The sequence below is a fragment of the Arachis hypogaea genome, chromosome 3 (genome assembly GCF_003086295.3).
Source record: "Arachis hypogaea cultivar Tifrunner chromosome 3, arahy.Tifrunner.gnm2.J5K5, whole genome shotgun sequence".
NCBI classification, from domain to species: Eukaryota; Viridiplantae; Streptophyta; class Magnoliopsida; order Fabales; family Fabaceae; genus Arachis; species Arachis hypogaea.
Genome location: NC_092038.1, coordinates 39,379,736 through 39,442,577, shown reverse-complemented (window position 1 = coordinate 39,442,577; position 62,842 = coordinate 39,379,736). Strand labels below are relative to the sequence as shown.

Sequence of the window (62,842 nt, the reverse complement as noted above, 5' to 3'; positions counted from 1 at the left end):
AGTCAACAATGAGTTTGACAACTCAAGAGTTACCAATTAATCAATTAAAGCAAAGAATATAAAAAGCTAAATGAAAATCATAGATCTGAAAATACCTCAATTATATTTAAATATAAATTTAAATCTAACATGGAAAGATTTATGAATCAAATGGGCAACATAAATAATAAACAGATAAAAGTATTAGAGTATCCAAAAGTAGAAGAGAAGTCAAAATAAAGGAATATTAAACCTGGAGCTCAGAAGAAATTGTAAGTTGAAATAATAATTCCTAAATCCTTTAAGAGGAATCCGAAGAGAGAGGAGAGAGTCTTTCTCACTAAAAACTACATCTAAAACTATAAAAAGTGTATTATGAAAGCATATTGAGTCTCTGCAAGTTCCCTGACTTTAATTTGTGTTTCTGGGCTGAAAACTGGGTTGAAATGCGGCCCAGAATCTCTACCAGCGACTTTTGTAATTCTGCAGATCGCGCACGTCACGCGTTCGCGTCACTTAGCATTTCTCGTACTACGCGTGCGCGTCATCCACGCTTTCGCGTCGTTCGTGCAGCTTCCAATCCGCGCGGTCGCGTCAAGCACGCGAACGCGTCACTCTGATTTCTTCCATTTCACGCGGTCGCCTGAGCCATGCGACCGCGTGACTTCTCGTTGGTCATCTCCTCAATTCCTTGTGTTCCTTCCATTTTTGCACGCTTCCTCTTTATTCTCTAAGCCATTCCTGCCCTATGAAGCCTGAAACACTTAACACACAGATCAAGGCATCGAATGGTAATAAGAGAGGATTAAGATTAGCTAAATTAAGACCAAAGAAGCATGTTTTCAATCATAGAACTAAACTAGGAAGGAATTGTAAAATCATGCAAATCTTATGATAAGTGGGTGAAAAGTTTGATAAAACCACTCAATTAAATACAATATAAACCATGAAATAGTGGTTTATCAAGGACCTTTGATGCATTTATAGAGAAACTGGTACCTGCAAAAAGAGGAGTAAGTTTCGCTCCCAGAATATTAGAGTTGAACCACCTTCGATTTGCTAAAAATTGACAAAAAAAATTGGCACGCCCAGTGGGACAGTTTTAAACTGAAGTGCGTCAAATGATTTTGGTGTCATTCGGTGTATGCAATTGAGAAGTGGAAGAATTATTCACATGGCTAATGAAGTGTCAAATGTGAATGGTGGTTCGTCCACCAATGACAGCATACCAGTAACCGTACAACCTTCGGACGTTACTTCACGTTCAGAAGGTTTGGTTGTAAGTGAAAGTACAGTAGTTACTAGTGTACAGACTGGAAATAATGGACGTAGTACTCGTCGACGTGGTAATTTACCACCAGTATAGCCTCCAGTAACTTCTGATTGGCCTCCTTATGGCCTTCCTCCTAGTTATACTCCACCAATGAGTAATTTTGTCCCTTCCATCCGTTTTGGAAGTGTAACTGGAGTAAATAATTCTCAAAACCCACAGCAGCATTCTGAATTTCTCGTGATTATAATGTGGGCTCTACGTCGAATGCGTCTAACTTGATGGCAGCATTTTGACAACATGTTGAAGAAAGTCATTCTGATTTGGTCAACCTATTGTCCTAGCAAATGACCATAATTTTGAATCCTATGATGGCTGATCATGAATTAAAATTCGACCGTCTTGCAAGGCAAGTCGAACGGATTGCTCGAATAGTTAATTATGATGAAGGAGAAAGGCATGATGCCAGGAGGAATAATGAGGGTTTCAAAAATATATTTCAAAATGAAAACAATGTTTTAAGAAATATAGAGAATCCTCAGTTAATTTCCCGTCACTACAACAAATAAGGGTTTTCGCAATGGTCAAAAACCGTTGTCATAGATCGAAAAATCGTTCTTAAAACTTTAGGTAACGCTTTGGCAACGGTTTTGACCTGTGGTATATGCGGCCGTTGCCAATGCTCATAGGCAATGGTTTTTTATCTAAGACAACGGTAACAAAAAAACCGTTGCCATACTTATTGACATAGACAACAGTTTTGAAAGAAATTTTTAAAGAACGGTTTAAAACCGTTACTGAATAGGCAACGGTTTAGAACTATTCTAAATAGGCAACGGTTTTAAATTGTTGTCGTTTTGTTATTCACAAAGCCAACGGTTTTAAAACGTTACTATCGGTGTCATTTTTTGGCAACGGCTTTAATACCATTGCAATTTTGTAGTCGTCTTTGACAACGGTTTTAACACCATTGCCTTTTGTGACCTTTGACAATAGTTTTTGTAATATATAATTTTTTATTTATAATAGTTTTCTAATGAATGAAATTAGTTTCAACTTTTTTTTTAATTTAATATCAATAAATAACTCTAACTATTTGAATCAAATTACTAAAGAAAACTAATTGAACATTTACCATCAAATTTGATTTATAAAGTATTACATAAGATCCACAATCACATTATATCATCATTGCAAAATACCATAATACTAGTCTAAGTCGTAACTACTTTTAATTATCATCATCGTTTTTAAAAATACTATAGTACTAGCCTAAGTCATAACAACCTCGAATTATATCACCTAATTTTGTAAAAAATCCAATAACAAAAGAGAGTTGAAATAGCTAAGTAGCAAGTAGGTTTATCGTCATCATGCTACAAGTTCATGACTTTTACTAGCTAACATTTGCTCTTCAAAATTTATGACCTTAATTAAGTTCATTTTTCCCTTCAACATGGTTTTCCTGTAAATAAAACAAAAAATAGCAAAAGTGTGAAGTAGGAAGTAATCCAGCACACTACATCAGATTAAGTGTTAAAACATAAATCATCAAAATAGAAGTCTTGAAATGAAATTTATTCATATCAAGTTATCAACAAAAGGCTTGACATAAAGTCATACTTAAAGTGAGTCTTCTTGTTCATTTTTTCTTCTTCATCAACTTTTTTGGTCTAGGAACACATACATATAGGGTGATTAAAGTCAAGTTACCTTTAAAGTGGGTGATTGGGAGTTTAAAGATGAATTAAGCAAGGGTAGATCCTCTGCATCTATGCGTGTTACTTCTCCAACAGGAAAATTTGACCCATATCTACAAACTCTCCCTACAATAATATGCATGCAAAAACCCAGGAAAAAAATAAGATTCAAATATCAAAGTCTCCAAATTTGAATAGAATATAAAAATATAATTTGATTAATTTCTAAAAACATAACATAAAATACAATTCTTGACTTTATTTTTTTTTTCAAAAAGGTGTCTATCTACTTAGTTGAATCTTGTGTTACCTGCACTCTGTTTTATTTAAGATACAGTCAAGTCCCAAAATTCAAAACCATCAAACTTCTTCAACGTTGAAAATATGATCCTAGATATGTTTAAATTAAGACCCATTCCGATGGCATCACTGGCCACTAGAACATCAAACTCACTTGTTGCATCATTGAACATGCTTGCCTGAAGTCCTAATTAAAATTTCAACTCAGAAAATTCTTAAGGGTTGGCATCCAAATACAATCCATTATAAATAACACTGGACCACAACTGATTTTGGTTAGCATGATATTTATTGTCAATTATTGACACACGTGAAGTTTTTGAAATAAGGAAACAAATAGCATAAATTTTTGTATGGAAAGAGAGAGTAAAACTTTAAATTCAAATATCAGATTTCCATGAAACAACTGAAAGGCAACAGGGAAATTAAAACTTAGGTAAGAGTCCACACCTGCCTTGTTCGAGTTTCTGGTGGCAGCGAGCCATATACTACTAAACAAAGATGCTTTCCTTGATTCTCAATTTTCTTCTGAACAATATGAATGCCAACTTTTACCAGTTAGTCCATTGTTTATATAAGACAAGTGGATGAAATATGCAAGTAAATTCACAAAAAAGGATAATTGAATATAACAATGAATTTAAGATGGATTGGTCTACTTAGGAGGCTGCTGTAAATATACATAGCACTCTACTTAAGAGGCTGCTGGAAGGGAAATTAAGAGTGTAGTGCATTTAGTTGGTGGAGAGAAAGAAAGGGAGTGACATGAATGAATGAATGAATGAATGATTGTAGAGTTGAACTTGTTCACAAGTTATCACTGGTGATGTGATAGCTAAAAGCGCAGTATGCGGGTCTTCCATCCATCAACCATGACTAAAGTCTATACCGCATATTCTTTAATTTGTACCAAAACACATGGATTCGACTTTGGAAAAAGAAATGAAGAAAAGTAGTAAAAAGGAACACAATACATACAACACTAATAGTAATGAACAATTATTTATATGATTTTACTTTTTTTTTTTGCTTAAGAAGAGAATATATATATTCAACTTGTCTTGAATTTATTTTCCCTAATTAAGTGACTTGATGACTAAAAAAGTTATTAAGGTTTTCTTTTTATTCAAACTATTAATTAACACATGAAAATAATAACTGAATGCTAGCTTCAACTACAACCTCTTATTTAATCCTTTTTTACCTTTTATCTCCGATGAAATATATCCATAATTCACTTCTATATATAACTTTAAGAACTACCATTACTATGTATAAAATAAAACTAAATGACCCCCTAATAATATAAAAAGTCCTTTTATGTAACATTTTTCTCTGTGCTACAAAGCCAATTTCTTTCTTCCTCTTGAACTCTGTTATATGCCACTACTGTTCTTACTTTTTCATGATCCTTATTTTCTTTTACATGAACTATCTCCAAATATAATTAGTGCCATATACAGTATATGTATAACATGATCTTCCTTTCCTTAGCTGATAGGGATGAGGCTGGTAATCTTATCTTGTAAATGCATAACTTTCTTATCAAACATAAATGACTTTTGTACTTAAGATAAGTTTGGTTTGATCCTAAACTACAGGGGATTATAGTGCCAATGATTAGTACTATATACTTTTGTATGCTTTAATTTGATCAATTGATCTCCCTTTGGTTATGCGTTAAAATTCCTTTTTGACATTTGCCTATCACTCAAAGCTAGTCTAAATTATCTTTTCGGATTATGTATAGTAATCAATACAAGAATAAATATATGAATCATCTTAAATTCATACAGATAACAATGAATCATCTTAAATTCACAATGAAAGGATAACAATGAATCATCTTAAATTCACAATGAAAATAGCAATAACTATAACCAGTCTACAAGCTACACAGAACACAATTTGAAAAAAGGATTCACAACAAAAAGTTGACTTGCCTGAGCTATAGGATTGTTACAGAGCAATAAAAGTTCAGAAATGGTGGTTCTGGTAGCTAGGGCACAACCAACTCACCATGAACGACGGCGGCGACGACCAGGAATTCCGGCGGCGGCAGAGGAACGGCTCCTCCTCTGTTGCGTCACTTTCTCACACGCGTCCCTTCCTTCCTCTCTGCGGCAGCATCAACAGCGACCTCCTATCCTTGTTTGGTTACTTCCACCGGCAGCGGTGGCAAGGAACGGCACTGGCGGCATGGCGCGGCGACGGCAGCAACGAAGACGAGCTGCTTCTCTTCCTCGTGTCGCGCGTTCTATGTGTGTCTCTCTCTCACTCTCGTTTTCCCCTAAAGGTCAACGGCGACGGTGGCTGTGGTCACCACCGGCAGCGCTCTCCCTTCCCCTCTCCTGCCCGTTCTCTGATCCCCCCCTCCTTTGAGCTCTCCCTCTTCTCTCGTTTTCCCCCTCTCTGTTTCCCCTTCTCTCGTATTCCCCTTCTGTATGTGACTCTATCTGTTTACATTATGTTAGGGTTAGGAATTGTTAAATTAGGATTTTATTTGGAAATTTAGAGTTAGAATAAAATATATACGAGTAATATAATAATTTTATAAATTATTTAAAATAGAATAATAATTTAAAATTTAAATATAATATTATAAAAATTATTTTTAGAATATAAAATTTTGTTTATTAATATATCAATAGGTTTAAATAATTATTTTTAATTTTAAATTATAAAATAAATATATTAATTATTTTTGTGAAATACAGTTTAAACTAAAAAATATTAATTATTTAAATTAAATGATATAATTTATTATTATCTTTTTATTATCAAATTTTTAATTTCAATTTATATAATATAAAAATTAATTTAATTATTTTTAATAAATTAATTTTTTAAGAACTCAAATTAATAAAATAAATCTAATTTATTCATAATAGAAATGACTTAAATTAAATTATATAGTTCTTCTATTACTGAATTTTTAATTTTAAATTATATGAAATAACCAATTATAAAAATTTCACAAGAATATTAGTTAGCTTTAACTCTAAATATTAATAAAACTAATTTAATTATTCTTAATTGATTAATTTCTAAAAATAAAGAGTTCATATTAAGGTGGGTTGGGACTCGATGGTATGGTGAGGACTGCGTGAAGTTATGCGATGATAGCTAACGTACGATGATGAATAGTGGGTTATGGTAATCGGTTAAGGCTCGCTAGTAGAGGGAGGGAAGATGATGAATAGTGGTGGGTTAGGGTTCGCTAGAGGGAGGGAAAAAGAACGAGTGGGAAGTCTGCGTTAAGGTTGTATATTTTTTTTGGGTTTTTCTTTAAGTGTAAAAAAATATTATATGTTAAATTTTAGAGCGGGAGTTGAATGGAATAAAAGCTATTATTTGTTAAATTATTTAAACAACATTAGAAAATTATTTCTTCATAAAATAATTGATGTAACGGTTATAAAACCGTTCTTTAAGATAGTCAAAGAGAACGCTTTTATTTTGTTGTTATAACGTAGTGAAAAATTGAACTTTAACAGCAACGTTATAAAAACCGTTCTCTAAGATCATCTAATAGAACGGTTTTAAAGTGTTACAATATTGGCAACGATTTTTATGTGTATCCTTTGTACAAATATTTAAACAACAAGAAAAAACCGTTGCCTAAAAATAAATCACTGTAACGGTTATAAAACCGTTCTTTAAAATAGTCAAAGAGAATGGTTTTATTTTGTTGTTATAACGTAATGAAAAATTGAACTTCAGCAGCAACAGTTTAAAAAACTGTTCTCTAAAACCATCTAAAAGAACGATTTTAAGGCGTTACAAATTTTGGCGTTGCTAAAGCCCATATTTGTGGTAGTGCGTGGTCAAAATGCAGATGACGTTATGGCCCAATTATGCACTAACCAGGGTGGTGAACGTTATCAAGTTACAAGAATTGTGAAAGATGTGCTTAATAGAGTCGGTTTGAATGTCAGGTTCATGAATCGATCCCATTTTGTAGCTGCTTTTCCTCAAGTTGTTCAAATGGCCGAAGTACTAAGAGGTGTAAAAAACCCAAAAATAATTATAAAATTTGCGGGAAAAGTTGGAGAATCGACCACTGAACATGTTGCTCGATATTTGGTCGAGATTGGGAATCTAGATAATGATGAGAATTTGAAAATTAAGTTTTTTTTCCTTCTTCATTAAAGAAGAATACATTTACTTGGTTTTCGAATCTTAGACCAAATTTGATAACAACTTGAGCTCAGTTGGGAACTGCTTTTCATGCCCAATTTTATTGAGGGGAATTGAACGTAGCAATTACTGATCTAGTAGCTTTGAAACGAGAAGATGGTGAAACCATCGATGATTATATGATACGTTTCAAAAATGCTAGAAGTAGATGTTATATGTCATTGCTTGAGAGTGAAGTGGTCAAAATAGCAGTTATGGGATTAGCATTTTATATGCGTCAAAAATTGCTTAATGTGCATATTCCTGACTTAGCTCATTTGGCTAAAAAGGTTTGTTAGGCCGAACTTCTGAGGAAGGAAAAAGAGAAATATGAGAATGAAAAGAGGCTAAAGAGTAGACCTTTTACTCGAAAGGAAAAGGTTGCTTATGTGGCCATGGAATCCTCGGAGGAGGAGTCCGATTTAGAGGCAGATGTTGATTTTGCCAAACTTAAGAAGGGTCCTCTGTATGTTTGTTCTTTGCTTAAAAAGCTCCCTAGTAATGAGAAGTCGAATGATTCAAAACTAAAGAGTGGAAAGAGAGATAGTTTTAATCTCGAAATCTGACCAGATTTTCGATGTGTTGCTTAAAGATAAACAGTTAATTTTGCCTGGAAGTAGAATTTTACTTTCGGTGAAAGATTTAAAAGGGAAACCTTATTGTAAATTTCATTAAGCAACTAGTCATTCGACTAACAACTATGTTTGTTTCAGGGATCTTATACAGGAGGCCATTATGGAAGGGCGTTTGAAGTTTGATGATGGGAAAAAAGAAATGAAGGTTGATTCTAATCCTTTTGATGCTGAAGCCAGTTTTGCTGAGCCATATTTTGGTGTGAATATGGTTGGAATGTCGTATGATTTCAATGTGGCTTTGGGTGATTTCGAATCACAAATCCGATCTGTATACCCTCGTGTGGGAGTCGGTTTGTTGGATTTCTTGATGCAGCAAAAGCTTAATGATCGGGACGTATCTCTGTGTCCTTGATGCAATGTTGTGTTTGACGCTGAAGCTTCAGGGATATTTGAGAAAGAAAGAATGAAGAAAGAACTAGCTCATAGAGAGGAGCAGGCTCGTCAAAAGCAACCAATTCGACGAGTAGAAGGACAAAGCTCCAAGGCTCTTCAACAAAATGCTAGTGCACCAATAAGCCATTCTCAGGCTATAGAAGTTTAATGGATTCAAAATTGTCAAGAATTTCAGAATCGAGATGCTCAATATAGGCAGAACCCACAGTGGGGACATCGAGGACCTTCTCAAGGCCAGTGTCCCTACTATCGTGGCTGAGCTAGGGGATACCCAAGGGGTAGAGGAAGAAGGAATCAACAACAAACAAAGAAGCCTCAAACTAATAAAGGCAAGGGGGTAACGCCTTCGGTGCACTTTCGAATAGTCTTTCCGTCCGATGGTGAAACATATCCAAAGGGTATTCCTTCACCTACAAAGTTGGATAAAGGCAAAGCAGTAGTTAGCACTTCAGGTGTTGACAAAGACAAGGATGCTGACTTAAATGAAGAGTATTTTGAAGAAGAAGATGTTGAGATTATTGCGACTATTTCAATTATCCCGACTGAGTACTTGGGTGAGTATGAAGGTGATCCTGAAGATGATTATAATATGGATGATGAAGAGGCTTTTTCGTTCATTCGATTTGAGGATGAACCGGGATATTTTTTTAGGCCTTTTGAAAAACAAAAGTCACATCTCTGCTCACTTCATATTACTGCAACTATGAGTGGGATTAAGGTAAATAAAGTTTTAATTGATGGCGGAGAAGCTATAAGTCTTTTGTCGGAAAAGATACTGATGAAGGTTGGCAAGTATCCTGATGATTTGGTTCATACTAATATTATTGTGATAGATTTTAGTGGTGCTTCTACTCCTGCTAAAAGTCTGGTTACCTTGGGGGTGAAGGTAGGATCTTCTGATCGAAACACTTTTTCATGGTGGTGCCTTCGAAAGCAAGCTATAATGCCTTATTAGGCCGGGACTGGATTCACGGGGTTGGAGCTATACCATCTACTGTGCATCAGAGTGTCCTCCTTTGGACAAAAGATGGAAAGCCTGAAATTGTTAAGGCTGATTCGAGTCTGTATGTCGAACAGCTACATGTCAATTTCAGAGTATATAGTTTGAAACTGAAGCCTTTGAATGTTGACAGGGTGTTAAATTCTTTCAACTGTGAGGGCTACTATTTGTCTTCGGAAGGTTTAACGGTGAAACTACGTCATCCGTACCTAACTATGCCTCCAACTGGTTGGGACTGTTTGTCTTAGAAGGAATTCAAGACGTTGCTCAATGGAACATGCACAAGATGTCTCGGATTACCTAGTAACTTTAAATAAATATATAAGTAATTTCCTTTCAGTAGAAAATAAAGATGATTCTCCTGATGAAGTCGAATCACTTAGGAATGTAATTTCTTCTTCTTTTCATTGGAAAGATTTGATGTCTTTAATCGAATTTAGTCATGGTTTAAGTTCTTTTTCTTTTTGTAATTTGAATGATGTTATCAGTCAAACTGTTGATGAAATAGTAGAAGTTCATTGTATTGAAAATGAAGCTATTGTTAATCTAGCAAAGGATCAAGTTCATTCTATTCTTAATGAATCTGTTGATTTCTCTTTTGATTGCATCTATTATTTAGAGCCTTTGGGTTTTGAAAAGTATTCAGTAAAAGATGATGACCATGCAAAAGGCTTTGAATCCTAAGATCCTCTAGAGGACATTAATTTGGGATCTGCCAATGATGTTTGAATTACCTACATTTGTAAGGGTCTTGCAGATCCTTTTCGAACTAAATTGTTCCATCTTTTACATGATTTTAAAGATTGTTTTGTTTGGGATTATCATGAGATGCCTGGTCTTGATCGTTCTCTTGTAGAACATCGATTAGCATTAAATTTGAATGCTCGACCTGTGAAGCAAACCCCTTGGCGTTTTGCTCCAGAAATTAATCAAAAGATTAAGGAAGAAATAGAACGGTTAATTAAAGAAAAGTTTATTCAAACTGTAGGTTATGTTGAATGGGTTTCGAATATTGTTCCTGTTATGAAAAAGAATGAGAAATTAAGGGTATGTATTGATTTAAGGATCTGAATAATACCATTCCGAAGGATGAATATTTTATGCCCATGGCAGACATGCTGATCGATTCTGCAGCAGAAAATGAAATTTTAAGTTTTATGAACAGTTATTCAGGATATAAGCAAATCTTCATCACAGAAGATGATGTGTCCAAAACTATTTTTCGTTGCCCCGGGGCTTTAGGCACTTATGAATGGGTGGTTATGCCATCCGGCTTAAAAAATGCTGGTGCAACTTACCAACGGACAATGAATGTTATATTCCATGAGTATATTAGAAAATTTATAGAGGTATATATTGATGATGTCATGGTCAAGTCGAATTCGGTGAATCAGCACATTGATAATTTGAGAAAGGCGTTCATTACTATGCGAAGGAAAGGATTAAAAATGAATCCTTTGAAATGCACCTTTGGAGTGTTGGGAGGGAACTTCCTAAGTTTTGTTGTTCATAAAAAGGGAATTGCAATCGATAAGAATAAGGCTGATGCAATTTTAGCATTGTCTTCTCCTAAGTCGAAAAAAGAAGTGCAATCGTTCCTGAGAAAAGTGAATTATCTTCAAAGGTTCATATCGAATCTTTCTGGCCGAACTCAAGTGTTTGCACCTTTAGTAAAACTAAGGAATGATTCATAGTTTGAATGGACAAATGAGCATCAATAAACTTTCGAGTCAATAAAGGCTTATTTGTCCAAAGCTCCGATAATGGCGAACGTTTGCCCACATGAGCCCTTGAAAATGTACATTGCTGTATCTACAAACACGATTGGGTGTATATTAGCCCAAGATGATGAGAATAGACATGAACGGGCCATTTATTACCATAGTCGAGTATTGACCGATATCGAGACAAGATATTCACCAATAGAAAGATTGTGTTTGTCCTTATACTATGCGTGCATGAAATTAAAGTGTTATATGGTGGCCAAGCCTGTGAAAATTATTGCACAAATTGACCTTGTCAAATATATGTTGAGTTCTCCAATGTTACGAGTAGGGGTGACAAACGGGCCTAAACTCGCCTGGCCGGCCCACGTAACCCGTCAAAAAAGGCGAGCTGGGCTAAAAAATTGGGACCGCCAAATAGTAAAAGCCCGCCTAACCCGCACCGCTTAAACTGCGGGTTTTGGCGGGGCGGGGCGGGTTTTCCCGCCGGACTTAGAATTTTTTAGCAAGGCGTATTTTTACAATTTTTTTACCAAAATCCAACTTCCCCCAACCAAACTTACAAGAGAATGAAGATGAAAATTGAGTATTTTGGATTATATGTATTTTGTTTTAGAGACAATATTTATAATTATGTTTTGGATTATGTTTATTTTGCTTTGGGAACAATATTTATAATTATGTTTTGGATGAAAACTTGGTTTATAATTTTATTTATTAAATATGTATAATGACAAAGACTTTAATGTTTGTGAATATAAAAATTATAATTTGTTTATAGTTTTAGAAATTATAATAGTTAAAAGTAAAAAATAGAAAAGATTTTTTATACCTTTATATATATTATCTAATAGTTAAAAGTAAAAAAAAAGAGGTTATTTGGCGGGCTTAGCCCGCCGGCCCGCCAGCCCGCCAGCCCCCCGTTAGGCGGGGCGGGCTAGGATTCTGGGACCGCCTCACTAGGCGGGGCAGAGCGGGCCAACCCGCCAAAAGGCAGGCTTCTGGCGGGACGGAGCGGGCTTTCCCGCTTGCCACCCCTAGTTACGAGGTTGTTTGGGAAGTGGATGTTAGCTTTGACAGAGTTCGATTTACAATACGTTCCAGCAAAGGCTGTGAAAGGTCAGGTCATTACAGATTTTTTAATTGATAATTTGAAAAATCTAAATGACCAGGGGACAAATGTTCTTGACATTAAAGTCGATTACTGGAAGTTATATTTCGATGGATCAAAGCACAAAGATGGTGTAGAGGTAGGAATTCTCATTATTTCACCAGAATGAATTCCATCAAAATTTCTGTTTGAGCTAAAATATCCTTGCTCAAATAATATGGCAAAATATGAAGCTTTAATTTTAGGCCTTGAAATTTTGATTGGAAAAGGGAATTTGGAAGTCTAGATATTAGGAGATTTCCAATTGGTCTTGAAACAGTTATCGAAAAAGTTCAAGTGCAACAATGAGCAGTTGCAAAAATATTTGGCAACGGCTTGAGAGTTGCTAACTTCCTTTCGAAAAGTTTCATTGGTCCATATCCTGAGGATCCAGAATGAAATTGCTAACGAGTTGGCCCAAATAGTTTCAAGATATAGAATAGGCCCAGAAACACTAAGAAAGTTAGCAAATATTCGTCAAATATTAGTGCCTGTAGATGAAAGAGAGGTTTTGCGTGTGGATGAATGGGAAGACGATGATTGGAGAAAATCCATTGCTGAGTATTTGAGGAATCCTAGTACTCAAGTCAATAGAAAGACAAAATTGTGAGCAATGAATTTTGTCTTGATGGCTAATGAGCTGTATAAGAAAGGAATTGACGGGAGCTTTTCAATAGGCTTAAGTCAAGTAGATAAAAAAACTGCTTTAGGAGAAGTTCATGAAGGAATATGTAGTTCTCATCAGGCTGGGATTAAAATGAAATGGGCACCTTATCTTCTTAAACAAGTTGGTTCAAGACATTAATCAACCCAATTAGATCATTATTATTTGGTTGGGGGATCATCCCAAGAGTTCTAGAAGGTGGTTCCAAGTCATGAGGAGTTGAAAGTCCAGCATCCCTGGGTGGACAAAACGATTTTTGTGGTGAAGAGGCAGTTTCTGGAATTCGGGTGGGTGAATCGGATCCAGGAGTAATGGTTTCTGGCACTCGAGAAGGTGAATTGGAATTGGATTCTGGAATTCAAGAAGGAGAGTCAGAGTCAGGGGCCACTTGGGATCTAGTAGAAGCCCTAACCTGAACTGGTGAAAGAGAGTGTTTGATGTTCGCAGTTTGAGATGGTGAATGTTGTTCTTCTAATAAATCAACCACTTGTGTTTTAGTCAAAATTGAGGGAACCACCCGAAAGGGTTCAGCAGATACAATGGCTTGGGCTGATGAATGAGATCATTGTTGTTCTGGCCTTGGCTGATTTTGTTGTGTGGATTGATCAGGGGCAAGAGAAGAAGAAGTTGATTGAGCAGCGGTCTCAGGCTAAAATAAGCACATAAAATTATTGGGCATAGTTCAATAGATTTAATATACTTGAAAAGACAAAATAGGTTTACTAGAATGGGTTGTTTTTTTCTTCGAATCAATTGAGAAGCTGGGTTAGCTTTATCATCATTATCCGAGTCTCGAGAGGTAGCAGGAAGATTTTGAATTGAAGGTTCATTAGCTTTATAAGAGCTTTCACTTGATGATCGTACCTGTAACTGAGAAAAGAATTGAGATCAAGACAGGTTCAAACAAATGTAATTTTGAAGAATTCAATTGAACTATATACCCTTCTGGAAGTTCTCGTGGGAGTCCGTTGACTTTTTCTCAAAGGTTGCCTCGAAGATGCAGTGGTTTCAGTTTTTCTTTTCAAAGACTTTTTTGGAGAGCCTTCAGCAGCAGATGCAATTCGAGTGGCAGAATTCTTAATCTCCTCAAAGGTGCGACTATACTTAGAGTAGTATGTAGTCCACCAATCAAAGCAAGATTTGGTAATAAACAAACTACGTTCATAAACGAGATGTTGGTAGCCTATTTTTTGTTGTTCGTTTAAAGAGAGCTAGGCGTTGAGTGCTTCCTTCGAAACCAGGGTGACATGGCAAAGAGGCTTGCTGTCTTTAGGGAGTGGAGTTGGAATAGCCTGAGAAAAACCTAGTTGTCTGGCTGCATAATGGGGATCATAAAAAGTGGCCTTGAAACGCTCTTTTTTGTACTGTGGCAGCCCTGTTGGGATCACTTGGACAGCCAATAAGTTTGCCCAAATCCTTTTGGCAATTTCTTTCTCTTGATTATTATTGGAAAAGAGGAGACGTTCAAGCCAGGCAGGACCACAATTGCGACGTAAAAATGGAGTGAAATTAAGGTCATCATTATTGAAGTTTTTACAGGAATGGAAAAGAGAGAAAACAGCCCAGAATTGATCTTCATCCGATTGAGCCATTGGGAAGTGTGGCTTGAAAGTAGCCAATCGAAAACCCTCAATGTGTTGCTTGTCAGATGCACCATCTCCAAGTTTTATCATGAATTTTTCAAAAATGGCATTCAACCAGAGTTAGAGAAGCCAGAGAGGACCACCTGTGCTAATCAGAAAGTTCTTTTGAAGGCAATTGACAAACTGGCCGAGTTCTTCGAAAATGTGCCCTAGAAGCAGCTTCGCCAAATTAAATTTTTTCCCTCATGCAAAAAGGCAGCAGGGGGATAAAAAAGCTTCTGCATTTGGAAACTTCGAGAGCAGAAGACTATGGCGTTTAGCCAATAAAATAAAAATGCCACATGTTCATCATCTGTTACAGGTTCATTGTCTGCACCGATATGGTGGGCAATAAATTCACTATAAGAAGTCATAGAACCTATTTTGTATGATCGCTCAGGAATCATATCAGAGGTAAATTTAGGGGAGCTTATTTGAAGACCTATGATGGCAGCTACATCAAGGAGTGACATACCAATCATCCCACAGGGAAGGTGAAAATTGTTGGTGGTTCTGTTCCAGAAATGAGTCACAACCCCAATCATCCAAAGATGTGTCGATGGGGGCAAAATGAGAACACCGAAGGAGATCTTGAATTCTAAGAGCACCCCAGGTAGCATTTTTCTCTGGTGTGAGACGTCTATGCTAAGCCATAAAATCAGTTCCTCGTGGGGTGACTTTAGGGTTATTTCTAAATGGTGTTTTAAGGTTGGTGAAGAAAAAGATGTCGAGGAATTGACTAATCAGTAAATCTTTCTCTTGGGCATTTGGGAAGAAATGAAGCTGCCTGTTTGCCCTTTCTAAGTTGTCAATAGGACCAACGAAATAGTGAGTTTCGTCACTTACGGTGAAGGGGATAAGGATTCTAGGGTCGTCAATTTGAAGTTGAGGGTCTCCATGATTTCATCATTGATTTGGTTCAAGATGTGCAAAGACAGAGGAGCTGGTTGTTGGGTTGCTGGACCCTTACCCTTATCTTGAGCTATAGCTTGAGAAGATGAGGAAGCCATTGATGAACAAGGAGGAAAGTGAAAGATAAAAATGCAGTTGCAGAATGGTGCACAAATCCCCACACTTCATACAGCTGAACTAGCAAGTACACAGGGTCGTCCAAGTAATACCTGAGTGAGTCAGGGTCGATCCCATGAGGATTGTGGTTTGAAGCAAGCTATGGTTATCTTACAGGTCTTAGTCACGTGAATAGCAGAGTTGTTGGTATTTGTGAGATCTAAACTGGGTTGATATGTATAATTGCATAAAAGGAAATAAAGAAAACGGTAATCAGAACTCAGAAGTAGTGTAAACTATGATAAGAAGGTGGTTAAGGCTTGGAGATGCTTTGTCCTTCTGGATTAACTATGGTATTACTGTCTTCTTCAATTGTGAATGATTTCTTCTATGGTAGGTTATATGTGATTGACGCTGGTTTGAGCAGCCGCCAATACTCCTCCAGATCTGAATCCCAGGGTTAGTGCGAATCCATTCTGATTGAGGGTGAAGCTCCGGTAGTTCATTCTCTTTGGTGATCCTACTCAAAACATGACAGACAAGGTCGAATCTTCCGGATCAGAGGATGATGTGCCTTGGTTCTAGCCTCTACCACAGAGGCCTTAATCTCCCCACACCTTGGTTGAACTGGTGTCTCGAGAAATTCCCAACGAAGTCGTGGATTAGCTGTATAAGAAATGTATAGTCAAGCTGGCGGTTCAATGCTTTCCACTTAAGTATTCACACGAACCCAAGAAGAACACGAGTGGTTATCAGGCACACGGTCTCAGTGTAAAGAACGAAGATGATTGTCATGGGTCATCCCATTCATCATGTTGAAGAAGGAAAATACATCTTAGAATTAAATCAAACACGGATTGAAGAGAAATAGTAATACTTTTATTAATCCATAAAACGCAGCAGGGCTTCTCCCCTCAACCTAGGAGGTTTAGCAACTCATACTGATAGAAAATACAATGATAAACGAAAATATGGCATAAAAGTGTGCGTCCCCCTTTCAATGAGAGGTGTAAAAGTCTTTAAATACTAACTAATGACTAAGGATTACATCAAAAAGGGGTAAAACAGTCTTAGTGCTAAAATCTACTTCTGGGGCCCACTTGGCGAGTGTTTGGGCTGAGCTTTGATGAGATCCATATGCTATGAGGCCTCTAGAGCATTGAACGCTGGCTAGGGAGTCCTCTTTGGGTGTTTCAACACTAGTCGCCTCCTTTGGGCGCTGGACGCCTGGACTAGATAGGAGGCTGGCGTTGGATGCCAGTTTTGGAAGTAAAGATCAAAAGGGATGCACGTGAAGGCATCGAGTGGAAAACTGTTTGGCACGAATTTAGTGGACATGGTAAATCGAATAGCTACTCGAATGAGAAAGATTGAAGGTTTTTCGAGTTAAAGGGATTTTCAGTAACTGTCACACGTTTGGGCAAAAGAGCGGGAACCGTTACCCAAACTTTCGCACATAAGGGGGCATCATGTCATTAATGGTCGGTTATGGAAAAAGGGCTATGAATATTAGAAAGTATTAAGGAACCATGGTGGAAACTTTTCTTCAGAAATACACTCAAGCACACTCATATCCCAACGAATTTCTGAGTCTGCGTTTGAGTTAGATTTCTGTAGGGTTCCTTACATATCTTTATCTTTTTAATTTATAAATTCAGCAAACATTATTTTTCCTTCTCAATTTATCTTTAAAGCATCTTTAAATTTCATTGTCAAATTTATATTTCAGTACCTTTATTTTTATGTCAAAAGTCCTTTGATTCCATCGAAGGCACTTTTATTGCTTTATTTAAATGCTTTGCAAATTTCTTTTGATTTCAGTCAGTTTGTCTTCCAAAAGTTTCTTTTACACCTTTTGAACTTTTTTCCATTTCAATACTCGTCTAATTCGAGGACCTTTGATACACTTATAGAGAAACTGGTACCTGCAAAAAGAGGAGTAGGTTTCGCTCCCAAATCATTAGAATCGAACCACCTTCGATTTGCTAAAAATCGACAAAACAGTAAGAAATTAGACTTCATTTGTTTATAAAAATAGGATGGATACATAGATACAAAATCTTGTTTAGCAAGTAAGACATAAACATAAATATTGTATATTAGGACACTAAATTAATATATTTTGTATCTTTTCAAACATAAAAACATAAAGACACAACTTATTTTGTTTATTTTGTTTATTATCATTATTTAATTTTTATAATTATTTTTTTATTCTAAATTTTATGTGAAAGAAAAAATGAAGGTAAATTAAATTTTGGGTAAAAAACGTATATGAGCCAAGGAGAGTTTAAAATTACCTAAATCAGCCAAACAAAATTCTGATACATCATTCTACCAAAGAACAAATTAATGTAATTCGAATCAATACGATTCGAATTAAATTTGTATGTAATTCGAATTGATATAATTCGAATTATTGAAAGTATTGACAACACGTAATTCGAATCAATATGTCACGAATTATAAACTTAGAGTTCGAATTGTGTCAATTCGAATTAGTAGGGAGACTGCTTTGAAGGGAGTTCGAATCAAGTTGATTCGAATTACTCCCTTTTCGTAACAAATTCTAATGAATTTTTTTAATATATTTATTTAAATTATACTACAAAAAATATTTTATTCTATGTAAAATAATTTAAAAAAATGGCTTAAAAAATGTTAGGAGTACTATAAAAATTTGTAATGTTCTAATGACGTAGGTACTCAAATTTTAAATAAAGTATTCTACATAGTCAATAATAATTTAGAAATTAAAGAAAATATTTTATTCCATACAAAACAATTAAAAATATATTTTATTTATTTTTCCACACATATTTTCTGTCATTATATTGCCATTGGAATCCTCATATATTTCTAATTTCTCAACCTAACCTCACAAATTCTAACACAATCTTCATATAATTTTACTTGAGATATGTGTCTCATATTTTGTGATTTGTATAAGTGAGTCAATATATATAAATGGGTAATAGACGTATCAGTACAAGTTTTATTATTGACTAATGATAACTCTATTTATATTAATATAGAGAGTAAATCAAATAAATATTTAAATTATTGGTCTCTAAAATTTGAAAAAAAATATTATTCTTCGTTATAAATATGTTTATTATATTTTTTTAATTTTTAAAAACTGTTTTACCAAACACAATTATAGTACTTGTGCTTATTAAAAATTATTTTTAATGTGATTTTACCAAACGCAAGTGCTGTAGCTTTTAAAAAGTCGTATTTTAAAAGACAGCTTTCATAAGATACTCTTAAAAAGTAAAAGCTTTACCAAACCAAGCCTTATTCAAATTATACGGTGAACAATTCGAATTTTATACAATACTCTTCTGCCCATTCTTGATAGCTCATGAATATTTTTTAATAAATTTATTTAAATTATACCACAAAAAAATATTTTATTTTATGCAAAATAATTTAAAAAATATTTTTAAGCTATTTTTTTAAAATTATTTTGCATTGAATAAAATATTTTTTGTAGTATAATTTAAATAAATTCATTAAAAAAATTTATTAGAATTTGTTAAGAAAAGGGAGTAATTCGAATTATATCGTTTCGAATTACTACTAGTTTCAAAAATAGAGTAATTCGAATCAACTTGATTCGAACTCCTTTCAAAGCACGTCTCCCTACTAATTCGAATTGATACAATTCAAACTCTAAGTTTATAATTCGTGACATATCGATTCGAATTACGTGTTGTCAATGCTTTCAAGTAATTCGAATTATATCAATTCGAATTACATACAAATCTAATTCGAATTGTATTTGATTCGAATTACATTAATTTGTTCTTTGGTAGAATGATGTATCGAAATTTTGTTTGGCTGATTTAAGTAATTTTAAACTCCCCTGGGCTCATATACATTTTTTACCCTTAAATTTTTTATTATTTATTTTATATTATATTTAGTTCACCACCAAACAAAATATATTGTGTTTCTATTTTTTGTATCATGTTCTTAGTGTCTTTTCATCTTTTCATCTTGTTGTTATCTGTTTTCAAAATCAAACAAAATCTTAGTGATTGTATCCGTTCCTATTTACAATTCCTTTAATTGAATTATCTCTATCCAAGATTCTGCCATAATATTTTCTAATTGATTAATTTTTTTATTCTAGTTCTTTTCTCTTACAAATAATTATACAGAAATGTCTGAGTTTGATTTCTATAAATAAAAGGAGAATTCGGAAAATAATTGAAGTATTATAATGCTTAAAGTTTTGAGTCTTAATTGCAAGAATGTAAAGTTAAACTAACACACTTTAACTAAGTCATGAGAAAATAAATGCTTTATTATTGAGATTTGCAAAAGCATGCTTGTTTGATGAAGTTAAGAATTCTATAAGAAAATTTTGAAAAATATGAAGTTATCACAACGAAATTAATTACTTGATTTCCACAAGATTCAAAGGATGCACAAGGGTTTATTATTATGTATATGATGTGGTCATTTGTATCTTGTTTTCAAAAGCGGGTTTTTAAGTTGTGTTCGGAACTTCGGATTATATTAATTGTTGATATTTAACTTTGTAGAAAAAAATTATTTATAGAAAATAGTGTAGTTAATTTTTTTTCTTCTTTGAAAGCTATTTTGAAAATAATTAGTGGCTTAGACTAGGAATAACAATAACGTTCCAAAAGAGGAGTTTGCTAATGTAGAAATTATAAAGACAAGATATAGATAACGGTTGATATTATGTGATGTTTGATTATCGATTTATTCTGTTTTCTGGAGATACATTTGTTCGGTTGTCGGTTGTCGGACAGGTCAGGTGGTTATTTGAGGGTGGATAACGCTTCAATCGCGATCGTGCCGGGTTTGGATCTGCCGGGTAGCCGAGCTCTCGTTGTGGAAGGAAGGAGGATGTGCCACCTGCAAAGACACTCCGACGCTCTAGTCAGCTAGTGTGCAGGTGGGGAATATGATAGGTAGACAAAGTGACGTACCTTGGGGGAAGGACAGGTCCTTCCCCATTTATACCGTGTCAGGGGTGGACCCTACAAGGACAGGCCCACCTTCCTCGAAGCTTCCTCGCAGCTGCAGTGGAGAGCTGTCAGGGATGCATGTCCGGGTCGCGTAGTGAGCTGCATATGCCCGACCGCTCGGGTCGGGTCATCAGTGGGTCGGGTCGACCCGTGAGTGGCCTGGGCCAGGCCGTAACAGTGCCCCCACGCGCCAGTGGTAGTCGCGGGAGCTATCAATGGCGTGTTACTTCATGTTTCGTTCATCCTCGCCAGGTCGGCCGCTCGTGGGAGAGACATGCCCCCTATGTGCGTATCCGTTGGTTGCCCAAACAACCGTTTCGTCGCCTCGTTCCTCGCACTGAGCATTAAATGCTCATAATGGGGTGAAAAACCCCGTTTGTAAAGACTCTTATGCCCCCAGATTTTTCGCGCTTCCTGGGAGGCAGTTTTAAACAGTCAGTTTCGTTTCTTCCTCTTTTACACTTTCTACATACTCCTGTTTCTTCTATCTTCCTGCTATCCTCTCCCTAAAGTTTCAGAGCGTCGTTGCAGTGCCCTCGTGCATCCTCCCCTCATCCTTCTTCGCTTTTACAACCAATTCAGGTATTTCTTGAATTCTTCTTTTTTCTGCTTCGTTCTTGCATGCTTGTTGCTTGTATTTGCTTGGTTTTTGTTGTTATGTGGCCTTTCGATGCTGGTTAGGCGTGTTAGGGGAGGGGTGCCATTCCAGGGTAGGTTTTGTTTGGACCCTTTACGTTTTTAATCGTGTTTAACCTTAGGGAGTAGTGTGGGGGTAACTTCTGTATTCGTTCCGAGCACCCGACCTCTTAGACTGACTGGATGGTCCCCCCATGTAGGTATGGCTCGCACCGCCTCCCGGGCTTCCCCTTCTCCCGCGGCGTATGACCCCTACGCCTGGGTTGTTTCCGATGTAAAGGACTCTCCTAACCAAATGGGTGAGGAGGAGCTCACCGAGTTCCGTCAGAATGAGTACCTATGCGGAGGGACAGACGAGGAGGCTAATTACGACGTCTTCGTCCCGGCTCCTCATGAGCGCTTGTACGAGCTCAATTTCCACGCCCCCCGAGTTGCCGACTGGATTTGGTTCTACAAATCCATGTTTACACAAGTGGGAGTCCGTATTCCGTTTTCCGCCTTCCAAATGGCGCTTCTAGGTCGGATTTTCGTGGCGCCGTCGCAGTTGCATCCGAACAGCTGGGCTTCAATCCGCTGCTTCGAGATGGTTTGTGAATATCTCGAGCTGCCGGTGTCTGTAGATGTTTTTCTTTTCTTTTTCAATCTTACAAACCCTTCGAAGGAAGGGAAACATAAGAAGGGGTTCATGTCCTTCCGGTCTGCCCAAGGTCGGAGGATTTTTGGTCTGTTTGAGGACTCCTACCATGGATTTAAAGATAAATATTTCAAGGTCCGTCCGGTCAAAGGTCGTTATCCCTTTTGGTTGTCATTAGAGGGGGCACGCCTTATCCCGACCTATTGGAGCTTCGGGGCAGAGTCCAACGCCTTCGTTAAAGTGTCCTATAAGGGCATGTCTGCGGTGGACAGGAGGATTGCCGATGTGTTGTTGGCAGTCTTTGGGAGGAATCATGTGAATCCTCACCTCCTCATGGGTGACCGGGAGGCCGGTCGAAACTATATTTGTGAGGAATTTTTGCTTTCTTTGTCTCCTAGCTTCTTGCTTTTCTTAATAACTCATTGTGACTAACTGACTTCTTTTCCTTTTTACAGTGGGAATGTCAGCCGAGATAACGGGTCTCCCTAACTTGTTCCAAACCTTCCTAGTTGCAAGTGACGACAAGGGAGGTAATGAGAAATCTGCTACCGAGAAATCTGCTGCTCCCCCAGAGGACAAGGCCGCTTCCGAGCAAGGGGCTGTGGTCGACGAGACCGGCACCTCAGCTCAAGGTGCCTCGATCGAAGGCGACAAGGCGGTTCACGTTTCCCCTTTCCGCGAGGTGATCGGTGATGATTAAATTTTTGACGGCTTAGAATTTCACCATTGAAATCTCGTTGCAAGTATAGTTTCTAAACCAACACAAATCCTTTCATACAAAAATTTGGTTGTCACTAAGTGCAAACCCCTAAAATCAATAACCGAAGTATTTAAACCTCGGGTCATCTCTCAAAGGACTTGCAGGGTAGTGTTCTTGTTATTGGTTACGGACTTGTTTATTTTGGGGTTTTAGATGAGAAACATGAATAGTAAATGGTAAGAAAACTTTATTAACAAAATGGTCTTGGCAAGATTTGGTTGTCAAGGGTCTTCATCATTATCACTAGCCACAAGTATGGTAGTTGTAAGGATTAATCCCACTTAGTCATCCTTAAATCAATTAACAAAGGAAAGTCAAGTGAGTTATATCAATCCTAGTCCATAAATCCTAGCTTCCCACTAATTGGATTAATGAAGGCTAGAGTTAATGGCTATCAACTATCAATCAATTGGACACTAGTGACTCAAGAGATCCTAAGTCACCTTCTCAAGCCAAGAACATAGAATTCTACTCTAACATCCTCTCAAGCATTTCATCAAACACTTGGAGGGTAATGAAAGAAAGCATTTTTATTTGTAAGAATAAAAGGAATCAACAACTAACAATTACAAAGAATTAACAAAACAACAATCAACAACATCACAATCACATGAATTATCTCAAATTACATTATTAAAAGAAAACAAAAGAACAAAAATATCTCAATTACAAAACCTAGAAACAAAATAAGAGAAATTACAACAAGAGGATAGGGATAGAAAGAAGAACCAAAGTGTAGCAATCATCAATTGAAGGTAGAAGTAGAAAGAGACTTGAATTAAGCCTAGAACTATGAGATTCTAATCTAACCCTAATTCCTAATCCTAATTCTAGAGAGAAGAGAGAGCTTCTCTCTCTAACTCTAACTACTTCTAAAACTAAATTATGACTAATGATGACAAGTATCTAAAGTATATTGATTCCCCTCCAATACTTGACTTAAATAGCATCAGAAATGAGTTGGATTGGGCCCACAAGGCTCCTAAAACCGCTGGGGACGATTTCATTAAAGTGGGCCACGGACAGAATCGGCGCGCGCGCGCAAAGTGCGCGTGCGCGCCCCTGAACGCGAAGCAACATATGGCAAAATTTATATCATTTCGAAGCCCCGGATGTTAGCTTTCCAACCCAACTAAAACCGCATCATTTGGACCTTTGTAGCTCAAGTTATGGTCAATTAAGTGCGAAGAGGTCAGGCTTGACAGCTTATTGGTTCCATCATTTCTTCATGAGTTCTCCAACTTTACATGCTTTTTCTTCATTCCCTTGATCCAATCTTTGCCTCCTAAATCTGAAATCACTTAACAAACATATCAAGGCATCTAATAGAATCAAGGTGAATTAAATTTAGCTATTTTAGGTCCTAAAAAGCATGTTTTCACTCTTAAGCACAATTAAAGGAGAATATACAAAACCATGCTATTTTATTGAATAAATGTGGGTAAAAGGTTATAAAATCCCCTAAATCAAGCATAAGATAAGCCCTACAAATGAGGTTTATCAATCGGCACTGGGGGTTCGACGTCTAACCCTGATGCCGATGACGAGGTGGAAGAGGTCCCTAGCCTCAAAAGGAAAAGGAAGACGTCGTCCAGTCCTGAGGGGGTCCTCACTGTCATGGAGAGGAATTTTGATGCCGGGAACTTTATAGATTCCCTGCTGATTCCTGGTACTGAAGAGCATTTTCATGAGTCATCCCTTGTCGGGCAGGCGAGGTGGATGTATCGTACCCTCTTGCGCGGCGCAGTGATAGCTCGGAAAGCCGAGTTCGAACTGTCTGGGATGGAATCCCTTCGTAGGAGGTTGGAATCTGTTGGGAAGACTAATAATGAGCTTAAAAGTGAAGTTGAGACTCTCCGGGAGCAGCTGACCCAATCTAAAGAGAAACTTGACGCCGCCGAGAAGAAAGCTACTGCTGCCGAGAAGAAGGTTACTACCACCGAGAAGAAGTTGGAAGAGTCGGACACCACGGTCTCATGTCTTGTCGAGCGCAAAATGGCTTTAGAGAGTCAGGTCGGCGCGGCACAAAAGCGGGTGACCGAGATGGAGAAGGAGAAACAAGATGTGGAGGCTGAATTGGCAGCGTTAAAAACAAAGTATAAAGACGTCATCAAGCAGGGGAAAGGTGCGATCCTGGCAACCGAGGAGGCCCTTAAAGCTCAGGTCAAGGTTGTTGCTCCTAACTTTGACACGTCAGCGATTGGTGTCTGCAAGGTGATCAAGGATGGCAAAGTTGTTGACGTACCCAAGAAGTGAATTCTCTTTTTCTGTTATAAAACTTTGGTTTAGCCGTTTTGTTTTGGCTTTGGTGAACAATTGACTCTTTGAGTTTCTTGCGCGTTTTATTGTAGTTAATACTTTCTCATTTGCCTGGTTGATGAGCGGATAATTTATACGCTTTTTGGCATTATTTTTAGGTAGTTTTTAGTAAGTTTGAGCTACTTTTAGGGATATTTTCATTAGTTTTTATGTTAAATTCACATTTCTGGACTTTACTATGAGTTTGTGTGTTTTTCTGTGATTTCAGGTAAATTCTGGCTGAAATTGAGGGACTTGAGCAAAACTCTGAAAAAGGCTGACAAAAGGACTGCTGATGCTGTTGGAATCTGACCTCCCTGCACTTGAAATGGATTTTCTGGAGCTACCGAACTCCAAATGGCGCGCTCTCAACGGCGTTGGAAAGTAGACATCCAGAGCTTTCCAGCAATATGTAATAGTCCATACTTTGTTTGGAAATTGACGACGTAACTTGGCGTTGAACGCCAAGTAATGCTGCTGTCTGGAGTTAAACGTCATGATCCGGAGTTGAACGCCCAAAACACGTCATAACTCGAAGTTCAACTCCAAGAAAAGCCTCAGCTCGTGGATAGATCAAGCTCAGCCCAAGCATACACCAAGTGGGCCCCGGAAGTGGATTTATGCATCAATTACTTACTCATGTAAACCCTAATAGCTAGTCTAGTATAAATAGGATAAGTTACTATTGTATTAGACATCTTTTGACAGTTTAATCTCTTGACTGTTTAGCCTTTGATTATTTGGTCTCTTGATCACTCAAGGGGGCTGGCCATTCGGCCATGCCTGAACCTTTTACTTATGTATTTTCAACAGTGGAGTTTCTGCACACCATAGATTAAGGGTGTGGAGCTCTGCTGTACCTCAAGTTTCAATACAATCACTATTACTTTTTATTCAATTCTCTTTTATTCTTATTCCAAGATATACGTTATACTTAACTTGATGAATGTGATGATCCGTGACACTCATCATCATTCTCACTTATAAACGCGCGTGATTGACAACCACTTCCGTTCTACCTTAGGCCGGGCGCATATCTCTTAGATTCCCCAACAGAATCTTCGTGGTATAAGCTAGATAGATGGCGGCATTCATGAGGATCTGGAAAGTCTAACCTTGTCTGTGGTATTCCGAGTAGGATCCTGGGAATCCGGAAAGTCTAACCTTGTCTGTGGTATTCCGAGTAGGATTCCGGTATTGAATGACTGTGACGAGCTTCAAACTCCTGAAGGCTGGGCGTTAGTGACAAACGCAAAAGAATCAATGGATTCTATTCCAACCTGATTGAGAACCGACAGATGATTAGCCATGCTGTGACAGAGCATAGGAACGTTTTCACTGAGAGGACGGGATGTAGCCATCAACCAAGGGTGATGCCTCCAGACGATTAGCCGTGCAGTGACAGCGCATAGGACCATTTTCCCGAGAGGATTGAAAGTAGCCACCGATGATGGTGATGCCCTACATACAGCTTGCCATGGAAAGGAGTAAGAAGGATTGAAGGAAGAGTGAGTAGTGAAGCAGAGTTTCAAGAGGAGCACAGCATCTCCATACACCTATCTAAAATTCTCACTATTGATTTACATAAGTATTTCTATCCCTTTTATTTTCTTTTTATTATTAATTTTCAAAACCATAAACCAATTTAATCTGCCTAACTGAGATTTACAAGGTAACCATAGCTTGCTTCATACCAACAATCTCTGTGGGATCGACCCTTACTCACGTAAGGTATTACTTGGACGACCCAGTACACTTGCTGGTTAGTTGAACGGAGTTGTGAATTCAACTAGTGCCCCAATAATGATTTCATACAAGTACAAAAGAATATGGATCACAATTTCGTCCACCAAGTTTTTGGCGCCGTTGCCGGGGATTGTTCGAGTATGAACAACTGACGGTTCATCTTGTTGCTCAGATTAGGTAATTTTTTTTTTCAAAAATCTTTTTCAAAAATTTTTCTTTTATTTTTCGTTTTTCCAAAAATATTTTCGAAAAAAAAAATAATAATAATAAAAATACAAAAAAAATCATAAAATCATAAAAACCAAAAATATTTTGTGTTTCTTGTTTGAGCTTTGTGTTAATTTTTAAGTTTGGTGTCAATTGCATACTTTAAAAAATTTTCTTGCATTTTTCGAAAATCCCATGCATTCATAGTGTTCTTCATGATCTTCAAGTTGTTCTTGACAAGTCTTCTTGTTTGATCTTGATGTTTTCTTATTTTGTGTTGTTTGTTGTTTTTCATGTGCATCTTGGCATTCATATTTTCCATGCATTAAAGATTTCTAAGTTTGGTGTCTTGCATGTTTTCTTCGCATTAAAATTTTTTTCAAAATTATGTTCTTGATGTTCATCATGATCTTCAAAGTGTTCTTGGTGTTCATCTTGACATTCATAGTGTTCTTGCATGCATTATGTGTTTGATCCAAAATTTTCATGTTTTGGGTCATGTTTGTGTTTTTCTCTTTCATAATTAAAAATTCAAAAATCAAAAAAATATATTTTCCTTATTTCCCTCCAAATTTTCGAAATTTTGGGTTGACTTGGTCAAAAATTTTTAAAATTAGTTATTTCTTACAAGTCAAGTCAAAATTTCAATTTTAAAAATCTTATCTTTTCAAAATCTTTTTCAAAAATTATATCTTTTTCATTTTTTTTCTATTTTTCTAAAATTTCAAAAATCTTTTTCAAAATATTTTCAAAAGCTTTTTCTTATCTTTACATCTAATTTTCGAAAATTAGCTAACAATTAATGTGATTGGTTCAAAAATTTGAAGTTTGTTACTTTCTTGTTAAGAAAGGTTCAATCTTTAAGTTCTAGAATCTTATCTTTTAGTTTCTTGTTAGCTAAGTAATTTTAAAAATTAAATCTTTTTCAAAATATCTTTTTCTTAAAAATCTTTTTTATCTTTTATCTTATCTTTTTCAAAAATTTTATCTTTTTCAAAATTTGATTTCAAAATATCTTATCTAACTTCTTATCTTCTTATCTTTTTCAAATTTTGATTTTAATATCTTTTTCAATCAACTAACTAACTTTTTATTTGTTTCTTATCTTTTTCAAAATCACCTAACTACTTTTCCCTCTTTAATTTTCGAAAATACCTCTCTCCTTTTCAAAAATTCTTTTTAATTAATTAAGTGTTTCATGTTTTAATTTTAATACCTTTTAATTTTCGAAAATTACTAACCTCTTTTTCAAAATTATTTTCGAAATTTCCCTTCTCTTTTCTTCTTCTATTTAATTATTTAATTACTAACACTTCTCTTCACCTCTCTTCATCCAAAAATCCGAATCCATCCTTCTTCATTCTTCTACCCCCTTCTTCTTCTACGAACATAAAGGAATCTCTATACTGTGACATAGAGGATTCCTCTTCCTTTTCTTGTTTTCTTCTATTTCATATGAGCAGGAACAGGGAAAAAGGCACTCTTGTTGAAATTGATCCAGAACCTGAAAGGACTCTGAAGAGGAAATTAAGAGAAGCTAAATTAAATTATTCTAAAGGTAACCTTTCAAAAATTTTCGAACAAGAGAAGGAGATGGCAGCCGAAAATAATAATAATGCAAGGAGAATGCTTGGTGACTTCACAAAGCCAATGTCCAAATTTGATGGAAGAAGCATCTCCATTCCTGCCATTGGAGCCAATAACTTTGAGCTGAAGCCTCAACTAGTTGCTTTAATGCAACAAAACTGCAAGTTTTATGGACTTCCATCTGAAGATCCTTATCAGTTTTTAACTGAGTTCTTGCAGATCTGTGAGACTGTAAAGACGAATGGAGTTGATCCTGAAGTCTACAGACTCATGCTTTTCCCTTTTGCTGTAAGAGATAGTGCTAGAATATGGTTGGATTCGCAACCTAAGGATAGCCTGGACTCCTGGGATAAGCTGGTCACATCCTTCTTAGATAAATTCTTTCCTCCTCAAAAGCTGAGCAAGCTAAGAGTGGATGTTCAAACCTTCAAACAAAAAGATGGTGAATCCTTCTATGAAGCTTGGGAAAGATACAAGCAGCTGACCAAAAGATGTCCATCTGACATGTTTTCAGAATGGACCATATTAGATATATTCTATTATGGTCTCTCTGAATTTTCGAAAATGTCATTGGATCATTCTGCAGGTGGATCTATTCACCTAAAGAAGACGCCTGAAGAGGCTCAAGAACTCATTGACATGGTTGCAAACAACCAATTTATGTACACCTCTGAGAGGAATTCCGTGAATAATGGGATACCTCAGAAGAAAGGAGTTCTTGAAATAGATGCTCTGAATGCCATATTGGCTCAGAACAAAGGGTTGACTCAACAGGTCAACATGATCTCTCAAAATCTGAATGGATGGCAACATGTATCTAACAGTACTAGAGAGGCAGCTTCTGAAGAAGCTTATGATCCTGAGAACACTGCCATGGCAGAGGTTAATTACATGGGTGAACCTTATGGAAACACCTATAACTCATCATGGAGAAATCATCCAAATTTCTCATGGAAGGATCAACAAAAGCCTCAACAAGGCTTTAATAATGGTGGACGCAATAGGCTAAGCAATAGCAAGCCATATCCATCATCGTCTCAGCAACAGATAGAGAATTCTGAACAAAACACTTCTAATTTAGCCAATCTAGTCTCTGATCTGTCAAAGGCCACTTTCAGTTTCATGAATGAAACAAGATCCTCCATTAGAAATTTGGAGGCACAAGTAGGCCAGCTGAGTAAGAAAGTCATTGAAACTCCTCCCAGTATTCTCCCTAGCAATACAGAAGAGAATCCAAAAGGAGAGTGCAAGGCCATTGACATAGTCAATATGGCCGAATACACAAGGGAGGAGGAGGACGAAAATCCTAGTGAGGAAGACCTCCTGGGACGTCCCTCAAGCAAGAAGGAGTTTCCTATTAAGGATCCAGAGGAATCTGAGGCTCACATAGAGACCATAGAAATTCCATTTAATCTCCTTCTGCCATTCATGAGCTCTGAAGACTATTCATCCTCTGAAGAGGATGAAGATGTGACTGGAGAGCAAGTTGCTCAATATTTAGGAGCTATCATGAAGCTGAATGCCAAGTTGTTTGGTAATGAGACTTGGGAAAGTGAACCTCCCTTGCTCATTAGTGAACTGGATACCTGGATTCAGCAAATTCTACCTCAAAAGAAACAAGATCCTGGCAAGTTCTTAATACCTTGTACCATAGGCACCATGACCTTTGAAAAGGCTCTGTGTGATCTGGGGTCAGGGATAAATCTTATGCCACTCTCTGTGATGGAGAAGCTGGGGATCATTGAGGTACAACCTGCCCTGTTCTCATTACAATTGGCAGACAAGTCCTTAAGACAAGCTTATGGAATAGTAGAGGATGTGTTAGTTAAGGTTGAAGGCCTTTACATCCTTGCTGATTTCATAATCTTAGACATTAGGAAGGAAGAGGATGATTGCATCATCCTTGGAAGACCTTTCCTAGCCACAGCAGAAGCTGTGATAGATGTCAACAGAGGTGAATTAGTCCTTCAATTGAATGGGGACTACCTTATGTTTAAAGCACATGGCCATCCCTCTGTGACAAAAGAGAGTAAGCATAAAGAGCTTCTCTCAGTTCAGAGTCAAGAAGAGCCCACACAGTCAAACTCTAAGTTTGGTGTTGTGAGGCCACAACCAAACTCTAAGTTTGGTGTTAAGACCCCATACCCAAACTCTAAGTTTGGTGTTGGGACTATACAACATTGACCTGATCACCTTGTGGCTCAATGAGAGCCACTGTCAAGCTATTGACATTAAAGAAGTGCTTGTTGGGAGGCAACCCAATTTTATTTATCTAATTTTTATTTTATTGTTCTTTTGTATTTTATTAGGTACATGATCATGAGGAGTCACGAAAAAATAAAAAAAAATTAAAAACAGAGTCAAAAACAGAAGAAAAAAATTTTCACACCCTGGAGGACGCACAGACTGGCGTTCAACGCCAGTAAGATGCATCTGGCTGGCGTTCAACGCCAGAACAGAGCATCATTTTGGCGCTGAACGCCAGAAACAAGCAACATTCTGGCGCTGAACGCTAGAAATGTGCCCAGAGAAGAAAAGCTGGCGCTGAACGCCAGTAACAAGCATGAAACTGGCGTTCAACGCCAGAAACATGCTTTACATGGGCGTTGAACGCCCAGAACGTGCACCAATGGGCGTTTAAACGCCAGAATGGTGTGCAAAGGCATTTTGCATGCCTATTTGGTGCAGGGATGGAATTCCTTGACACCTTAGGATCCTGTGGACCCCACAGGATCACCTCAGGATCTGTGGACCCCACAGGATCCCCACCTACTATATTCCCACCTTACCTTCTAATCCTAATCACACTCTCCTATTCCCCATGTCACACTTCCCAACAACTTTCACCAATCACCTCAATTCCTCTTCCCAATCAACACCTTCACCACTCACATCCATCCACTCTTCCCCATAAACCCCACCTACCTTCAAAATTTCAAAATCAATTTCCCACCCATTCCCACCCAAAATGGCCGAACATACACCCTCCCTTCTCCCTATAAATACCCTTCCATTCTCCTTCATTTTCACACAACACAAACCCCTCTTTTCCCACCTAGCCGAACCTACATCTCTCCCTCTCTACCATATTTTTTTCTTCTTCTTCTTCTCTTCTTTCTTCTCTTGCTCGAGGACGAGCAATATTTTAAGTTTGGTGTGGTAAAAGCATAAGCTTTTTGTTTTCCATTACCATCAATGGCACCTAAGGCCGGAGTATCCTCTAGAAAAGGAAAAGGAAAGACAAAAGCTTCCACCTCCGAGTCATGGGAGATGGAAAGATTCATCTCCAAGAGCCATCAAGACCACTTCTATGATGTTGTGGCAAAGAAAAAGGTGATCCCTGAGGTCCCTTTCAAGCTCAAGAAGAATGAGTATCCGGAGATCCGACATAAAATCCGAAGAAGAGGTTGGGAAGTCCTAACCAACCCCATGCAACAAGTCAGAATTTTAATGGTTCAAGAGTTCTATGCCAATGCATGGATCACTAGGAACCATGATCAAAGTATGAACCCGAATCCAAAGAACTATCTCACAATGGTTCGGGGGAAATACTTAGATTTTAGTCCGGAAAATGTGAGGTTGGCGTTTCACTTACCCATGATGCAAGGAGATGAACGCCCCTACACTAGAAGGGTCAACTTTAATCAAAGGTTGGACCAAGTCCTAATGGACATATGTGTGGAAGGAGCTCAATGGAGAATAGATTCCAAAGGCAAGCCAGTTCAACTAAGAAGACTGGATCTCAAGCCTGTGGCTAGAGGATGGTTGGAGTTCATTCAACGCTCCATCATTCCTACTAGCAACCGATCTGAAGTTACTGTGGATCGGGCCATCATGATTCATAGCATCATGAATGGAGAGGAAGTAGAAGTTCATGAGGTCATCTCTAATGAACTCTACAAAATAGCCGACAAGTCCTCTACCATGGCAAGGCTAGCTTTCCCTCACCTTATTTGCCATCTGTGTTACTCAGCTGGAGTTATCATAGAAGGAGATATCCCCATTGAAGAGGATAAGCCCATCACCAAGAAGAGGATGGAGCAAGCAAGAGAGACCATTCACGGTCCTCAAGAGGTGCATGAGGAAGCTCATCATCAACAAATCCCAGAGATGCCTCAAGGGATGCACTTTCCTCCTAACAACTATTGGGAGCAACTCAATACCTCCTTAGAAGATTTGAGCCACAATGTGGAACAATTAAGGGTGGAACATCATGAGCACTCCATCATTCTCCATGAAATAAGAGAAGATCAAAGAGCAATGAGGGAGGAGCAACAAAGGCAAGGAAGGGACATAGAAGAGCTTAAGGACATTGTTGGTCCTTCAAGAAGAAGACGCCACTAAAGGTGGATTCATTCCTTGTTCTTTATTTCTTTCTGTTTTTCGGTTTTTAATGTTGTGTTTATCTATGTTTTGTGTCTCTACTTCATGATCATTAGTATGTAACCATGCCTTAAAGCTATGAATAAAATCCATTAATCCTTCACCTCTCTTAAATGAAAAAAAAATGTTTTAATTCAAAAGAACAAGAAGTACATGAATTTCGAATTTATCCTTGAATTTAATTTAATTATATTGATGTGGTGACAATACTTTTTGTTTTCTGAATGAATGACTGAACAGTGCATATGTCTTTTGATATTGTTGTTTATGAGTGTTAAAACTGTTGGCTCTTGAAAGAATGATGAACAAAGAGAAATGTTATTGATGATCTGAAAAATCATGAAATTGATTCTTGAAGCAAGAAAAAGCAGTGAAAAGCAAAAGCTTGTGAAAAAAAAAGAAAAAAAATGGCGAAAAAATAGAAGGAAAAAGAAAAAGCAAGCAGAAAAGGCCATAGCCCTTAAAACCAAAAGGCAAGGGTAAAACGGATCCAAGGCTTTGAGCATCAATGGATAGGAGGGCCCAAGGAAATTAAATCCAGGCCTAAGCGGCTAAATCAAGCTGTCCCTAACCATGTGCTTGTGTCATGAAGGTCCAAGTGAAAAGCTTGAGACTGAGTGGTTAAAGTCGTGATCCAAAGCAAAAAGAGTGTGCTTAAGAGCTCTGGACACCTCTAACTGGGGACTTTAGCAAAGCTAAGTCACAATCTGAAAAGGTTCACCCAGTTATGTGTCTGTGGCATTTATGTATCCGGTGGTAATACTGGAAAACAAAGTGATTAGGGCCACGGCCAAGACTCATAAGTAGCTGTGTTCAAGAATCAACATGCTTAACTAGGAAAGTCAATAACACTATCCAAAATTCTAAGTTCCCAGAGACGCCAATCACTCTGAACTTCAAAGGAAAAAGTGAGATGCCAAAACTGTTCAGAAGCAAAAAGCTACAAGTCCCGCTCATCTAATTAGAATTAATATTCATTGATATTCTGGAATTTATAGTATATTCTGTTCTTTTTATCCTAATTTATTTTCAGTTGCTTGGGGACAAGCAACAATTTAAGTTTGGTGTTGTGATGAGCGGATAATTTATACGCTTTTTGGCATTGTTTTAGGTAGTTTTTAGTAAGTTTGAGCTACTTTTAGGGATGTTTTCATTAGTTTTTATGTTAAATTCACATTTCTGGACTTTACTATGAGTTTGTGTGTTTTTCTGTGATTTCAGGTAAATTCTGGCTGAAATTGAGGGACTTGAGCAAAACTCTGAAAAAGGCTGACAAAAGGACTGCTGATGCTATTGGAATCTGACCTCCCTGCACTCGAAATGGATTTTCTGGAGCTACAGAACTCCAAATGGCGCGCTCTCAACGGCGTTGGAAAGTAGACATCCAGAGCTTTCCAGCAATATATAATAGTCTATACTTTGTTCGGAAATTGATGACGTAACTTGGCGTTGAACGCCAAGTACATGCTGCTGTCTGGAGTTAAACGCCAGAAAAACGTCATGATCCGGAGTTGAACGCCCAAAACACGTCATAACTTGGAGTTCAACTCCAAGAAAAGCCTCAGCTCGTGGATAGATCAAGCTCAGCCCAAGCATACACCAAGTGAGCCCCGGAAGTGAATTTATGCATCAATTACTTACTCATGTAAACCCTAGTAGCTAGTCTAGTATAAATAGGATAAGTTACTATTGTATTAGACATCTTTTGACAGTTTAATCTCTTGACTGTTTAGCCTTTGATTATTCGGTCTCTTGATCACTCAAGGGGGCTGGCCATTCGGCCATGCCTGAACCTTTTACTTATGTATTTTCAACAGTGGAGTTTCTGCACACCATAGATTAAGGGTGTGGAGCTCTGCTGTACCTCACGTTTCAATACAATCACTATTACTTTTTATTCAATTCTCTTTTATTCTTATTCCAAGATATACGTTATACTTAACTTGATGAATGTGATGATCCGTGACACTCATCATCATTCTCACTTATGAACGCGCGTGATTGACAACCACTTCCGTTCTACCTTAGGCCGGGCGCATATCTCTTAGATTCCCCAACAGAATCTTCGTGGTATAAGCTAGATAGATGGCGGCATTCATGAGGATCCGGAAAGTCTAACCTTGTCTGTGGTATTCCGAGTAGGATCCTGGGAATCCAAAAAGTCTAACCTTGTCTGTGGTATTCCGAGTAGGATTCCGGTATTGAATGACTGTGACGAGCTTCAAACTCCTGAAGGCTGGGCGTTAGTGACAAACGCAAAAGAATCAATGGATTCTATTCCAACCTGATTGAGAACCGACAGATGATTAGCCATGCTGTGACAGAGCATAGGAACGTTTTCACTGAGAGGACGGGATGTAGCCATCAACCAAGGGTGATGCCTCCAGACGATTAGCCGTGCAGTGACAGCGCATAGGACCATTTTCCCGAGAGGATTGAAAGTAGCCACCGATGATGGTGATGCCCTACATACAGCTTGCCATGGAAAGGAGTAAGAAGGATTGAAGGAAGAGTGAGTAGTGAAGCAGAGTTTCAAGAGGAGCACAGCATCTCCATACACCTATCTAAAATTCTCACTATTGATTTACATAAGTATTTCTATCCCTTTTATTTTCTTTTTATTATTAATTTTCAAAACCATAAACCAATTTAATCTGCCTAACTGAGATTTACAAGGTAACCATAGCTTGCTTCATACCAACAATCTCTGTGGGATCGACCCTTACTCACGTAAGGTATTACTTGGACGACCCAGTACACTTGCTGGTTAGTTGAACGGAATTGTGAATTCAACTGGTGCCCCAATAATGATTTCATACAAGTACAAAAGAATATGGATCACAATTTCGTCCACCACTGGTCGTGTTATCATTTATATTAGCCGTTATTGACTTGTGGTTGTTGTTCATTTTGCCATGTTGATGATATCCCGATTGGGCTGGGTCATGGCTTTTTGGTGTAGCCGTTTTGCTATTGTCGTTATTGATGGGCTCCCGGGGTTATCAGTCCCGAGGCCGCACATCGTTGTCGGTTTGTAATGAATTCGCTTGCGTAGTGGGTTGTCCAGAAAAGGCGAACAAAACAAAGGAGAGAAAATTTGCACAAGTATATCTTATTCGGTAATTGCATAAAAGGCCCATAGGACATAACGAAAAGTACAAATCTACGAATTAATACTTAGCTCGATTGGTCGGTATGTCGCCTCATGTGCTAGGAGTAGAATCTTCTCAGGTTGTCCGCGTTTCATGTTCTCGGGACTTCCTTGCCATTGAGCCTTTCTAACTTGAAAGCGCCCTTGCCCATCACTTTTTTTATTCTATAGGGACCTTCCCAGTTTGCCGCTAGCTTGCCTACTCCAGGGGTCGGTAAGCCGATGTCGTTACGCCTTAGGACGAGGTCGTTTGGCTCAAACTCCCTTTTGAGCACTTTGGTGTTGTAGCGCAGGGCCATTCTTTGTTTCAGCGCTGTTTCCGTCAAATGGGCCATTTCTCTTGCTTCATCTATTAGGTCCTTCTCCACGGCTTCCTCCACTCCTTTTAAAAGTAGACGAGGGCTCGGTTCCCCGATCTCCACGGGTATTACCGCATCTAACTCGTATGTCAGTTGGAAAGGAGTTTCCTTAGTGGAAGACTGTTCGGTTGTTCGGTAAGACCAGAGGACCGAGGCTAGTTCGTCGGCCCAAGCACCTTTTTTATTATCCAATCGCTTCTTCAGCCCTAACAGGATAATCTTGTTCGCGGATTCTGCCTGTCCGTTTGTCTGGGGGTGCTCTACCGAGGAAAACTTCTGTCTTATACCCAAGCCGGTGAGGAATTCCATGAACTTCTTGTCGGTAAACTGCGTGCCATTGTCCGAGATAATGACTTCTGGAATTCCGAATCACGTTATCACCCTCCACATGAATTTCCTGCAATTGGATGAAGATATGCTGGCCAGCGGCTCGACTTCTATCCATTTGGTGTAGTAATCGATGGCGACTATGAGATACTTGACTTGCCCAGGACCGACTGGGAAGGGCCCCAAGAGATCGACTCCCCACTGCGAGAATGGCCGGGAGGACGTTAACAGGCTTAACTCGGAGGCCGGTGCCCTATGGAAATTGGCGTTCTCTTGACACTTGACACATTTTCTGACGAATTCTTTAGAGTCTGCCATCATTGACGGCCAATAGTATCCAGCTCGGATTAACTTTCTTGCTAGGGCTTTGCCTCCTATGTGGTGTCCGCAGTAGCCTAAATGGACTTCCCTGAGGACGTAGTCCGTTTGGTCGGGGTGTAAACACTTCAGTAGGGACTGGTTGAGCCCCTTCTTGAATAGCTGTCCTTGAATGACCGCGTATTTGGCTGCTTCCCTCCTCAGTTTCGCGGTGGCCTTTTCATCTTCAGGGAGTTTGCCATTTTCTAGGAAGCTTGTGATGGGTCTAGCCATGAAGAGCCCAGCCTTGACAGATGCAGGGTGACCGCCGGCTCCCTCGTCATGCCCTGGATGAGGGACCGGTTGCCTTCTCCCGGTTTTGTGCTGGCCAATTTTGATAGGAGATCTGCCCGTGTGTTCCTTTCCCTGGGAACGTGGTGGACCGTGACCTCCTCAAACTTTTGGCTTAAGTTCTTGACTTTTTCCAAGTACTTTTGTAATAATGAGTCTCTGGCTTGATAGTTTCCATTTACCTAGGAGGTGACGACCTGTGAATCGTTGCATATTTCCAGCCTTGTTGCTCCGACTTCCGCTACTAGGGTTAAGCCCCTTTTGAGGGCTTCGTATTCTGCTTGGTTGTTTGAAATGGGGAATTCGAACCTGATCGACTGCTCGTATACGACTCCAACTGGGCTTTCCAGGATGATCCCGGCACCCCCAGACGTCTGGTTGGAGGCTCCGTCCACGTGGAGCTTCCACCATGTGCTCGTTTCTTCGGTTGGTTCTCCCATTACTTCTACTAAAAAATCTGCCATCGCTTGCGCCTTGATGGCTTGCCGGGGTTCGTATCGTATGTCGTATTGGGAAAGTTCAATGGACCAAGTCATCATCCTTCCCGCCAAATCGGATTTTTGGAGTACTTGTCGGATTCCCTGGTCCGTTCTTACGACAACCTGGTGACCTTGGAAGTATTGCTTTAACCTCCGTGAGGAGGTCAAGAGTGCTAGAGCTAGCTTTTCCAGTTTGTTGTATGATGAGCGGATAATTTATACGCTTTTTGGCATTGTTTTTAGGTAGTTTTTAGTAAGTTCAAGCTACTTTTAGGGATGTTTTCATTAGTTTTTATGTTAAATCCACATTTTTGGACTTTACTATGAGTTTGTGTATTTTTCTGTGATTTCAGGTAAATTCTGGCTGAAATTGAGGGATTTGAGCAAAACTCTGAAAAAGGCTGACAAAAGGACTGCTGATGCTGTTGGAATCTGACCTCCCTGCACTCGAAATGGATTTTCTGGAGCTACAGAACTCCAAATGGCGCGCTCTCAACGGCGTTGGAAAGTGGACATCCAGAGCTTTCCAGCAATATATAATAGTCCATACTTTATTCGGGAATTGACGACGTAACTTGGCGTTGAACGCCAAGTACATGTGTTGGAGTTAAACGCCAGAAACACGTCATGATCCGGAGTTGAACGCCCAAAACACGTTATAACTTGGAGTTCAACTCCAAGAAAAGCCTCAGCTCGTGGATAGATCAAGATCAGCCCAAACATACACCAAGTGGTCCCCGGAAGTGGATTTATGCATCAAATACTTACTCATGTAAACCCTAGTAGCTAGTCTAGTATATATAGGACATTTAACTATTGTATTAGACATCTTTTGATCACTTTAGATCTTAGAATCAGATCTCTGGACGCCTAGTCCTTAGACCATGGGGGCTGGCCATTCGGCCATGCCTGAACCTTTTACTTATGTATTTTCAACGGTGGAGTTTCTGCACACCATAGATTAAGGGTGTGGAGCTCTGCTGTACCTCAAGTTTCAATACAATTATTAATACTTTCTATTCAATTCTCTTCTATCCTTATTCCAAGATATACGTTACACTTAACTTTGATGAATGTGATGATCCGTGACACTCATCATCATTCTCACCTATGAACGCGCGTGATTGACAACCACTTTCGTTCTACTCTAGGCCGGGCGCATATCTCTTAGATTCCCCAACAGAATCTTCGTGGTATAAGCTAGATAGATGGTGGCATTCATGAGGATCCGGAAAGTCTAAACCTTGTCTACGGTATTCCGAGTAGGATTCTGGGATTGAATGACTGTGACGAGCTTCAAACTCCTGAAGGCTGGGTGTGATGACAAGCGCAAAAGAATCAAGGGATTCTATTCCAACCTGATTGAGAACCGACAGATGATTAGCCGTGCTGTGACAGAGCATAGGAACATTTTCACTGAGAGGATGGGATGTAGCCATTGACAACGGTGATGCCCTACATACAGCTTGCCATGGAAAGGAGTAAGAAGGATTGGATGAATGTAATAAGAAAATAGAGATACGAGAGGAGCACAGCATCTTCACACACTTATCTGAAATTCCCACTATTGCTTTACATTTTCTATCCCTTTTTATTTTCTATTTATTTATTAATTTTCGAAACTCATCATAAGCCAATTTAATCTGCCTAACTGAGATTTACAAGGTGACCATAGCTTGCTTCATACCAACAATCTCTGTAGGATCGACCCTTACTAACATAAGGTATTACTTGGATGACCCAGTACACTTGCTGGTTAAGTTGAACGGAGTTGTGTCCACACATAGCCAAGAGCCACAATAATGATTCCATATAACAACAAAGAATACTACATTGATGTGATCACAATTTTGTCCACCACTGTACCTTAATTCTGCCCCTTGCAGGGCTATGCTAACGAAGTAGATTGGTTGTTGAGCCCTCCCTTCTTCTCGCACTAGGACTGCGGCCAAGGCTTCTCTTGTTATGGCGAGGTATAGATATAACGGCTCCCCGTCCTTTGGCTTCCCGAGCACAGGGGGTGCCGCCAGGATTTCCTTGAAGTGCATAAAGGCTTCCTCGCATGCGGGTGTCCATTCGAATGCTATCCCTTTCCTCATGAGGTTAAAGAACGGTAGGGCCTTTGTTGCCGACGCTCCAAGAAACCGGGATAACGAGGTCAGCCGCCCTGCCAACCTTTGGACGTCCTTGATACAACCTGGGCTTTTCATCTGGATTATCGCTTGGCATTTCTCTGGGTTGGCTTCTACCCCTCTCTGAGTTATCATGAATCCTAGGAACTTTCCAGCCTCCATGGCGAAGGTGCATTTGAGGGGGTTCAGCCTCATGCCGTGTCGTCGGAGAGACGCGAACACACTTGCCAGGTCATTCAGGAGGTCGTCGGGTTGCGTCGTTTTTGCGAGGATCTCATCCACATAGACTTCCACTGTCTTGCCTATGAGGTCGTGGAATATCCTGTTCATCAGCCTTTGATATGTTGCCCCTGCGTTTTTTAGGCCGAATGGCATCACCTTATAACAGAAGGTTCCTCCCGGCGTTATGAACGCCGTCTTGTCTTCGTCTGGGCGGTGCATCGGTATCTGGTTGTAGCCGGAGTAGGCGTCCATGAAGCTCAGATAACGGTAGCCCGCCGCGGCATTGACGAGCGCGTCTATGTTAGGGAGGGGGAAACAGTCCTTGGGGCATGCCTTGTTAAGGTCAGAGTAGTCTACGCACATTCTCCATTTGCCGTTGTGCATTTTTACTAGAACTACATTCGAGAGCCATGTCGAGTAGTCTATTTCTCGTATCAAACCTGCCTCTAGAAGGCTGGCTGTCTGCCTGGCCACCTCCTCCGCCCTCTCGCGCGACATCTTCCTCCTTCATTGGGCTACCGGGCGTGCTTCCGACTTGACGGCCAGGTGGTGTGACATAATTTTAGGGTCTATGCCCGGCATGTCGGCCGGTGTCCAGGCAAACAAATCCCTATTGGCCCTTATCATTTCGACCAAGGGCTCCTTCAACTCATGCGGGAGATTCTTGTTGATGAACGTGAATTTTTCCTCCGTGTCACCGATCCTGAATTTTTCCAAGTCCCCTTCTGGTTCCGGTCTGGGTTTGTCGTCTACTCTGGCGTCCAGGTTAGCTAGGAACACACCGGACGCCTCTTTGGATTTCTTCCTTAAGGAGAGGCTGGCATTGTCGCAAGCGATTGCCGTCTCAAGGTCTCCTCTTATGGACCCGATAGAACCTTCATTGGTAACGAACTTCATGACTAGCAGCTTCGTGTTGATTATTGCTTCAACATCGTTAATCGTCTTCCTTCCCAAAATGATATTGTAGGCGGTGGAATCTCGGAGGATCACGAACTCGGCCATCGCCGATCTTCGGCCTTGATTCTGTCCCACTGAGATCGGCAGGGATATTACCCCATCAGGTTTGATGAAGTGGTCGCCCAACCCAATGACCCCGTGCTGGTGAGTCGTCAGGTCGGCGTCCCTTAGCCCCAGTGCGTCAAATACGTTGCGGAACATGATGTTTGAGTCAGCCCCCGTGTCGACAAGGATTCGTTTGACTAGATCGGTTCCCACTCTAGCCGTGATGACCATGGGTGGGTTTTCTGGGGCGTCGTTGAACCATTGGTCTTCCGGGCCGAAAGAAATGGAGGGAGGCTTCTTAGAGTTTTGCGACAACGAGGAGGAGACTGCCAAGACCTTAGCATCTTTTTTGTTCGCGGATCGTGACCTCGGCGCGGCGTTTTTGGCCGTCACCACGTTGATCACGGTGAGTCCGTGATCTTTGTCTTCTGGCTCTTGTCGCTGCTTTGCCGAACGGGTTTTGCCTTCTTCGTCTTGGTCGCGATAACGCCTCCTCGGCTCCCTTATAAGATGGGAGAATTCTGCTAGCTTACCTTCCCTTATTGCTTGTTCTAGTGCATCCTTCAGGTCAAAGCAGTCCTGTGTTTGGTGACCATAGCCTTTGTGGTAGTCACAATAGAAGTTCTTGTTTCCTCCCGTACGGTCCTTGAGTGGCCGGGGCTTCGGCAGGATTCCTTTCTCAGCTATTTGTTGATAAACTTCCATGATGGAAAAAGTGAGCAGAGTGTAGTTGGTAAATTTCCCGACCCGGGGGAATGGCCTGGGTGCCTTGCTCGGAGCTCCTTCCTTGGCTTGTTCCCTTAGTCTTTCTCCGTTACCTTGTTGCCGAGGTTGGCTGTAGCCGGACTGCCGTTTATTGGCAGCCACAACTTGGCTGACTTCCTCATCGTTTATATACTCCTTGGCTACTGTTTGGATCTCGTGCATCGTCCAAACTGGTTTCGTGGTAAGGTGTTTTCGAAAGTTCTCGTTGAGGAGGCCATTCGTCAGGCAGAGGCTGGCCACCGAGTCGGTTAGGCCGTCGATTTCCAAGCATTCGTCGTTGAACCGATCCAGGTATTTCCTGGTCGGCTCTCCCTGTCTCTGGGTTACCCCCAGGAGGTTGATCGGGTGCTTTGCCTTTGCTATTCGTGTTGTAAACTGGGCCAGGAATGCACGACTGATGTCCGAAAACCCGTGGATGGACCCCTGCGGGAGGCCATTAAACCATCTGATCGCGGGTCCTGCCAGGGTTACCGGGAAGGCTCGGCACCTCACCTCGTCCCCCACTCCTTCTAGATTCATCCTTGCTTCGAAGGGCGTGAGGTGTTCTAGAGGGTCTTGAGTTCCGTCGTACCTCATGTCCGTTGGTTTGTCGAAGTGCTTCGGCAACCGGACTTCGAGGATGGATCGGTGGAATGGGGTGGCGCCCATTATCACAGGTTGTCGTTTCCTCTCGGACCTCCCTTCCCCGTCTTCTCGATCTCGTGCTGTGCGGCGCGTTTCTTTGCCTCGAGAGTAGATGATCGTGTCATTTCGTCTTCTCGGGATGGGAGACTCTTCACGGGTGCTCTCCGCTTCCGTTCGGGATGCGGAGGCGCGTCGCAGATGGCTTCGGTGGGAGTCTCTCTCTTGGCTCTCAGGGGATGGGGTGTAGCTGGGATCGGTAGTTCGTCCGTCGTGCTCCTGGTCGGCTAGTTGCCGCTCCAGGTTCTGGACCCTGTGACGTAGCTCCTACATTATTATGGCACTGTCGCCGCCCGTTCCCCCGAAGGGTCGCGTCCTTGTGTGTGGTTCAGTGTGTTGTCGGGGGACCTTCGCCATCCTCTTAGTGAGGTGACGGAGGCCGCCCCTTCTGCTCCGGCTCCTCGGCCTTGGTCTCCAAGGCCTGGCACAACGTCCATCTAGGCGGGTCCCCACAGACGGCGCCAATGTTCGGTTGTCGGTTGCCGGACAGGTCAGGTGGTTATTTGAGGGTGGATAACGCTTCAATCGCGATCGTTCCGGGTTTGGATCTGCCGGGTAGCCGAGCTCTCGTTGTGGAAGGAAGGAGGGGGTGCCACCTGCAAAGACACTCCGACGCTCTAGTCAGCTAGTGTGCAGGTGGGGAATATGATAGGTAGACAAAGTGACGTACCTTGGGGGAAGGGCAGGTCCTTCCCCATTTATACCGTGTCAGGGGTGAGCCCTACAAGGACAGGCCCACCTTCCTCGAAGCTTCCTCACATCTGCAGTGGAGAGCTGTCAGGGACGCGTGTCCGGGTCGCATAGTGAGCTGCATATGCCCGATCGCTTGGGTCGGGTCGACCCGTGAGTGGCCTGGGCCAGGCCGTAACAACATTTTAGCTAATTTGCAATGATGCTCTTTTATTCTGCAACATTATATTTTCACTATATATCATGATAAATCATTTCCTTGTTTTGCAGGAAAAAAAGTTTATTGTCAATAACGAGTTAAGTGTGTATGATCACAATAACGAGATAAGTAAGTATATATGATATTAGAAACTAAAGGACTTAAGTCTGGAATAATTTATTTAATAATTAAGGTATCAAGACTTAAGATCAACGTCTTAAATTTTTGGATGTTCCGATAATTTTTTTTATTTCTCTATTTATTTTTTTTAGTAATTTTTATTTCTCTATTTTTTTATAAGGAAACATGATATTTAGAGAATATCTTCCGATCCTTGTATGACCATGAATTTTATCTCTAAAATTTTGGAAATAGACGGCACCAATTATGTTTATGTCTAGGGTTCAAAGATCTTTCTTTTGAAGTAGGTAGTTTACTCCCAAAATTTCTTTAGATGGGTTAGGAAGTTGACCAACAAGACTAAAGAGGACATTAGAAAAAGAAAAAAATTTAAATTTTTGCATAAAATGTCTTTTTTGAGCATAAGGATCTCGAACCAAAGCCTTAAAATAATGATAGAGACATTTATAAAAATATATTTTCTTCTTTTTTTTCCTATAACTCTAAATCTTCGTTGAAAAAATATTTATAATATTTTTTAAACTTAACAATTTTGTCGATATGCTCACCTTTAGTTTTCTTGTAGTCTGTGAAGTGAGAATAACCAAGTTAAAAAGAGCTTAATCAGATGAGGTGTAATGAAAGTATAATAGCTCAACCACTAATTGTGGAAGGCAGGTGTCGAGAAAAAATAAAACGTGAGGTCACATTTTTAGTATTGAGAGGTCACCTTTTGGTGATTAAGATCCAAAATCTAATCAAATTCTTCCATACTTAACACATCATAATGAAGCATCTGTGCATTAGGGACAAGAAAAAGGGGAGAAGGCAATGCTTGTACCAGGCCAAATTGCCTTGACATATATTGTGGAGAATAAGTGACTAATTTCTTTTTCAGAACTATTGTCGACTCATGTGAAAGACCACAGATAGGATTTGAAGGGTTAATGTTTTCAACCACAGTTCGTCAACAATGTGTTGGTTTTCATGCTTAAGACTAATCAAAGAATGGAGATATCCAATAGCGCTTTTTGACCGTGAAGAGATTTGAGTAATAAGAAGAGTTATCATCAGTTTTAATATCAAGAAGAAGAGTAATAAAATAACAAAAAGTATCAATAGGTGGCATTTTTTTGTTTCGATCAAGAAAGAAAAGAAAGTCGAATACCATCAAGCTGAGCTTTTAAGACTTCAGAAGAAGAAGTTGTTTATTGAGGCTCAAGTACAACCTTCAATTATAGATTTACAACCCAAAGGGGACCAAAGGATTATCTCGCTAATGACTAGAGAAAGTATGTATTTCATATAATTGACCCATAATTAAGGAAGAGAGGTTGACATACTTTTTGCAATGGAACATAATAGCTAGTGAAAAATAATTGTTTTTTTAGGATCTGAATCGATTTGAGACAAAAGATAAAGGTATTTAGCCACAGAGTGAAAAAGCTATGTGCTCACTATCAGTAACAGCGTCACCCTCAAAACCTATGTTATTTTGAATAAAATCTGACATAGAAGTCGAATCGAAATTGGTGTCGAAAATATCATTTGGGTATTCAGTAGCCCAGCACGCATCCTCCTCATCAGGAGCAATGCCAGTCAAAATAGAAACTTTTATTAAGGTCAGACCCATCATTCCGTAAAGAAAATAAAAGTGATTAGTAGCTGGACACTAAAAATACAAACTAGCCCCTAAAAAAGGTGCAGTATAAGACAAGTCAAAAGTGACTAATTTGAGAGTAAAAACAATTTCTACTACTTTCATACAGGTTTATAAGTCGAAGACAGTCTCAACCTCCAAGGAATATAAGACATTTTTTCAAAATAGATAGCCCTAATATTTTTGTAAAAAATAAGAAAAAGGTGTTCAAGGGAAGATGGAAAGAAAGAAGAGATAGATTTGACCTGTTCTTGAGTTGAAAGTGGCCCCAAATATGAATATAAGACATTTTTTTACCTTGAATGAAAGCAATACTTGGCTCCTCCAGAGTGCGATAGTATCAACATCAGGATTGGAAGTTCACAGAGTACTATCATCGTTATAGAACTGTAACACATTGCCACCAGAGAAGGTTCTATAACCTGAACATCATCGTCATCCTCTTCTTATGAGGGTGAGACATGAGCAGTGGAGGATTCTCTTGGTGCAAAAGCAGAAGCTGCAGCAGCAGCGGTAGTAAAAATAGGAAGAGAAGACGATATGACGGTCCCGATGGTTGAGGTTGTAACAGAAACAGTGGTGGTGATGGTGGCAGCAATGGTAGTAGAAGAAGAAGGGACAACAATAATAGCAAGAGTGCTACTAGAATGAAGACCGGATTGAGAATCTATAAAAAAAGAAGGAAAGAAATTTCAAAGAAAAGGAGAAAGTTCTTTGAGAAAATGAAGGATGTTGAAGAATGATGAAATTAGTGGAAGTGAAAGATAAAACCTTTAGGAAATATGAAGGGTTTTTCAAATTAAAAGGCCCATTAAAGCCCATAGGAAACCTTATGTCTTTCTAGAGAAATGTGTGAATCATTTTGTTTCTGCATAACTGTCTTTTCTAAATTTTGAAATTTAAAAAATGGCACGTGCAAGTCATGTGATTGAGTAAAACTTATCATTTCATTTTTTGAAAAGACAAATTTTAAGGGACAATCTGTTAGTATAAAAATTCGACATCATGAATAACTCGACTATAGTGAAATAGAATGTCGTTTGACCCATATAAATAATAGAGTCGATGATATGTAGGCCAAAATATCATAACACATGGGTTGTTCCATAAGAATGTTAGCACAAGGGTTCGACTTATCATGGAAGGAAAGTCAAGTCAGTAACTTCTAAAGTCGAAATGAGATCATCACACATGATGTTATCCAGAAGTACTATATAGAACGTGGAACTTGGAGATGAAGGTAAGAGAGAACGTGAGATGTTAGACTTGGGAGTCAAGATTATTTGTTGTCAAGAGAAGGTCGTGGGTCATGAAGATCCTAAGAAAAAGGGGAAGCTAGATCGTGTCGAGAGAGGAGCATCCTACAGTTCATTTCTTGTGGTCTATAAATAAGAGAAATTTAGAAGAATTCAAGAAATTCAATCAAAACACTTCACAGTCACACGAAGCTCTGCAAAATTTCCAATTTCAGTGACGCAACAAAAGATCATGAAGTACAAGTGCAAGTAAGTGTCTAAAATCAATTGTCTTTCTTTGTTCATTTTATTATTTTCTTTTCCAATATTTAGTATTTTCTTTTCTTTTTATTCAGTAATTTAATTTCTCCTAATCTCAATTTAATTCTATTTTTTTCATTTATGTTGTTTTGATTCATTATTTATTCTTTTTTTTTATAGTTGCTTTGTTGTTTGTTTATTTATTCAAATTTCTCATTTCAATTTACTCATTCCCAATTTTTATTCAGTTTCTTTGCATTTCAGACAGTTTCGACTCTATTTTTTATTTCTTTATCTTATTTCGATTTCACTTTGTTGCTTGCATTGTATTGCACTATTTATTTTCGATACAAGCTTGATTCGACACTCTGTTGAAGTTTCCAAAAATCAAATGAACCAGTGACAATCTCAATGCAGTTGTTAACAATTTAGATTAATTTGCTAGTTTTGAGTTTACCTTTGAAGCTTCAAAATCTTCTCATCATTATTGAAAAACGGTACAGTTGGTAGTTCTAGAATAAAAATACCCTCAATTTAGACCTTTAAGTAATTTTAGTACATAGAACTCATACCAGAAATGAATTGTGGATTACTCTTCATGTTCACATTGTTAAGAGAAGAAAGAAATATTAGTTGCCAAACCATCTTATTATCTAATTTAAAATCTTCCCATTTTACTCCCAAAAATACCATTAGAATTTTAACTGGGTGATCTTGTTTCCTTCTCTTCTTTGATGTTTCTTTGTCTTGCTGTGAGTTCAACAGTTCCTTGTGAACTTTTGTTTTCCCATTATGTACAAGCATTCATGCCTACCAAGATTGTATTGCAACTTGTTTAAGTGGTTTTGCTCCAAAGAGATAGATATTGGATATGCACATGGTTTTGAAACCAAACGTACTACAAAATTGTGGAAGAGGCCTTGCATTTCTTCCTAGTTAGATTTATAGAAATGGAGAAAGGAAGGGAAATAGTTGGTAGAGAGGGGTATGATTCAGGAGGTGGAAAAGAGCGAAAATTTGTCATGAAAGGAATTGTGTGTTGAAAAGGTAAAACAAGAGAACTTCCCTGCAATTAAGTGAATGGGGAATGATGAAGTCCTTTTTCAACAAATGCAGGGTCCTTAATTCAGGGTCAGGCTATTTGGTGCACCTAATAGACTTGCAGACCCTTGATCTTCAAATGAGAAATTCAACTATACAAGTACCAAGTATAATAGGGAATATGCAGAAATTTGACACACAGTCATGTGGCGATTCTAATAAGCCTGCAGACAAATATGATCTTAAAAATATCATAGCATTAACCAATTTAAGAAAATTGGTCATAGTTGATCCGAAATTTCGGATATAACTTCAAGTCTCCAAATGCGAAATTTCAAAACCTTGAGTCATTGTTCTTTTTCAGTTCTTACTTCTAAGGATATATCAGTTTCTCAAGTTGTAGTAGGGTGTCCTATCCTTACAAGCTGCAAAATTGACTTACTAGAGAAGGTTCTGAACTGTTGTAGATCCAATGATAACACTAGAAAAGCAACTAGTTTGTTGAAGCAATGGTTTCCCTTAGCCTTAGCAAATTGGAGATTTCAAATTGCACTAAGAATGTTACCACTCTTCAGGATGTGAAGATTAGATCTAAGTTTGCATCATTCAGATCAAAAATTGAGAAGTTCAGAGAGGATCATTACAAACGACATGTGCCAACTTTGGTGTTTCGACCATAGTTATCAGAACCGAACCGGTGATCGAACCGGTGAAGTTACTGGATCACTGGGTTACTGATTCAACCGGTGGGTCACTGGTTGAACCGGTTAACCCGGTATAATTAAATAATTATGTAAAATTTAATTATTTTTTCTTTATTATAAGTACTTTTATTTTGTTTTTATAAAAATAGTTATCATTTTTAAATTTTAATATTTTATTAATTAATTTATATTTATTGTATTATTATATTATTATAAATAAAAACTTACATACAGTTAATTTTTATGTGAAGTTGATATTTAAAAATAGTTAGATGATTTGATAAGTTTAACTAAATATCATCTAATGATTTTCAACTATCAACTTCATATGAAGACAATTACATGTGAGTCTTTACTTATTATTATATACTACAAGTATTTATTAAAAAAAATAATATTAATAGATATCATATAATCATGAAAAGAAAAAATAATTTGTGATTAATAATTTTTTTTGTTTATCTTAATATATATATATATATTAATAAAATTTATAGTTAAATAAAATATAATTGATTTAAAAATGAGGGACTTTAAAATTAAAATTAATTGAATATAAGTATAATAAAAAGTTACTATATGTATTATAATTTGGATATAGGTTGGCAAGAAACAGTGCAGCTTGGTGGCATGGGCATCCGACTTGCATCCTTCATGTGACAAGTTCAAATCCCATTGTAGCCAATTTGAAAAATTTTCCAAAAAACACAAAGCTTTGACACTTGGCACGCTGGAGCATGAGGAGAGCATGGTGGACTTGCCTTCGGTTGGGACCGAGCGGTTCGATCCGGGCCGGTTTCCACCAGTTTCGGCCGGTTCGTTCCGAGTTTAACCGGTTCATTCCAGTTTTTGGCCTTGAACGGTCTTATTCTTGGACTGGACCGGTATTGGATTCGGTTTTCCAGTCGAACCGGCCGGTCCGGTCTGATTCTGCTAACTATGGTTTCGACTATTAGGCTTTGAAGTGTGACTATCTAATTTTTTGATACATCAAAGTGATTTGTACTGGGCTATTCTGGTTATTACTAGCTTCCTTTTATAATGTTTCATTAAATAGTAGCAATTTTAAACTGCTCAATTGATAATATTCAGATGGTCATTTTTAAATCAACGAACTTCATTGTTGGTTTAAAGGTCATGTTATGGTAAAGAGCATCTTTCAATAAAGAGCGCAGATTTTCCTTTTTACACCGAAGGAAAAAAATAAAAACCACATTTGTGTGCAATGCACTTTCTTTTTTCTCTTCATCAATTTCACTAGAGAAATACCCTTGGTTTAAACCTATGACATCACTGATTTTGCTTGAGAGGTTTCTTGCTTGAAAATAGCATCATTCATTATAATTCACTACATCTAGATGGAAACAAGCCTAAAAAATCTAAATACATACAACCACGAAAAAGATTCTACCATTAGTTAGGTATTTAAAATGTAAGCAACATGTACATATCATTTCTTTAGAACTGTGAAAGTTCATATCACCTTTTAACTTGTACGTACCGTGCTAGTTTCTGAATTAATGGTTATGCAAGCCCCTTTTATGATATTTCTTTACTATTATTATGACTAGAAAGAACCTATTTAATTTAGAAATATATTGAGGAAAATAAAAAAGAATTTAAGTAAGAAGAAAGCATAACACAGTAGAGTGTGATATATAGCACAAACGGAAATTATTTTTCATATGGAGAGGTGGTTGGTGTTTTTGGAGATTATTGGGAAGTGGGGTGATTTACCGGGGAGTGGAGGTAGCAGCCACCACGCAGGGGGCGTGCTGTCCAAGCAGCCAAGCCGCGTGTCATCGCCCAAGCACCATGCAGGGGGCGTGGTGAGGCCGCGTGTCATCCGGAAAGCACCACGCCGGGGGCGTGGTGACGTGGCAGCCATGCAGAATTCTGACACCACGGGGGGGCGTGGTGGAGGTGGCAGCGAATTCCCAAAGCGGTCTTCACCACGGGGGGACGTGTTGACTGTGCTTCCATGCAGGAGACAATCCTCCCACTCCAGAAAGCAGCAAGCAGAGAGTAGGGGCTCTATATAAAGAGCCATTCGGTAATGTTATGCACAATGGTAGTAGTGTGTAATGTTTTTGAGAGTAGGAGAAAGGTAAGATTGCTGAAGTGGAGATTAGTGATCAACAAAGAGGAGAAGGAAGGTTGCAGTGGAAAAAAAGAGGAAGATTGAAAAATAGGAGAAAAAAATATTTTTGTATTTATTTTAAAAGATGGTTCGTAATTATTCCGGAGGAACATATTATAAATTATTTGGATCATCCAATTTATGTAAGTTGGTACATTATATTTTTGTTGTGTTTTAATTTTCTGTTATTTTTTGTTATTTAACATAGTATAGTATATTTATTTTTTGTTATTTTAAGATTAATTTTATGTTATAAAAAAACTATAATATAATAAAATGTATATTATACGATGTAATACAAATTTTATAATAAAATATATTCGTTTTACAATAAAATATAAAAATGCTATAGTAAAATAAATATATATTCTGTTAATAAAGAAAAAATGTATGTTGCAAAAAAGTAGAAAAATATTAGTTTTTCATGCATGAGTAAAAAAAAATCGCTCATTTATATCAATTTAAAAATATAATAATAATAATAATAATAATAATAATAATAATAATAATAATAATAATAATATACAAATAATAACAATATAATATAATATATACATATATATTTACGGTTTGTATACTAATAAATATATGCATAAATTTTTTAAATAGTAAATATTTTGAATTTTTTAACATAAATATGCATATGTTAATAAATAAATAATATTATAATAAATTAAATAAGTAAGGCTTATAAAATATATTTAAAAAATAAATATTATAATAAATAAGGAATTTAAATTTGTAATAAATAAATAAATAGATAAGCTATGTTGAATATTTTAATAAATAAGATATTAAAATAAATATGTGAATGTTTATTAATATATTTATAAGGATTATTATTTAAATAATGTAACATATATTTTTATTGATGCAGCCTAACCGAAATTTGTTGGTGCGTAAACTGGATCCGCCACAGACGTGGAATCCGATAGTGGAGAATTACTTACGCGCCACGGGATTCTACCATGTCTCTAGAATTGGAGTCATAAGAGGATATCACCCCATGTTAGCTGCTCTGGTTGAAAGGTGGAGGCCTGAAACTCACACCTTTGTATTGCCGATCGGTGAGGTTACAGTGACATTAGAGGATGTCGCTCATATATTTGGACTACCCATTGATGGAGAGGCTGTCAGTGGATGGACAGATAGTAGCGCTGAGTTCGTTCAAAGTCAGGGCATAGCGATATTCGGTCGTGAGCCATCAGTCAGTGGTAATGCGAAGTCTTATATAAAGCTTGGATGGGTTCGACGTATTAGAGATGCAGAGCTGTTGGACACTAACGAGTCTATCAGGAGATACGTCAGATGTCATATCTTCTGTTTGTTAGGGTCGACCTTATTCACAGACAAGTCGACTGCATATGCCCATGCGAAATATCTACCGTTGCTTCACGATTTCGAGCGGATCCATACTTATAGTTGGGGGTCAGCTTGTCTCGCACATCTTTATAGAGCACTATGCCGTGCATCACGATATGATACAAAGGAGATGGATGGCCCTCTAAATCTCTTGTTTGTTTGGGCATGGGAGCGAATGCCGTGTCTTGCTCCCGTACCGAGACAAACGCTTCTACCGGCCGAGATACCAGTTGCCATGAGGTAATAAGACTTATTTTAGTTATGTGTTATATTCATGATGCACATATGACATATGATGAGTTATTTAAATTTTTTCAATTAACAATGTTTCAGGTGGAGTCATTCGGAACGGACCACAGCGTGGTCATCGAAGACCGTGGAGACATTCATCCCCGGTCCATCTGCTCCAGCTGAGGCAGGCGGGTCGGCCGCTCCGACAGAGGCAGGCGGGTCGGCCGCTCCGACAGATGCAGGAGGGTCAGTCGCTCCTACAGAGGCAGGCGGTTCGGGAGCTCTGGGGGTGGATGAGTTAGTTCGATGTCACCCATATGACCTACGGACGGAGCGAAATCCACCTGATAGATATACTCCATCGCGGTTAGGGACGGGCATTATGCGTAAGGGACTGCACTGGTTCGTTGGAAAGAAGTGAGCTTTGGTCGTTAACTTAATGTAAATCGTGTTTAATGTTTGTTTTAACTTATGTAATCAGTTAATGTTTGTTTTGTTAACATATGTAAGTCATGTTTAATGTTTGTTTTGTTAACTTATGTAATCAGTTAATGACACTGTTAAGCGACGATTTTTATATCAATGGATAGAGTTCAATTGAAAAATACAAACACGTCTAATTTCAAAATCATCGACTAACAAAATACAAATAAAAAATACAACCATGACAATATTAAACTACGAAGCAGCACCACTCGGTCCAGCACGCTGAGGACACCTACTCCGACTATGACCCTGAGCACAACAAAGACGACATATCCGAGGACCACGCATGTCGCGTGAGTCCATTTCATTCAAGTATCGGGTCAGTTTGGGCCTGTCTTTAGACGTTCGCCTCTACGCGGGATTAGCGACCAATGTGGGTCCCTCATAAGGGGGCCATGTATCGGGATCACCTAATGGTGTGAACTCAAACTTATATACTTTACGAACCTCTGTCATCTTGTACACATCATGCACATACAACTGCCAATCGAGACGCTGGTTAGCACAGCAAGCAATAACATGGCGACATGGTATTCGTTCAACCTGAAAGTGCCCACAATCACACGTCCGTCGCGCAAGATCAACAACTAGAACCTTTCCAGTAGTCATTTCGCGCACCTCAAACACCTCATTTCGTCTATCAAAATGGTGCACAACTATATTCCCAGCCTGTTGCATACTTGCTTCTATCCGCTGTTGCGCAAATGCGGAGTACGTATATCCAGCACGCTTGCGTTCGTGAGTCTCGGCACTCTTCCGCGTAAAAAGTTCATTTAACCTATAATATGTTGCTCGGACCAGCGCCAACACAGGTAGATTACGGGCACCCTTCAAGACTGAGTTAATGCACTCGACAAGGTTCGTTGTCATATGGCCCCATCGATGTCCCTCGTTGAATGCCAATACCCAATGTCTGAGTCCAATGGCATCGCACCACCTGGCATATGCCTCGCCTCGCTCTTCCAACCTCTTATAGTTGATATTGTACTCCTCCATCGTTCTTGAATACCCTATGTTGACAACAAGCTTTTGCAAGTGAGGAACTTTGAATGCCCTTAAGAAGTTACTGTCGATGTAAATTATACAAAACATCCACCATGCTCTTGGAGGTTGCCAGTCGCCACCGGAACAATTTACTGCTGCCCGTATTGACTCATGTCGGTCTGAGATCATACCCACACCATCTTTTCTAACAACATACATTCGCAGATTCCTGAGAAAGAAGTGCCACGCATCAGCTGTCTCCCCTTCCACCAAGGCAAAGGCGATAGGCACAATGTTTTGGTTCCCATCTTGTGCAACAGCGACTAGAAGTGTACCTTTGTATTTTCCGTATAGGTGTGTGCCGTCAACCTGAACCAGGGGCTTGCAATGCCTGAATGCCCTAATGCATGGATTGAAACTCCAAAATACACGATGAAGTATTTTTACACCTTGCGCCTCCTCATTCCTATTGTATAGTGGTCGTGTTTCTATTTGGACAACTGAACCAGGCATCTTCTGCACCATGACCGATAGCCACCATGGCAAGGCTTGGTAAGAATCCTCCCAACCGCCGAAAATGTTGGCTATGGACTTCTGCTTTGCCAACCAAGCCTTTCGGTAACTAATGGTATAGTTGAACCTTGACTGGACTTCCGCAATTATAGATTTCATCTTGATGGACGGGTCCGTCTCGACCAATGGCCTTATAGCATCAGCAACTGTATCTGAGTCCAACTTGGAATGATCTTGTGAAATTGTTCCGATCGTGCACGTGTGGCTACCGTTGTATCTTCGTATCTCCCAACAACCTTTTTTCCGTATCAAGCTAGCTCGGATAAGCCAGTCACATCCGTGCCCGTACATCTTGCATTTTGCATAGAACGTCTGTGGCTCAGACTCATACACCTCATAGTCAACTCCTTTAGCAATAGTGAAACTTCTAATTGCTGCGATGACCGACTTTCTAGAACTGTATTCCATTCGAATTCGGAACTCCCTGTCCTCACCATCGGCAACGCCTATCTCAATAAAATTAAAAAATATTAAAAAAATTCAACTTAAAATTTTCAGCGGTTCGGTTAGACCGGTTTACCGAGATTGACCGGTTTTCATCGGTTCATTTCCGGTTTCACCAGTTTTCCGATCGAACCGGCCGGTTCAGTCCGGTCCGGTCCGGTTAAGACAACACTGTTTATTACTCAATCGAATGTATAAACTAACAAAAAATTATTATTTAGTCACCACGTACCTATGTTTGTATATTCCGAAAACTCGGGGGCATGCATGGCCTCGAGATCCAACTCACGCATAAAAGGTGGAACGTCCATCGGTTGACTGCTCGACGGACCCACCACTACATTCTCTACTGCTGCCTCAACTCCCACATTACCATCCTCATCTTCGTCGCCGGCCTCATAAGTGGCTTCGAAGTCATCTTCGCTGTCACTATTCATTCCTTGGTACACTGCAGCTCTATCATCATGTATATCTATATCATTCTGAACCGCCACTGCCTCTACAGTTTCAAAATCAACGTATACCTCAATCTGTGGGTGTCGCATCTGAGTCTGCTGGTGAATTTGAAACATCTTCTGCATACTCGCTTCATCAGTGATCGCCATGACATCAAACTGTATTAGACCACCAAAAACAACAACCGAATTTCGGTACAGAATTCTACTCACTCTCATTAACGTACCATTCTCCATGCTTTGACAGAGGCCATTCTGTAGCTCCATTAATGTCATCGTACATGGAACCACAAACGAAAACGGATTCTGGGACACAAACCTCACTCCCTCATGAGTATTACGTATTATCTCACCGTTGCGATACACCACCAAATTTGCATTTTCCTCCATTATTACACCAACAACAGCCTCAAAGAATCCTCACAACACACTCAAATCTCACTCACTATGGAAAACACTCTCGAGCTCTTCCTTATATAGAGCAGTGCACTTAACACGCCCCCCACGTGCTGCCTGTCTCAACCAATCATGCTTTGACACGTGTCAGAACGCCCCTGCGTGCTGACTCATCACGCCCCCCACGTGCTGCACCAGCTGGCCAATCACTCGTCGCCACATCACCACGCCCCCCACGTGCTGACTCACCACGCCCCTGCCACGTCAGCACGCCCCCTACGTGCTGACTCAGCACGCCCTTGCATGCTGCCACGTGCTGCACCTCCTGGCCAACGACAATCTGCCACGTCAGCACGCCCCCTGCGTGCTGACTCAGCGCGCCCCTTGCGTGGTGCTTACGTGGCTCAACCACAGCCTGCCACCTAGCTTCCACGCCCCCTACGTGTTGAAGGCACCACGCCCCCTGCGTGTTACCCCTTCATCTGACACGTCTATCTATTTGTAATACATACAGTAAGTCCATTTTCACCCAATACACCAAAATATTTTCCATATTTAAATTAATGAGCCTAGCACAAACATATATAATAGTTAAAGTCAAGCAAATGAGCCTGCTTGCTGCCACGCTTATTGATTCATTTGTCTAATATCGATAAGTTGTACTATTATTCAATTCTAAATTTGGGTAGTCCCAAGAATGTGTGCATGGTATATAGTATACAACTTTAGGCAGAGAATGTTTTGAGATGGGGAGCAAGACAAAGGGTGTGTTTGGCAAACGCGTTACAACAAGAGAAGAAGCATGTTTATCCTTTTTGAAAGTTTCAATTTTTGGTTTGGCAAACTTTTGATTTATGAACGCAGAAGTGATTTTGCTTTCAAAACCACGTTTACAAGAAGCTACAATTTTGAGTTGCTGCGTTTCACCAACTGACTTTTAGCTATAAATACTCTATCTTTATTTACTTTTTACCAACTTTATCCTTTATGCATGTTACTAATAATATACTAAAAAATAAGAGTAATAAGAGTACTAAAAATATACTATATAAAAAATATCATACAATTTTTTTATTTATTTCAATTACTACCAAGATAAATATTTAATTTTTTTATTATTCTTAGTACTCTCTAAATTTTATATTTTGTTAGTTTTAATTAAAAATATATTTTGCTAATTTTTATATATTATTTTTATTTTAATGTATAAATATTAATTTTATCATAGAATTAATTAATAAGATCTATTCAAATATCTAAATTAAAATGATAAGATAATATACAAAAATTATTTAAGTTGGTGTCTATTTTAGTAATTTTTTATTTAAAAGTGATTTTGAGTAGTATAATCCAAACAACATTTATTTTGCTATAATTCATTTTAATGCAAAGATTGCCAAACATAAATCACTTTAACATAAACTTATTTTTCATCATAATCAAGTTTGCAAGTAAACTGTAATCCAAACACACACAAAATAGTCTAAAATCTTATGTAGTGTTGATTTGTTATCAGGTTTTCTTTCTTTTTCTCTTTTAAAATGGAAATATTATTTTATGGTCATTCAAAAATAGGATATGTGACATGCTTTTTATTTTTGTCTCCTGAAGAAAAAAATAAAATAGGGAATAATGCATTCCCTTTTAATTTTATTCTTTTAAAAAATTTTGTAAGTAAAAAATAAAAACACAAACAAAATAGGATCATATTCAGAAGCGAACGTTTGTGCCTGAAATTACAAAATCTTTAACAAACATATTCACTTTTTTAATCTTATTATTGATATATTTTCATTTAAAATATATAGATAGGGTCCTCTTTTGAATTTTTTATTTAAATAAATTAAATAAATGTAATAATTACTGAATTAAATAATTTTAAAAGTTATTACCAAAATCTGTCGGCCTCTCTTATCTCGTTTACACTGTAAAGGAGATAATTTTACACGTATTTCGTTTACAGTATAAACGAGATAAGACATGTGGACGTGACATATGTATATATCGTTTACACTGTAAATGAGATACGTGTAAGCTTATCTCATTTACAGTATAAACGAGAGAAGACTGGGGGACAACTATAAATATATCTCATTGACAACGTATGACTGGCCCAATTTAAACTTTTCAACCACTTTTACCTCTCTTTTACCCCTCTGACCATATTATCAATAAATACAATGATGGCACGCGCAGCTGATAACGATGGAGACATCAACAGGCTGAACGAGATATTGCATTACGTCGGGGCAGTCGACTTTGCGATTAGTTCTGTTGTGTTGAATTTTATGCAATTCCATATAGATATATATATGTGTACGTAGCCATGGTTAGGGTAGTCGTCAAGAACTAGAATATAATTTGTATCGTTAGAAATAGGTCACTGGTAAAAATTTGGAACTCTATTTTATTTCACTTGTGTTAGGTTGTTACTACATAATTATTAGTTTGGAACTCTATTTTATTTCTTATAGTTCGTCAAATTTATAATTAGATTTTTATATTCTTTTACTTTAGTTATTATACTACTTTTAATTTTATAATTAGATTTTTTTATATTAAATATATTAAAAATTAACAGAATAATATTTTTTCAAAAATATGTAATTAAAAATCTAATTTATGTTCTTAATTATAAATATCTTTAATTTATAAAAAAATATTTATTTAACTTTAATATTTTTTATACTAAAAAGATCTAATTAAAAAACTAAAAACAATGTAAAAATTTAATAAAAAAATATAGAAATCTATTTAAAAATTTAGTGATATTATAAGAACCATTAAACTTCAAAGAACCAATAAAAGTTTTAAAATTATTTCTTGACAATTGTAAATATATATTTTTCTTCAGAGGCCTTGCCTTCTACTTCCCCAGCGAGTGAGTCATACCATTCCTCTACTCGACGCCATCGTTCTGTATCTGAGGGAGGCTGAATTGAGCGACACGGTGCCTCTCAGGGATTTCACATTCGAAAATTTCCTGATTACAGCATTCGTGGAGTGATGGTGTTTGGAGACCCACACGTTCCATCTCCCGTGGGGTGAGGCCATTATCACCCTGCAAGATGTGGCATACCACCTAGGGCTACGCGTACATAGAGAACCTGTTGGGGGTGCTTCTGTTGACTTCAGTAGGGGGTACCACATGGAGACGTGGGAGTTGGTGGAGCAACTGCTGGGTGCCAGGCTTCTGGTGGCTCCACAGCAGGTGGCGCAGAGAAAGGAGTCATTCACACTGAAACTCGTATGGCTGCGAGACTGTGTCTACCAGATGCCACCAATAGATGACCCAGAGACCCTCCGACAGTACGCTAGGTGCTACATCATGTTACTGATCAGAGGCTATCTGATGATGGACAAGTCGAACAACTTAGTCCACCTGCGTTGGCTCCCACTTCTTCAGGACTTTGGGCAGTGCCGGGCGTTGTCTTGGTGCTCGATCGTGTTGGCCTGGACGTACTAGTCACTGTGCTCAGCGGCACACCGAAGCATCGCGGACATCGTTAGCTACACTCCGCTGTTGATGTCCTGGATATACCTGAGATTTCATCAGTGGTGTCCACCGGAGTGAGGGATCTACATGTATCATATGGCTGCGAGGTAACAACTCTTTATGTCTTTATTTAGTTATCAATTTGTAACTTCTTACGACCTTCTGCAAATGAACTGCTTTTATTCTTTTGATTGGTGTCAGGTTGGTTGGACTGATGCAGTAGAGCAGAGATCAGCATGAGGCCAGGGTCCTGCGATGGAGAGTAGCAATTGAGAGGTTACGATTTGATGAGGTTAGGACCACGTTTGACACCACCACATTTTCATTTTAGTCCTTTATGTTGCATTCATTTTTCGTGCTAATTATTAGTTATATCACGGTTCTCTCAGTTTGTATGGTATTCGTACGACGACCCTACTCTGTAGGCTCTGTGCCCTCCTTAGTTCTTCAAGGAAGAAGAGTTGGGGACATGGATGTCAGTCGTTCCCCTTGTCTGCTTCAATGTTGTGCAGTTTCACGAGTTTGACTGGGTGACGTGGCAGTTCAATGGAGAGCAGCAGGTGCCTGGCACCCCAGTCAACCTTGACAGGTATCGCTGATGTCTTATTTATCTTTGCTTTTCTGAGTTTAGAGTTAAATTATTACAATCATCACATTTGCCCCAGACAACCCCATCAGACTAGTTACTTCTCTTTGGTTTTTTTCTAATAGGTTCCTGACATCCACTAGCTGGGGTGAGGATGCGTGGTGGCTTGACAGAAATCGGCAAGTATCGTGTACCCTTGAGAACTGCATTGATGCACTCCGACAGATTTGTTGTCATGTGACCAAACCGCTGATCACTGTCATAGTGTTGCAGCCATATCTCTTTATTGAAATGACCAGCCCAGTCTGCCATTCCCAGGGACATTCCTCTCAAGGCATCCATGTACCACTCATACCTAGCCTTGTTTGGACTGTAAGCGACGTTTATAAGGTATCTCTTGTTCTCGGCTGACTTAAAACGAGTCATGAAGTTCGCGGTCATGTGTCTAATACAGTAAGCGTTGAATGCCTTAAGAAGATGCCAATCACTATCATCGGCACTGAGTGCAGTCTTAATAGCATGTGATCTGTCGAAGATAACCAGTAGAACTTCTTGTGGGGTGACATGGCGTCTCAGATTAGTAAGAAAGAATGACCATGACTTAGTACTCTCAGACTCCACAATGGCAAAAGCAATAGGCAGGATATTGGTGTTGCCGTCTTATGCCACCGCAATAAGCAACACCCCACCGTATCTGCCATACAGATGTGTGCCATCGATGGAAACAAACGGCTTGCAATGCTTGAAAGCCTGAACTAAAGATGAAAAAGCCCAAAATACTTTATCGAACATGTTACAGTCATAGACTAGAAGGTGCCCATCGTAGTACGGTACAACCCGTAACTCGCAAATAGTTCCTGAGAAACAACTCTGCAGTACTTGAAGTAGTTTCGGCACTTTGTTGTATGACTCCTCCCAATCTCCATAGATATGAGTAATTGCCTTCTACTTCACCATCCAGACCTTTCTGTAGGAGGGTTTAAAGTGATAGGTCTGTCGGACCGCACTTTGCAGGACAGGGATGCTGACGGAAGGGTTGGACTGTATCAACGGCAAAATGACCTTGCAGATGAGACTGCTATCCAACTATCGATGGTCCTAAGACATGGTGGGTGCTAAACAAGTGTGTGCTCTACCAACCCTCCGGACCTTCTTGACGAAATAAAACAGTCATGTTTTAGCCATGGTTCAAAACTACTTAATATATGGCAACCATAAATGAGTAAGTACGCCTTAATTAAACTTGAACTCACCAGTATCCGAGGATCTGTCAAAGGGCAATACAAAGACTCCATGGATAGCCATTTGCAGCTTGATGGCATTGCACATGGTACTTTAATCGATCCGATTCGATCATCTAGTACTCAGCACTCATGCGAATACTGTAGTTCTTCACACCTTGCATCACTGCATTTCAGCATTTGAATCTGTGTCTGACCCGAAACTCTACTCTACCGTCTAGGTTGTAATCCTCTTCCCCCGTGTTGAAAAATGGAGTTCTCTCATGCATAGTATCCAGATTCAATGTATGATAATAACTTGGTACATCTAATAGCGCTGGAATTGGATGGGAGGGGGGAGGAGAGGCAAAACATAGCGCACCGCTATCTCGACGGGCGTCTCCGATACAAACTCCTCATTACCCCTTCAGAAGAATCACTATCGGCAACGTACTCTTCGTCGAAGTCTTCCTCACCCCCCTCTATGTCCTCCACTGGAATGGCAACATGAATGGGTGGTGATGCGAGAGGTTGGTCATTTTGTACATAGGTCGAGTGTACAGAACCACCACCACTAACATCTCCAACCTCGGTGAAAAGCTCCATCACTTATTCCGCCATGATTCTCCCATGGATGTCGAACATGCTCGTCCCCTAGAAGTCGAAACAGTCAAAACCGGAAAACTCCATTACCTAATGGTGCCAGCAACCTATACCCCACCCTTCTGACCTCCCTTGTTTCTATGCCACCAAGGTTGCTCAATATCAAACTCTTCAACTCGGACAACGAATTCACACACTGAATGCGTAACAGTATCGGATTCTCACACTCAAATACCACCTTATTGTCGCCATTTCTCATACGACAATTGGGATAAACACATATCACGTTCACGTATCTTATCTCGTTTATACTGAAAATGAAATACGTGTAAAATTATCTTATTTATAATATAAACGAGATAAGAGAGGCTGATGAATTTCAATAATAACTTTTAAAATGATTTAATTTAATAATTATTATATTTATTTAATTTATTAAAATAAAAAATCCGTCCTCTTTTATATGTTTTAGGAATATGCTATATTTGATTAGTATATAGGAGTAGAAATAGGTCTATAATAAAATTTATTGGTTTGGACTTAACTTATGATTTACTATAAGCTATTTACTTAATATTAAATCTGATCTATTGTAAAACCTGATTTGGCATAAAATCTGTTAAAAAATTTGATAATTTAAAAAAATAAAAAATAGTAAAATAAATAAATAATTAAATAAAATCAAAGATACTAAATATATTAAAAATAAAAATATATATAATTAAAAAAATTAATCTAATAGATAAAAGTCTTTAAATAAAATAAAAGATACAAATTCAAATTTTTACCATCATATTTTTTTGTATAATAAATTATATATTTATATATTTTTGCCATCATAAACCTACTTGATAGGATAAACAAACTATTTTATAAATTTGAACCTAATCTATTAAGGAATTTAAACTTTTAAAATAATTTAGTTTTAAACTTATTTTTTATCAAATTAAGCCAAATATAAGTCAAACTGCAGATTTTTAACAGACGGCTGACTTTTTTTTTATCCCTATTAGCGTAATAAAATAATTTCGCTAAATAATTAATAAAAAATAGAGCCAACTTTTATTTAGATAGTATCCCAAAATTTAAAAAAATATATTCACAATATACAAAACAAAAATATTCAAATTATATCTAAAAAATATCTAAATTACATGAAAAGAAATTTAAATCACATAAAAAAAAATTCAAATCACATCAAATTTTTTCTCAAACAAATCCACTTTTTTAAGCGAGCTAAGGGCAATGACCGCCTAAAATTACAAAATCTTTAACAAGCATATCCACTTTTTTAACCTTATTATTGATA

At 38.6% G+C, this 62,842-nt stretch overlaps 3 protein-coding genes, 1 long non-coding RNA gene and 1 other non-coding gene across 6 annotated transcripts; all 5 read right to left on the bottom strand.

The window, feature by feature from the left end:
* Positions 1-2,355: 2,355 nt before the first annotated feature.
* Positions 2,356-5,754, bottom strand: LOC140183778 (uncharacterized). 2 transcript variants are annotated; one of them, XR_011879832.1, is made up of 4 exons: positions 5,193-5,754; positions 3,700-3,777; positions 2,963-3,075; positions 2,356-2,714 (listed from the first exon to the last, which is right to left on the bottom strand). It is a non-coding gene; the product is annotated as an uncharacterized lncRNA (long non-coding RNA). The 2 variants fall into 2 exon arrangements; XR_011879831.1 differs by having other exon boundaries at positions 5,269-5,733.
* A 23,146-nt stretch (positions 5,755-28,900) lies between these two features.
* LOC112793356 (small nucleolar RNA R71) lies at positions 28,901-29,004 on the bottom strand. The gene has a single exon (XR_003198052.1). It is a non-coding gene; the product is annotated as a small nucleolar RNA R71 (small nucleolar RNA).
* A 7,120-nt stretch (positions 29,005-36,124) lies between these two features.
* On the bottom strand, positions 36,125-36,700 carry LOC112776431 (uncharacterized). Its single transcript, XM_025820595.1, has one exon. The coding sequence runs from the start codon at positions 36,698-36,700 to the stop codon at positions 36,125-36,127; it is 576 nt and encodes a 191-aa protein (XP_025676380.1).
* A 60-nt stretch (positions 36,701-36,760) lies between these two features.
* On the bottom strand, positions 36,761-40,172 carry LOC140183451 (uncharacterized). Its single transcript, XM_072231898.1, has 2 exons — positions 39,712-40,172; positions 36,761-37,382 (listed from the first exon to the last, which is right to left on the bottom strand). Exons 1-2 carry the CDS (start codon positions 40,170-40,172, stop codon positions 36,761-36,763), a joined length of 1,083 nt encoding a protein of 360 aa, XP_072087999.1.
* A 12,955-nt stretch (positions 40,173-53,127) lies between these two features.
* On the bottom strand, positions 53,128-55,622 carry LOC112776424 (uncharacterized). Its single transcript, XM_025820590.1, has 2 exons — positions 55,010-55,622; positions 53,128-54,779 (listed from the first exon to the last, which is right to left on the bottom strand). Exons 1-2 carry the CDS (start codon positions 55,620-55,622, stop codon positions 53,128-53,130), a joined length of 2,265 nt encoding a protein of 754 aa, XP_025676375.1.
* Positions 55,623-62,842: the final 7,220 nt, after the last annotated feature.

Excerpts from the sequence above, each read along its gene's own strand:
- LOC112776431 (XM_025820595.1), bottom strand. The coding sequence starts at position 36,700 with ATGGAATTCCTCACCGGCTTGGGTATAAGACAGAAGTTTTCCTCGGTA.
- LOC140183451 (XM_072231898.1), bottom strand. The coding sequence starts at position 40,172 with ATGAGGCTGAACCCCCTCAAATGCACCTTCGCCATGGAGGCTGGAAAG. Across the intron at positions 37,383-39,711 it reads CTGCAAGGGGCAGAATTAAG|GCAACCGGTCCCTCATCCAG; the intron begins GTACAGTGGTGG and ends AACCGGGAGAAG.
- LOC112776424 (XM_025820590.1), bottom strand. The coding sequence starts at position 55,622 with ATGGAGGAAAATGCAAATTTGGTGGTGTATCGCAACGGTGAGATAATA. Across the intron at positions 54,780-55,009 it reads TTCGGAATATACAAACATAG|GCGTTGCCGATGGTGAGGAC; the intron begins GTACGTGGTGAC and ends TTATTGAGATAG.